Raw genomic sequence first — 72,089 nt, forward strand, 5'->3', positions numbered from 1 at the left:
TTCGCTAAATTTCGCGTAATTAGTGTAATTACGATTATGGCCGTAAGTACATAATCGTAATGAAGAAGGATTTCGCGAAATTCCGCGCAAGCGTAATTTTCACGTAATTTTTGCATTACAGTGGGTATCGCGAAATTACGTTTGCCTTGCATGCAACCGTTTGTAAGCGTAGTTACATAACGTAATTTCGCGATAGTTCATATTACTGTAAGCGTTTATTTTCGCGTCATTTTTCACGTTACGCATATAAAATTCGCCATGTAGTGATATTTCGCATCAAAATTCGCCATGCAGACGAAAACGCGAAAAAAAAGCTAAATTTCGCGAAAATTAAGCGAACCCGAAATTACGTTATGGTTTAACGCGAAATTATGTTATGAACGAAATGCAAAATTACGCGTTGAAAATTACGCTTACGGTATTTTCAATTACGATTTTAATGGCAATTACGCTACCATAGTTTCGCATCGTAATAGCAAATTTCGCATGCGTAATTATAGTAACTAGAAATTTCGAAAATTTCGGCTCAACACTAGTAGGATGATGTAGAGTCCATGCATGCATGATTTTTTTTCATTTTGCTTGTAAATTGGTTGTTCTTGGATAAACTCTTAATCCACTGTGATGGATGTATTAATGGCAACGACATTTATAAATAATATTAATTCTGTGTGAAAGAAGGGTTAGATTTAGCTATAGTAAAACAATGGTATTTATTAAAGAGAACCCGAGGTGGCCTTGTATTACGTAAGTGGGGCACAGAGGCTGGTTGGGCACACTAACACCAGCCTCTGTTGCCCCATCGTGTGTGTCAAAGACCCCCCTGCTCGCCGCTAAACTCCCCGCAGTGCTGGCGACACGCAGCGCGTCGCCAGCACAATGTTTACTCTATCGCTGTCTGTCAGTGCCGCTCCCACGCCTCCTCCGCATCGCCGCTACCCGCCCTCGTCCCTTCCCTCCAATCAGCGGGAGGGAAGGGACGAGGGCGGGTAGCGGCGATGCAGAGGAGGCGGCGGAGCGGCGCTGACAGACAGCGCTAGAGTAAACATTGTGCTGGGGACACGCTGCGTGTCGCCAGCTCTGCGGGGGTATAGCGGCGAGCAGGGGGGTCTTTGACACACACGATGGGGCAACAGAGGCTGGTGTTAGTGTGCCCAACCAGCCTCTGTGCCCCACTTACATAATACAAGCCACCTCGGGTTCTCTTTAATGATGTTTTAGGAACCTTATTTACTCTTTAATAGTAGAATATCAGTAAATTTACCGATATTCTACTATTGGCTTTCCTGGGTGCCCAAATTTCCAGGTGCCCTTTTATTACGTATGCAGGGGCGTAACAATAGACTTTGCAAAGTATGCAGCCGCAGGGGGGGGGGGAGGCAGAAGCAGGAGGGGAGAAGTTTATTTTTCCTGTCCTGAGAGACTGACAACTAAGGGCACGGAGAGAAAAAACTTCCTGCTCTCTGCACAATTGTTTTAATGACTGCATCTGCTCAGCCACTGATAAGGAATCATACAAAGTTTTGCAGACAAAGATTTGTAGACATTCCCTATTCAGTGTGCAGCAGGCTCTTGTGTAGAGTCCTGCTCTACCTCTCTACTCCTCCCCAAGTGCTGTGTCCTGTATTGACGCTGGAGAATTCTGCAGAGCTAGTTCTGCTCCATCAGAGATGGACAGAGTGAGTGTAATAAGCTGAGGCTGGGAGCACACTCATCTGTCGGTTTTCTGCACACCAGGGGCTTAATTCACTAAACCGTGATAAGACAAATATCACATGTTATCAAAGTTATCATACGTTATAAAAAGTTATCACACGTTATCAAAGTTAGCACGCCCTGGGCTTGATTCACTTAGGGCCCATTTCCACTATAGCGAATCTGCATGTGTTTTCTGCATACAAATTTGCATAGCCAGTGATAGTATATGGGCCTGTTTCCCATGGGTGGGTGAATTCTGATGGAGCTGCTGTGCTGTGCAGATTTTTCCTGCACAGCAAACTGCACAGATTTCCTGACAAGTGGAAACAGGCCCATTGACTGGCTATGCAAATCTGCATGCAGATTCGCTATAGTGGAAACTGGCCCTAATGGGAAATTCGCATGCATTTTTGCTATGCGAATATTCCATGCGCATTTACATACGTTTTCTCCTAAAATCAATGTAAAAGCACACAGGCACTGACATGGTTAAATTCGCATACTTACAAAAATACGCAAAAACGTATGCAAATTCGTGTTAAAATTTGCATACAAACTCGTACGAATTCGCATCCACATGCAAATTCGTTTTTGCGTTTTCTGCAACGAATTTGCACCACACAAGTGGAAATGGGCCCTAAACTGTGATAACTCATATCATGACCGTGCTAGCATTTTCGCACGCAATCTCAAAGTTTTGCACGAAAACTGGCCTCGTTAGTGTGCAAAAAACATTACGCGTGTTTTAACGCACGGAAAAAACTAGCGCGACCGTGATATCAGTAATCACAGTTTAGTGAATCAAGCCCAAGGCGTGATAACTTTGATAGCGTGTGATAACTTTGTGTTAACTTTGATAGCATGTGATAACTTTGTGTTAACTTTGATAGCATGTGAAAACTTTGTATTAACTTTGATAGCATGTGATAACTTTGTGATAACTTTGATAGCATGTGATAACTTTGTGTTAACTTTGATAGCGTGTGAAAACTTTGTCTAAACTTTGATAGCGTGTGATAACTTTGTGATAACTTTGATAGCATGTGATAACTTTGTGATAACTTTGATAGCATGTGATAACTTTGTGTTAACTTTGATAGCGTGTGATAACTTTGTGTTAACTTTGATAGCGTGTGATAACTTTGCGTTAACTTTGATAGCGCGTGATAACTTTGTGGTAACTTTGATAACTTTGTGATAACTTTGATAGCATTTGATAACTTTGTGATAACTTTGATAGCATGTGATAACTTTGTGATAACTTTGATAGCGTGTGATAACTTTGATAACGTTGTGATAACTTTGATAGCGTGTGATAACTTTGTGTTAACTTTGATAGTGTGTGATAACTTTGATAGCGTGTGATAACTTTGTGATAACTTTGATAGCATGTGATAACTTTGTGTTAACTTTGATAGCGTGTGAAAACTTTGTGTTAACTTTGATAGTGTGTGATAACTTTGTGATAACTTTGATAGCATGTGATAACTTTGTGATAACTTTGATAGGGTGTGATAACTTTGTGATAACTTTGATAACTTTGTGATAACTTTGATAGCGTGTGATAACTTTGTGTTAACTTTAATAGCATGTGATAACTTTGTGATAACTTTGATAGCATGTGATAACTTTATGTTAACTTTGATAGCGTGTGATAACTTTGCAATAACTTTGATAGCATGTGATAACTTTGTGTTAACTTTGATAGCGTGTGATAACTTTATGATAACTTTGATAGCGTGTGATAACTTTGTGATAACTTTGATAGCATGTGATAACTTTGTGTTAACTTTGATAGCGTGTGATAACTTTGTGATAACTTTGATAGCATGTGATAACTTTGTGTTAACTTTGATAGCGTGTGATAACTTTATGATAACTTTGATAGCGTGTGATAACTTTGTGATAACTTTGATAGCATGTGATAACTTTGTGTTAACTTTGATAGCGTGTGATAACTTTATGATAACTTTGATAGCGTGTGATAACTTTGTGATACCTTTGATAGCGTGTGATAACTTTATGATAACTTTGATAGCGTGTGATAACTTTGTGATAACTTTGATAGCGTGTGATAACTTTGTGGTAACTTTGATAGCGTGTGATAACTTTGATAGCAGAGAGATGAAGCCGGCACCATCAATAAAGTATTATGCTCTTTTATTCTTCATGGCAATCCATCACATAAATATGCGACGTTTCGGGGGGATCCTACTTTCTCAAGCAAGTGACAGGATGTGAAATAGCAAATATACAAGAAAAATTATATATAGCCACCAAACATTCCACCAATCATTGGTCCAAATTTTTTGACCAATCACACAGTCAAATGGACTGTGCGGACCTAATGGGAAACTTAAAAGTTAGGAAGGGAGCCAATAGGAAAATAGAGACACTCACCCACATGTCAAGACCTTCGAAGACCGAATCACGCCGCATCCATGTATGGAGGACGCCATCTGTGGCCGAGCACCGCCCCCAGGAGGCGGGTGGCGCTCCCACATTGGTGCGCGGCCGGGGGAGCACCACGTGACCAGCTCCTAAAGAGCTGGGCACAAGCGAGGCCTGAAGTGGAACGCGTGTGTGATTGGTCAAAAAATTTGGACCAATGATTGGTGGAATTTTTGGTGGCTATATATAAATTGTCTTGTATATTTGCTATTTCACATCCTGTCACTTGCTTGAGAAAGGGGGATCCCCCCGAAACGTCGCATATTTATGTGACGGATTGCCATGAAGAATAAAAGAGCATAATACTTTATTGATGGTGCCGGCTTCATCTCTCTGCTATTGTATATCTGTGTGGTTTACGGACAGCCTGGCACATCACACCTGGTTTTGGAAGGAGTGCCTCCTCCTTATATCCTTACATGTGATAACTTTGATAGCGTGTAATAACTTTGTGATAACTTTGATAACTTTGTGATAACTTTGAAAGCATGTGATTTTTTGTCTTATCACGGTTTATTGAATCAAACCCCACGTGTGTCTGTAGATGTGAAAACATGCACGTTTTATCACAAAAGCTAATGTAATTGATAGAGAAAATGTTTCCAGTGCTTGAATGCTGTCAGTCTCTATCTGCATGGGGAAAGCGCATTCAAGCGTGCACTAGCACATTGAATAACATTGGTTCTCAGTTTACCTGTGCAGAAAGAGAGGGGGGGGGGGCATCCAAAGTTCCACTGGGGTGGGGGGCAGTGATTTCTAGTTATGCCCCTGTACATACACCTTAATGTTTAATTTTTTTTTTATTCTGGTTGGACTTGATAAATTGATGCCTTTTTTTAAACCAAATTAACAATGCAACCATATACATATTTACACTTTGGTGGTGGGATTATTTATTCCAGGGTCAGTTATGCTGAGCCCAGAGTTTACAGAGTTTAAGTTATTTCAATCATGCTACTTCCCTTTGTGTCCTATTGCTGTGCAGGGTGTAGAATACTTTGCTTCCCTGTTTCCTGGCGGAGATTAGAATTTCACAAGACCCTGCAAGAAAAAGCCTGGGATTACTGCAACCTCCTCTAGAAGTGTTCCCCCCTCCCAAGGAAAGTCAAGTCAGGCTCGGAGCAAGGCACTGTTGTGTCTATTTTTATCTCAAGAGAACAACAAGAATCCGTTTGGAGCTTCTTAAGTAACTTCATGTGAGGACAACGCCTCCAGCCAGCCCCTCTTCTGTTGTTGTGGTGTATGGAAGCCGAAAACAGCTGTTTGCATCGAGAAGCCTCACAGACTGGGAGCCCAGCTACTGCTCAGGTGAGTGAGACCAGGCATTAGCACTATTGCTTTGCCTGCACAGTGCCGACATGCTGCAGGTGGGGGCATTCTTAAAGAGGAACTTTAACCAAGAATTGAACTTCATCCCAATCAGTAGCTGATGCCCCCTTTCCCATGAGAAATCTTTATATTTTCTTTATCTTTATCTTTGAATCTTGTGGCTGATATTGTGGTGAAAGCCCTCCCACAGTGTGATGTCATGACCATGGTCCTGACAGTTTGCTATCCGTGAACCTCGTTGCATTGTGGGAAATAACGGATGTTTTCAACTGCCAAGCAAGGAATATCTCCCTCCCCTGTGCATAGAACTCTCAGTAAACGAACATTCTGCAGAGATCACCTAACAGAACTAGTGATGGTCATGTCTAGGAGAACTCATAGAGAAGAATATGATCAGTTTGGTCAGGTGATAGATATGCAAGTCTCTGGTTTGCTAGTCATGGTCATGTGCTAAAGCAGGATGTGACCACAGCAAATCAGAGCTTTGCAAATCTATCAGCCCATCAAACAAATCACATGCTTCTTTAGATTTCAAGTACAGAAAGAGTAAAAAAAAAACTTCAGCTGTTATCTTTGCAAAAGAGCTTCTCTGAGCTATTCCACCCACTGGGTCAAATACAGTCCTGTTGTTTGAAGTGCATAAACAGCCAAGCAACACAGAGAGACAGCTTGAGATAAGGTTTTACTGCAGGAAAGTTTAAAGGATCATTATTCCTGCTTTGTTATATAGCTTAAAAGACAGAGCGTAGTTTAAAAACTGCAACTGACAGACAGTACAATGCAATGTTATATATATATATAAAAAAGCTATGTAATTAAAAATATGAGACTCTGTTCTATTCATTCTCATTACTACACATACAATTCATTATATCATAAGTTTTTATTTTGCTTCAGGTTTGCTTTAAGAGAGATGCGACAGGAAGCCTGGTTTGCGACACAAGGAAGAACAGCCACGATATCGAGTCTTCTTCAAAGCCACCAGGTATCATTTTTAAAATGTACAGTATAGTTCTGCCTGAAAGTGAAATTCCACCTTTGTTTAAAATATTCAAAATTGTCTTTCTTTTGTCGCTTGCAAAGCACAAACGGGGTGGCGATATGCCTGATAAATATCAAATATAAATATCAAATGTTAAAATGTAACTTTAAGTGTGTCTAAAATCTGAGAATTTAAAGAGAAACTCCGACCAAGAATTGAACTTTATCCTAATCAATAGCTGATACCCCTTTTACATGAGATATCTATTCCTTTTCTTAAACAGACCATCAGGGGGCGCTGTATGACTGATATTGTGGTGAAACCATTCCCACAAGAAGCTCTGAGTACCAAGGTACTTCTGGCAGTTTTCTGTCTGTGAACCCTGTTACATTGTAGGAAATAGCTGTTTACAGCTGTTTCCAACTGCCAAAACACCAAGCAGCAGCAGCAACATCACTTGCCAGCAGTAAAAAAGTCACCATGTAATAAATGTCAGAATATAAATCAGGGATTTAAAATATTTTACAATGGGCAAACACTGACTAAATCATTTATACATAATTATTGTAAAAATTAAGTTTTTATTACATTATTTTCACTGGAGTTCCTCTTTAAGGCATATATAAGGAGCTACTTAAACAGTGCAGGTGATCATCAAATAGTCATGTACATGTGGGCTGTGGCCGCGAGGATGCATGAGAAGGGCCAAAGTCCCCCTAGTCCTAGACACACCTGAAATTGCCCTAAATTATTAGTGACCAAAAACGCCACAAACAATTCCTACATGGTTCCCTCCAGAGGGGCTTTGTCAGGGGAGAACCCAGTGATGAACTCAGTGCAAAAATGCTTGTTGCAAAGTGCTGAAGTTACAAAGTATTAATACATAAAGTGTAGTACATGATAGCAAACGTGTATACAATGGAGAACGGACATAAGTTCTGGCAAGATCATAATAAAGTTTAAGCATGCTGTGCATGTCTTAAAAGGCAGCCTGTACCCTACCCCCTTCCCCACATATGTACATGCACTCTATGGACAGGGGAGTAAGAGTGGGAGTGGGGTAGCATCAGCCTAGGATTACACTACAAGGTACCTTGGAAAGCTATAAGGCATCAGAGGGGTACTTTAAAAGCTGGAATACACTGAAACAGAATTTTATTAGTACAAAGTGTGCAGTTTTTAACCCTGGACACCAGAGGGCACCCAAGGCTTTTGCCTGGACAGCCTATGCCCAGAAATAACTTGTTAAAGGACCTAGATACTCCACTAGCGGTGTTTATCCATGCAGGAAATACTGTACATACCTTTTAGTATTCTCTGTAAAATAGAGACTGTCCAATAACTCCCCATTAGCTCTCCTCTTAGTTGCACAGAGCAGAATGCTTTGAAACGCTTGAGGAGCACCGGCTTCACTAATCAGAGCAATGATACACCCAATACTCACAGTGCTGTCAGGATGGGCGAGTTATCCATATGGATGTTTTTTGCAAATACAAACAAGGTAACACATTTAATATGACATGAATCTTCACTGAGGGGACTCCTTTTTCATCAGCAAACATGGAATATTGCATTAAGTTTACACGCAAAAACCTTTTAGAAAAATGTGGGGTGTTTAGAGCAAATCTGAAGCGAAAATAAACATGATATAATGAATTGTATGTGTAGCCCAGCTAAGAAATAGAACATTAGCAGCAAAGAAAAGAGTCTCATATTGTTTTCCAGTACACGAAGAGTTAAACAGCTTTCAGTTGTTATCTATGCAAAGAGCTTCTCTGAATTCTTCAACCCACTGGGTTTTAAGCGCTTCGCCGGTGAGATGGGCGCTGGGAAAGCAGAATAACGGCTCTCCCTGCTGCCGCAAAACTTTCCAGAGTCGTTAAATACTATTCACCCTCTGAGTTGTTGCAACTTGGAGGGAGATGTAATTTGTGGTCCAGCAACAGCCGGAGCTCCGAATTACCATTACACGCCCCGCGCAGCTTTACATTGCTGCTATGGTGCGCCTGGTTTCGGCACCCGGCAGTGAGCTCCGTGCACCAAAACCACCTGTTTCATCTTTAACAGCACTTAAACAGCAAGGTAATAATGAGTGACAGCTTGAGATAAGGTTACTGCAGGAAAGTCCAAAGGGTCATTATTTCTGCTTTGTTTGAGGCTGGTTTCACATCAGAAACCAGCATCAGCGATGACCACATCGCACCGTCAAAAACAGGCCTTCAGTGAACAATACGCTCTTGTTAAATATTTTTAAAATACTAGCCAAAGATTTCAGAGGCAAAGGGGAGGAGGGAGGAGGAGAGGGGAGTGAAGTTTTCACAGGCTGAGGGCTGGAGATGCAGATCAGTTTGACTGTGTGTAATGTGACAAACAGAACATAGTCGCTCTCATTGTATCACAGAAATAAATAATCATAAACTGTTGAAGCTGTTTGCAGCTAGATTTGCTGTTTAAACTATCTAAACTTTAGATAAGATATATAGACAAGTTACTTGTTATAGTTAGTTTTTCATCTCGTATCCGTAGACTGGATAGAGGTACAAGTAGCCACAAAGCTTCTGTACAGCCTGCTGCATGTAAGCAGCGTGAGGTGCTGCAGTGCCATATCCAGTTTCCGAAGCAAAATGAATGATGCAGTATAACTTCATTACTGATAATGGAAGCTTTACAAAATGGTCTTTTGCCATCGCTTTTACGTTTTATAAGTAGTTTAATTGCTTTGCATGGCGTCTGAACCTTCCACTTTGCGGTTTTGTCAGTGAGTGGCGACAGTCGCCGTGCATGCACTGACAAGCGTGCGTGGGAGTCTGCCAACGTGTGTGCTTTCTAAGCAAACGACCTGTTACATCGTTTTCCGTTCCTGCTAAAACTAGAGTGTATTTTAGTACTGGTGTTTGCCGGCAGGTCTCGAATCACAGAATATGGGATAGGCAGCCGGGCTGCAAAAAAAGTCACAACTGGGAGCCAAATGTAACACTTCTGACTTCTACTCTCCAGGAAGACATGCTTCAGTCCTGATTCACCGGAGCAGACCCAGAGCAACAGGCCTGAGGACAAGTGAGGGGAACTTTTGTTCTAGCAGCCGCCCGAGGTGAGTGCACAGACCACAAACAAAGCAGATTGTCTTAGCTCAGCTGGTCGTTTGAACTCCACAGCCAGCTCACTCTTCAAGTCTCTCTTCCCCCCCTTTCTCTCCTTCTAAACCACTAGCAAGGGTGGAGCTTCTAAATATGACAATATCTTTTCTAGGGAAGGACATTCAGCACACAGACCAGACCAGTGTTTTGGGAATGCACAAAGCTGTCTCAGAGTTGTAAGTATATCATCATTTTATTTAGTGAAGTACAGAGCGGCCGCAGGAAACTGCCAATGTGCATCGTATCCATTTTCCACATGAATATTCCTTCTTTCGTTATTTTTGTCTAGTTTTTGGTATTCTGGTTCCTTCTTTTATTGTTTCCCAAGCAGAGTGTGTGCATCATTATTATTTACTGCTGAAAAGGGTGATGGACGGTATTCATTGTATGCGTCTGTGTGCAGACTGGATCTTGAATATATTTATTTGTGTCTGAGGCCTTTACTAAAAAAGCAACTCCATGCAGCAAGAAAAAGTAATGTGTGGCCAAGAGATCTCCCAGCATGCATTGCAGGGGCCAGAAACGTGTGCGACCGACACAGGTGCTTGAAACAGCTATGGAAGGAGTTGATGGCGAAGCGCGGTGGTGTAATCATGGGATAGCAGCCCCTGCCATCATGGGGAGGAGGGGCCCAGACTTCTTCCCACCACCTTCCACCAAGGCTCCCCTCCCGTGTTCTCCTAGCTGAGTCCCTTCAGACCTACAGATCAGTGTGGCAGCAGTGACAAGGCTTACCACTCCAACCTTCAGGTTTCTCCGGCAGTCCTGCTGCAGCCACTTAGCGTTTTTGGTCTCTACCTTCCTTGTGGTCTGAGATTCTCTGCTCATCATGTGACTTTATGTGACATTTGGAGCACCATGGGCAGAGGACACCTAGTGGCCGCAGTAAAAGCACCTATGAGACTCAATGGTGGAAGACTTTTGCCCTGTCACTACTGCCACACTGATCTGTGGGCCCTTTGTTCTTAACATAGGAATCATCCCCGCCTTTTCTTTAAAGCCCAAATTTTGACACAAAATAATAAGTTCCTGAGTATGTGTATAAGCACTCAGTGGCAGATCTTGATTTTAGCTCTGCCTAAGCTGCCTGAATAGTTGATGTCAAACAAAATCAAATTAGTGATCAGGAGCCCAGACACTGGCCACTTCCTGTACCACAGACTGTCCTTGCTTTAGGCTGCAATCTACTCAGAGACATCCAGTCTGTGCCTGCTTCCTTGTAACCTCCAGGCAGCAGCCACACCCACAGAGTGTGAAACTCAGTCCCTGTAGCCAGAGACTTCTGATCATATCATCAGTGTTTCAAAGCAGAGTGTGTGTGTGTGTGTGTGTGTGTGTGTGTGTGTGTGTGTGCGTGCGTGCGTGCGTGCGTGCGTGCGTGTGTGTGTCTTTTTTCACTGAACCTGTAATCCGGATTTGGATATCTGGTAAATCCGCAGATATCCGGATCATGGGTGAAACTATCCGCAGATAGCAATCCAGATTTTAAAAAAAATCCGGAATCCGAATCGGATAGCTGAAAAAAGTTCGGATATCCAGGTTACCCGGATATCCGGGAATCCGGACGAGCATCCCAGCTGACTACAGAATTTCCTGATGTACATGCTTTGTTGCAACCATTTCATGCAGATGTAGACTTTGTCCCATTGCAATTGCGTTTGCAGATTCTTCAGTTATTTCATAAATCTAAATTAGCAGGTCATCCAGGAGAGGCTAAAACTTTGGAACTGTTGGCTTGACATGTATGGTGGCCCACGCTCAAGAAAGATTGCATGGCTTTTGTAGCAGCCTGTGCCATCTGTGCCAAAAATAAGGCCTTGCGAGTCGCTCCGCGAGGTCATCTTATGCCCTTACCTATTCCCTCTAGGCCTTGTTCCCACTTAGCCATGGACTTTGTGGTAGATTTACCTCCTTCGGTAGGAAAAATAGTAATCTGAGTTGTGGATCGTTTTAGCAAAATGGCTCACTTTGTGCCTCTCGCTGGCTTGCCTTCAGCTGAACAATTGGCAAAATTATTTGTGGTTCACATATTCTGGTTACATGCAATCCCTGACAACATCGTATCTGATCGGGGAGTTCAATTTGTGTCACATTCTTGGCGTAAGCTCAGCAATAAATTAGGAATTACCCTGTCTTACTCGTCTGGAGACCATCCAGAGACTAATGGGAAAACAGACAGAACCAACCAATCTTTAGAACAGTTTTTACCTTGTTTTGTCTCCGGTTGTCAAGAATCATGGCTTGACTTTCTTTCATTTGCAGAATTTGTATTCAATAATCTCCCCTTCCCACAAAGATGTGGCGGTTTTGGATTGTTACGGGTCAGAATCCTAGATTCAATTGTTTTCCTTCCTCACCCTCTCTTTGTCCGGCTTTGGAGGAATGGAGTGCTCATGTACAACGTATCTAGCCTCAGGTTCAGCAGAATTTGCGAGACGCAGTATCTCGACAAAAATGCTATGCCGATGCCCGACGTTCACCTGAATGGGAGTTTTTTCCTGGAGACTTTGTTTGGGTTTCCACCCGTAACATTCCTTTGCGACAACCATCTGTGAAGTTAGGGCCGAGATTTATCGGTCCTTACCCCATACAAAAGAAAATTAATGATGTTGCATATCAGGTAACCTTACCTCAAACCATCAAAGGAGGTGACTCATTTCATGTCTCCCTCTTAAAGCTTGCTGCTAACACTGTGTCTTCTTCTGCTCCTCCACCTTCTGTTGAGGTTGATGGAGAACCTGAGTATGATGTAAACAGGATTCTCGACTCCAGAAAGGTCCGTAACTCTTTACAGTATTTGGTGGATTGGAAGGGATACGGTCCTGAGAAGAGATGCTAGGTACCAGCATGCAAGGTTCACGCTGACCAGTTGGTAAAAAACACGTAACGATCTTACCTCACCCGGGCCCGCGACGTCTCCCGCGGCGTCTCCGGCGGGACTCGCTCGCGTGGGGGATGTCCAACGCCGTCAGCTTCGGATGGCATCCCTGGCGTCTCTCCGGAGATGAGTCAGGGCGCGCGCATGTGCAGTTCTCTTAGTCGCACGCACGCGAGTCAGAGCGGCCTTTACAAGCTTAGGAGGCATGTCTGATGGTAGACTCGTCCTCCTGAGGGCTGGCCTGGCTCATCACTTCAGGTATTTTAGGCTCAGTGAGTCAGTTGCTCACTGGCCTTGATACTAATCAGTTCACTGGTTCTACAGTAGGTCTAGCTAGTAATTTTGAGCTACATTGATATATTGTGTAGACGCACAATATATATGTACTCCAGTTAGTCAGTCTTTGTTATTTTCGTATATATTATTGTAATATTATTTTGTAACATCTGATTGTATATTATCTGTGTGCCGACCTCTCGCCTGACTCCTGACCTTACTCCTGTCTTTTCCTTTTGTGCCGCTGCCATCTGATAACACGTGTTTTGACTCGGCCTGCCTTGACGACTCTATTGCCTGATCCTTCTAACTAGACTGACATCTAACCTTAATGCTGACCCTGCCTGTTATCGATTACGAGATTGCCTTACGGCACTGTACCTTGTTACCTCTGTCTGTTTACGACTACGGCCTGATCCTGACTACTCTTGCCCTCTAGCATTGTATTTGTTCACTACGTCTATGCCTCTCACGCATCAGCGTGATACCCAGCTAATAGACTACAGGGGGAAAAGGTAAGGTAAAAATCCTGACCCCCCCCCCTCCTTCCCCCTTTAACCCCATTGCCTGAACTCTCTCATTTCATCTTAGTCTTCCACCTGCGTCGCTCTCCTTATTCAGTGCAGGGGGTGGGGCTTTTCCCTGCAGCCGGGCTGGGTAGAGATGAGCCGAAATTTTCGAAATTTCGAACTGCTTTTATTACGAATGCGAAATTTAACATTACGACCCAAATTCGTAATTTCGTAATTAATTTTCAAATCGTAATTTACAATTTCGTAATCGAAATTTCACTCCCGTAATGACGAATTTCGTGTCTCCAACCGAAATTTTACTTTTTCAGGTTTCTAAGGGTTTCTATCCCTCTAGATGCCTAAAATGAATAGCACAGCCAGCCTCCTCCTCTCCCTCTCCCTCTCTAGAGATCTGTAGTATTTCAAAACCATACTCACATTCATGACATGTCCAGGGATCAAACCCAGGCCAACCACATGGAAGACAGCTATGCTCACCACCATACCACCAAACACACACTAAATAGACTGCTAACCTAAATCTTACTTGTAGACAGTCATATGAGACACATGCTGGGTGCAGGGCTTTGTGATTGGACCATGGACCATGCGATAGAGTGAGGTGCAAAAATGAAATCATGCCTAGCAGAGGATGGTTTCACAATGCTAAATGCTAGGCTGGCTGTGGTGCAATTGGTTAGTGCGTCTGGCTGGTAACAGCAAGGTTACAGGTTCGATTCCATCCAGGCATGTCTTTTCCTTTTGCGTTCAACAGTTGTCCAAACAGAGCCAACAGAGCCCCAGATAGCCATGTAGAGTTAGGTCACAGCTAGCCTGGCTGTGGTGCAATTGGTTAGTGTGTCTGGCTGGTAACAGCAAGGTTACAGGTTCGATTCCATCCAGGCATGTCTTTTCCTTTTGAGTTCAACAGTTGTCCAAACACCGAGCACAAAGTTTTGCATGCGTAAAGTTTTACGCACGCAAAATACCCCATGGGGTTCAATGGCGCAGCGCGCGCACGCAAAAGGAAAAGACATGCCTGGATGGAATCAAACCTGTAACCTTGCTGTTACCAGCCAGACACACTAACCAATTGCACCACAGCCAGGCTAGCTGTGACCTAACTCTACATGGCTATCTGGGGCTCTGTTGGCTCTGTTTGGACAACTGTTGAACGCAAAAGGAAAAGACATGCCTGGATGGAATCAAACCTGTAACCTTGCTGTTACCAGCCAGACACACTAACCAATTGCACCACAGCCAGGCTAGCTGTGACCTAACTCTACATGGCTATCTGGGGCTCTGTTGGCTCTGTTTGGACAACTGTTGAACGCAAAAGGAAAAGACATGCCTGGATGGAATCGAACCTGTAACCTTGCTGTTACCAGCCAGACACACTAACCAATTGCACCACAGCCAGCCTAGCATTTAGCACTGTGAAACCATCCTCTGCTAGGCATGATTTCATTTTTGCACCTCACTCTATCGCATGGTCCAATCACAAAGCCCTGCACCCAGCATGTGTCTCATATGACTGTCTACAAGTAAGATTTAGGTTAGCAGTCTATTTAGTGTGTGTTTGGTGGTATGGTGGTGAGCATAGCTGTCTTCCATGTGGTTGGCCTGGGTTTGATCCCTGGACATGTCATGAATGTGAGTATGGTTTTGAAATACTACAGAGAGAGAGAGAGAGAGAGAGAGAGAGAGAGAGAGAGAGAGAGAGAGAGAGAGGAGGAGGAGGAGGAGGAGGTTATTCATTTTAGGCATCTAGAGGGATAGAAACCTTTGCAAACTTTAAAATACTAAATTTCGTAATCGTAATTACGAAAATTTGCGTAATTTGCGAAAATTACGAAATTTCGATTACTGCTAAAATCGTAATTGTAGTAATTTCGCGAAATTTCGGAAATTCGTAATTAGGTCATTACGCTCATCCCTAGGGCTGGCCATTACCGCCTCCACCTCCTGGCCATTGCCCAAGTCTTTCTCTTCCTACAATGCAGTGGGTGAGGGTTCTCCCTGCAGCTGGACTAGCCGTTGTCTCCTCCCCCCTGTATTGCCACTTGTTCAATCACACATCAAGGAGGAAAGAGGGTGATTGATAATATAAGTTTAAAAAAAATTATACTTATCTAGCAATGGGCTTCTGAGTAGGAAGCCACTCGAATCTGTGATTAAAATGAGGCTTAATTGCCCCAGGTGTGCGTCTGGAAGAGAGGGGGTTACTTATCCATACGTCCGTTGTCTTCTATGGGTTCCAAACGTCGTGCATGCATACTGTTGGATGTGTTGCAAGACTCACTACCGTGCACTTCCTCCTTCAAGCCGGAAGGAGGAAGTGCACGGTAATGAGTCTTGCAGCGTGTCCAATAGGACGTGTGCAAGACATTTGGAACCCATAGAAGACAACGGACTTATGGGTAAGTAACCCCCTCTCTTCCAGCCACACACCTGAGGCAATTAATCCTTATTTTAATCATGAATTCGAGTGGCATCCTACTCGGAAGCCCATCGCTATACTTACCTAAATAGTGGGAAAACTCTGGGTCCTATAGAGCCTTCACATTCCACTCACGGTCCCCTTGTTCCAGTGCTGTCACCCCTGTTCCAATGCCCCGCCACTGGAGGCTTTGGAAGTCTTTGGGAGCCCCAGTGCTCCAGAAGATGGGTGGCTCCGTACTGCGCAGCATGAGAGAGAGGGCACTCGCGCAGTTGCAGTATGGAGCTGTCCATCATTGGGAGCACTCGGGCTCTCGAAGACTTCCAAAGCCTCCCACAATGGCAGAGAGCAGTATTCGACCAGTCAGTCAACTACTGCTAATGGTGGTTACAGCGCTGGAACGAGGAGACCATGAGAGGAACGTAAAGGCTCTATAGGACCCAGAGCCTTCCCTCTCCTTAAGTAAGTATCTGTTTCTTTTTAATTCTGCTTTACATTCACTTTAAAAAGGGCCCTGCTTAGAGTTAAACATCACTTAAATTTGAAACTAAACAATTGAAATCAAATGCAGTAGCTACTTTTTATGTACTCCTTTCTCAGGCTGTGTCCCCCCCCCCCCCCCCCCCATCATTCACCACTGTTCCTACGCTATGTTGTCCGTTTGCAGGCTTTAACTAATATTTGTCATGACCTTTGATCCATAACTAATTTCCCCCGTAGATGCATAGTAGCTTTCTTTCAGACACACAGACGACGGCGTCTGAAAGCACCCTACTGCACATTCACTGGGGGCGGCATTAATTCCAGATCAACGGTCATGACTAATATCAGCCGAGGCCTACAAATGGACAACATAGTAGGTGGAATGACGGCGAATGAATGGAGGGCACACCCTGAGAAAATTAGGACATTACTAGCAAATGTAACGTAGATACTGCATTTGACTTTTTTAGACTCAGATGTTCTTTAAATGTAAACTGAGTGATCGGACCCTAGTTAAGCTGATGTTATTCCTGCATAACAATAATAGCTTGTCCATTTGTGTTTAGATCTGGGCCTTTGAATAAAGAGTTCAAACAAAGAAATCCCTTCAAGGTCTGTTTTGTAGACTAAAGCATGTGTAAAATGGCATCATCCTTTTCAGGAGTAATAATAGCAAAATAAACACAAACAAACTCAGAGACCTACACCATACTGGGAAAAGAAAAGCAGTCAAAACAATTAAAACTGTTATTATAAAAAAAAACCTCATAAATACATGATTTTTAGATCTCACAGCAGCCTCATCTTCTGTCCCAAACCCTGGACCACCATCAGGTAAAGTGGACTCATGGGCAAAGATGAACGTGGAGCACCTTACATGTTAGTAACATATGGACCAAGGCCGTTTTTAGGCATAGACAAACCAAGCAGATCCCAGGTTGACAGCTGCTCGGGCCGGGGCACCAAGGAGCTATTATTAGCAGACTGAGTTTTATGGATTTTTTATAAACAAACAACTAATAGTTCCATTTAGACAGGGATGAATGGTTATTTTAACACCTCCATGGACACTAGTGATCAACAAAACAAAGGTGGCCTGAACAGCATAACCATAGCCGGCCTTTGACCTGTGCGACCAGAGCGGTCTCTCAGGGTGCCGGCTTCCAAGGGGACGCCTAATAGCTGGTTACCTATACTGAGGGCACCTACACCTGATTTCCTATACTGGGGGCACCTATAGCTGGCTACCTTTACTGAGTGCTCCAACACATGGCTACCTATACTGGAGGCTCCTACGCCTGGCTACCTATGGGGGCAATGGAGACCTTCAACTGACTTCCTATACTGGGGGCACCTATGCTTGGCAACCTATATTGAGGGCACCTACACGTGAGATTGGGGGGCATTTTTTTGGGGGGGCGCACTGCAGCTATAACGCATGGTGCAAATTGTCGGTGCTGTGCTATCATTCTAAATGGGAAGGGGGGGGGGGGCGGCTAACTGTCCCGCTGACAGTTTTTATTAATATACCTGAAAGGTTCTAGCCTTCATTTTTAAGTATATTCAGGATAATGCACTCTTTCCATCCATTTGTGGTTATAGAGTTGGGCCGAACGGTTCGCCGGCGAACGTGGTTCGCGCGAACTTAGGTGGTTCGCATGCGGGTACCGCACGCGAACGTTTTGCGGAAGAAGTTCGGTTCGCCCCATAATGCACCTGAGGGTCAACTTTGACCCTCTACATCACAGTCAGCAGGCCCAGTGTAGCCAATTAGGCTACACTAGCCCCTGGAGCCCCACCCCTCTTATATAAGGCAGGCAGCGGCGGCCATTACGGCCACTCGTGTGCCTGCATTAGTGAGAGTAGGGCGAGCTGCTGCAGTCTCTCATATAGGGAAAGATTAGTTAGGCTTAACTTCTTCCTGGCTGCATACCTGTTCTGTTCAGTGAGCCCTCAGCCCACTGCATACCTGTACTGTGATCCTGCCACTGCATACCTGTTCAGTGATCCTGCCACTGCATACCTGTTCTGTGAACCCACCCACCACCACTGCATACCTGTTCAGTGATCCTGCTGCCACTGCATACCTGTTCTGTGAACCCACCCACCACTGCATACCTGTTCAGTGATCCTGCCACTGCATACTTGTTCTGTGAACCCACCCACCACCACTGCATACCTGTTCAGTGATCCCGCCACTGCATACCTGTTCTGTGAACCCACCACTGCATACCTGTTCTGTGAACCCACCCACCACTGCATACCTGTTCAGTGATCCTGCTGCCACTGCATACCTGTTCTGTGAACCCACCACTGCATACCTGTTCTGTGAACCCACCACTGCATACCTGTTCAGTGAACCCGCCACTGCATACCTGTTCTGTTCAGTGGACCCGCCACTGTATACCTGTTTAGTGAACCCGCCACTGCATACCTGTTCTGTTCAGTGGAGTTTGGTGTGTCAGTGTGAAGCAGTACCTTAATTACACTACCTGATTGATGTATACACATGCAAGATGTTTTAAAGCACTTTAGGCCTGTCATTTAGCATTCAATGTGATTTCTGCCCTTAAAACGCTGCTTTTCGTCAAATCCAGATTTTTCCCGGGGACTTTTGGCGTGTATCCCACTCCGCCATGCCCCCCTCCAGGTGTTAGACCCCTTGAAACATCTTTTCCATCACTTTTGTGGCCAGCATAATTATTATTTTTTTTTCAAAGTTCGCATCCCCATTGAAGTCTATTGCGGTTCGCGAACTTTAACGCGAACTGAACCTTCCGCGGAAGTTCGCGAACCCGGTTCGAGAACCTAAAATCGGAGGTTCGGCCCAACTCTAGTTATTAATACTATTTTTCCTATTATACATATGTGACATGTCACAGAGATCTGAGCATTTGGCGTGATGTGTCATGACGTCCAAAAAGTTGGGAACCACTGTCCTAGGAGATATCTCAGGAGAAAAGATGAATTGCATATGGGCCTGTGTGTGTGTGTGAGTGCGTGTGTGTGCGCACATGCGTGAAGAGGATGAAGGGGGGCACAAAAATCAGGTTTTGCTCAGGGCGCTGTGAAACCTAAGGCCGGCCCTGAGCATAACAATAAATCTCAGGTACTGTTCATGAGCTGATTAAGCTGTAATTGTTTGATTTGGTCTGTATTACAGTAGAATCTCGTTATAGTAAACTCTGATACAGTAAACCTCTAGATATAGTAAACTCTGCCCTCAGGTCCCAGCCAATGCATACAATGTATGATCATTTCTGATAAAGTAAACTACTTTTCCTGGTCTATTGGAGTTTAAAGGGATTCTACTGTAATTGCAACTCTTTTGGATTTCCAGGACAATAGTCCAACCTGTAAAGACCCGGGCTGCACACCATCGTATAATCTTTTTTTTTTTTTTTTTTTTTTTATAAAGTGGCTACACACCTCTCTTTAAAGAGACACTGAAGCAGAAAAAAATTATGATATAATGAATTGTATGTGTAGTATGGATAATTACTAGAACATTAGTAGCAAATAAAATATTGTCATATTTTTATTTTCAGTTATATAGTGTTTTTTTTTTATAACATTGCATTATTCTCTAATATTTGCAGTTTACACACTACTCAGCATTCTAAATGATTTTACAGAGCAGGCTAGTGAACTATTGACCTGTCCTCTGCAGAGAAAAAGAGGATACAATGACTGACAGTTGAGATAACAAGCTTCAGAAGACAGAGTTCTCTGCAACTTTAAAAGCTCAATGGCTCTTCTGCATAGATAACAACTGGAGTCTCTTAACTCTTCCTGTAGTGGAAACAATATAAGACTTATGTCTCTGCTCCTAATGTTTTATTTCTTAGCTGTACTACACATAAAAATCATTATATCATAAAAAATTTTTCCGCTTCATTTTCTCTTTAACAGTAATAGGAAGGATTTGTTAAAGTGGACCTGAACTTAGAACTTCCTCTCCACTCTAAAAGATAAGCAACAGTATAATAACCTTTAAAGAAAAACATTTTTTTGTTACAGTTGATACAAATCATGCAATAAATTTGCAGTTTCTCTACGTCCTGCTTTCGTGGAAGCAGGCATTAGCTGCTCTGCCGAGGACTGTTGAGATTCCCGAGCTCAGCTGAAACAGCTGAGAGATCAAATTACCGTTTCACTTGTGATTAGTCACAGATGAGGGGTAATTAGGCTAAACTCTGTAAATACATACAGCATGCATTTCTCTATGTTTTCCGTCTGTCCCGTGCAAGAGTTCAGGTCCACTTTAAGTAGATTGAGCGAGTTTGAGCCACAAAGGTGTATCTGGCCGAGTAGTAATGCATATATCCTTTGTAGAGAAACAATATCTATGTATCTAACCTATCAATTTGTCATTGCTGTCTGCAAAGCCAATTAATGTAGGCTACAGACTTCCTATTTATAAGTTTAAAGGGTTGGGGAGGCAACAGCCTCCTTGCCTTGGGTGCCAAAATGTCCAAAACACAGCCTTGATAGCACAGTGGTGACCTCTGTTGTCCCTTGAGTTGACCTCCTTAGCATGACCCTATGGACTGGAGCACAGACCCTAGGCAGTGTCCAGATTCCTGGCAGTCCAGGACACATCCCCCTCATACAGTAATGCAGGAGGAATGCCACTAAGCAATACAATACAATACAATAACATTTGTAAAGCGCTTTTCTCCCATAGGACTCAAAGCGCATAGCTGTGTCTCAGATTAATACAGGGTTTCAGGCTGGGTTGTGTTACAGAGGAGATAGTCAGATGTCCATGAATGCCAGACTGAAAAGGTAGGTTTTCAGTTTAGACTTAAATGTTTCCAGGGATGGGGCTGTCCTGATTGGGTGTGGCAGGGAGTTTCAAAGTGTAGGGGCAGCATGACAAAAGGCTCTGTCTCCAAAGGTTTTGAGGTGGACTCTGGGGGTGACCAAGGTGTTACGTCCTTTTGATCTAAGATTGTGGGGGGTGTGATGTAGTTGCAACAAGTCCTTCAGGTATCCAGGGCCCAGATTGTGCAAGGATTTGAATGTCAGTAAGCCAATCTTAAACAGAATTCTCCATTTTATCGGTAGCCAGTGGAGTAAGCTCAGGGTTGGTGTTATGTGGCAATGGCGGGGTTGGCTCGTTAACAGCCTTGCGGCGGCATTCTGTACTAATTGCAGGCGGCGTAAGTCTTTCTTATGCAGGCCTGTGTAGAGGACGTTGCAGTAGTCTAACCTTGATGTGACGAAGGCATGAACTAGGGTTGGAAGATCTTCTGAAGGAATTAGGTGTTTAATCCTTGCAATATTCCTAGGTGAAAGAAGGAATGTTTCACAACAGCTGAGATTTGATTCCTGAAGCTTAATTTCCCATCAATCAGTACTCCCAGGCTGCGCACACAGTCTGAGTTGTTCAGGTCTGAGCTCCCTATCCTTAGCGGTGTTGGTTGAGACTGGGGCTGCTTTGCTGTTGAGCTCTGGCCCTCGATAACAAGAACCTCAGTTTTGTCAGCATTAAGTTTTAGCCAATTATTATTCATCCACTCCTGAAGCTCAGCTAAGCATGCGTTTATTTGTGGAGTAGGTTTCACAATCACTAAACCATACCATCAAAAAATAGAGCAATTGATAAATTTCCATGTCCATGGAAAATATAGCACAACATTAAACAAGAAAAGTATCCATGGTCAACAAAACCAAGCAACCACTGACTTCATGTGGAAAAAGGTATATAAATTTTATTAAATGACGTATCCAAACAAATAAAAACAAAAACAAATCTCCAGTGTGGCTGGGAGGGAATGTATGAATGATCAAATGATGGGTAAGTAATAATCAGGCAATGGGGGTGAAGAAATCTAAGACAAGTCGCATATGTGACCATAATAGGAGGTGTATCGCACCATAATAGGAGGTGTATCGCACCTGTATATGTGACCATAATAGGAGGTGTATCGCACCTCCTACGGTGCTTCTCCGAAGAAGCACCGTAGGAGGTGCGATACATGTGAGGTCTCTTGTCTCCGGCGGGGCTGTGAGGGTCAGTGCAATTGGAACGGTGAGGCATTTATCTTTATTATACTGACAGCGATTACATGCATGTGTTCAGTAATATTGTATTCAGGAGTAGGTGCTGTTCAGGCTATTATGGTCACATATGCGACTTGTCTTAGATTTCTTCACCCCCATTGCCTGATTATTACTTACCCATTATTTGATCATTCATACATTCCCTCCCAGCCACACTGGAGATTCGTTTTTGTTTTTATTTGTTTGGATACGTCATTTAATAAAATTTATATACCTTTTTCCACATGAAGTCAGTGGTTGCTTGGTTTTGTTGACCATGGATACTTTTCATGTTTAATATTTGTGGAGTAGGGTCTGTGACGTCAGGTTTGAATGACAAATATAGCTGGGTGTCATCAGCATAGCAATGATATGTCAGGCCATGTTTTTGTATTTTGTAAGCACAGGCGGCCCATTTCTCCAGCAGTGACAGGGAAGGGGGCCGATGAGGAGACAATAGCAGACATACAGTATGACCACAGAGTTACAGCTGAAAATATTTATTATTATTAATATAGCGCTGACATCTTCCGCAGCGCTGCACAGAGTATATGGTCTTGTCACTAACTGTCCCTCAGAGTACCGTAGCTCTCAATCTAATCGCTACCATGATCATATGTCTGTGTATGTATCGTAGTCTAGGGCCAATTTAGGGGGAAGCCAATTAACTTATCTGTATGACTTTTTGGCATGTGTAAGGAAACAGAGTGCCTGGAGGAAACCCACACAGACACGGGGAGAACATACAAACTCCTTGCAGATGTTGCCGTGGCTGGGATTCAAACCAGTAATCCAGAGTTGCAAGGCGAGAGTACTAACCACTACGCCTAGGGTTGAGCCGAAATTTTCGAAATTTCGCGTTACTATAATTACGCATGCGAAATTTGCTATTACGGCGCGAAATTATGGTAGCGTAATTGCACTTTAAATTGTAATTGATAATACCGGAAGCGTAATTTTCAACGCGCAATTTCACGTACAACTATACCGTAATTTCACGTTAAACCATAACGTAATTTCGCATTTCTTCGTAATTTCGCGAATTTCGTAATTACTTGTTAGCTATATAAAGAAATACATTTTAATTTTGAAAATGAAAGTAATTTCGTTTATAATAGTAATTACTAGACACAGGAAAGTGTCTGGGTATTGGAGATTGTCCAATCATATTACAGGCTTCTTTTGAGATACGTCCTAAACAACCAATTGTCGTTTGACCCACCCTCCTAGTATATAATCTGGCAGCCATGTTAGTTTCACTTTGTGGGTTGTTGTTTCTGTAGGAGAAGGAGTGAGAGAGAGAGCACATTGCAGAACTCATATACATCATTTCTTTGCCTTTTCTAGCATTTTGCTTTATTTCAGTCATTGCTATAGACCAGTGTTTCCCAACCTTTTCCGGCCCGGGGAACACTGTCTGACCAAATTTTTCCCCGGGGAACGGCGCGCGCGCGCGGTGGGGGCGATGCGGCCCCCGGTTGTTTGCGCGACCTAGTGGACAGTGCCGCTATGGGGGGGGGGGGGGGGGCTGGGGTGCGGCTGCATAGCTGGCATAGTTGCCCCAGTGTAGGGAGTTTAGTTGCCTCAGTATAGTGCCCCAGTATAGCCAGTATAGTGCCCCAGTATAGCCAGTATAGTACCCCAGTATAGCCCCCCAGTATAGCCAGTATTGTGCCCCAGTATAGCTAGTATAGTGCCCCAGAATAGTGCCCCAGTATAGCCAGTTTAGTGCCCCAGTATAGTGCCCCAGTATAGCCAGTATAGTGCCCCAGTATAGCCCCCCAGTATAGCTAGTATAGTGCCCCAGTATAGCCAGTATAGTGCCCCAGTATAGCCAGTATAGTACCCCAGTATAGCCCCCCAGTATAGCCAGTATTGTGCCCCAGTATAGCTAGTATAGTGCCCCAGTATAGCTAGTATAGTGCCCCAGAATAGTGCCCCAGTATAGCCAGTTTAGTGCCCCAGTATAGCCAGTATAGTGCCCCAGTATAGCCCCCCAGTATAGCCAGTATAGTACCCCAGTATAGCCAGTATTGTGCCCCAGTATAGCTAGTATAGTGCCCCAGAATAGTGCCCCAGTATAGCCAGTTTAGTGCCCCAGTATAGTGCCCCAGTATAGCCAGTATAGTGCCCCAGTATAGCCAGTATAGTACCCCAGTATAGCCCCCCCAGTATAGCCAGTATTGTGCCCCAGTATAGCTAGTATAGTGCCCCAGAATAGTGCCCCAGTATAGCCAGTTTAGTGCCCCAGTATAGTGCCCCAGTATAGCCAGAATAGTGCCCCAGTATAGCTAGAATAGTGCCCCAGTATAGCCAGTTTAGTGCCCCAGGATAGCCAGTATAGTACCCCAGAATAGTGCCCCAGTATAGCCAGTTGAGTGCCCTCCCGCCCGTCCCCGCGGCCGCCGCTGTTATTACCTTGTTAACAGCGGCCGCTCTCCCCTCTCCGGCGCGTGTATATTCAAGCAGCGTATCTCCGGCTGCTCTGTGTGATGCACTGATGCGGAAGAAAGGAGGGCAGCGGCTTCCTGTAACGGCGATATGTATCGCCGTTACTATGGTAACCGAGCCCTGCCTCCTTCCGCATCAGTGCATCACACAGAGCAGCCGGAGATACGCTGCTAGCATATACATGGTCTGGAGAGGGGAGAGCGGCCGCTGCTAAGGTAATAACAGCGGCGGCCGCAGGGACGGGCGGGAGGGGGGATAAGAGCACGGCACACCAGGCGCTGCCTGGCACTGATTGGCCAGGCAGGGCAGGGGTCTGGGGAGGGGGGGGGGGCACGCGCCGCACCGGATAGCGGCAATCGGGCGCGCGGCGGCTGCGATCGGGGTGCTGGCACAGCTAGCAAAGTGCTAGCTGCGTCCAGCAAAAAAAAAATTAGGAAAATCGGCCCAGTAGGGCCTGAGCGGCACCCTCCGGCGGCTTACCCCGTGTCACACACGGGGTTACCGCTAAGGAGGTTAAGCAAAAAAAAACACTTTATGCAAGAACAAGTCTGCCTGTCCAGAAAACTAAAAAAAAAAAAAACATCCTCAAAACAGCGTGCAATGTTCTAAAGCTATTCTACATAAGACACCTCAAGCTGTAATTATAGCAGCATGAATAACAGTTTCATAACTGTACAAGGAAAAATAAGTTCCATACTTCCAATAAGACAGTGTACTGTAATGGTTTTCACTTACTGGCAGCAGTTCCACTGTTTTTTAAAGACAAATTTGGCTCAAACAACAGTCAGGTCCATGAACCTGAATTCTCTGTAAGGCCTGGAACACACCAGAGGAGTTTTTCTGAGCGTTTTGAGTTTTTATTTCTGCTGCTAATGTTATCCTATGTGTCTGTGCACACTGGAGCAATGAGGTTTTGTAAAAAAAAACCATAGCATTACATTGGGAAGAGCTTTTGAAACCTCTAAAAGCTCTTCCCAATGTAATGCTATGGGGTTTTTTACACAACCTCATTGCTCCAGTGTGCACAGACACATAGGATAACATTAGCAGCAAATTTAAAAACTCAAAACGCTCAGAAAAACTCCTCTGGTGTGTTCCAGGCCTAACATAACGTTTAGGGTAGGAACACACTCAGCAGAATCGCATATGCGTTTTCCACTATGTGCTATGGAAAATGCATATGCAATTCTGCCTAGTGTATTTCTACCCTTAAAGCTAATGGGAACCGGTTTAAAAAAAAAAAGTCAGATACTCACCTAAGGAGAGGGAGGCTCTGGGTCCCATAGAGCAGTGTTTCTCAACATTTTATTGGTGTGTACCCCCTTTTTTTTTTTGTAACACTGTTTTTATTGAAAATATATTGTACCATACAAACGTTTGAAATTGTCAGCAAATGTCCATATCAACAAAAAGGCACATATCATGTTTATAATACAATAAAATTGAAGATATGAAAAATGGATTATCTTGTGAATTTGTATTGTCCAACATTTCCAATTATCCATAGAACCAGAGCAAAATACAAGAAAGAGACAACATACTAATAAGATACAGGCTAAGTTAACACCTGAGTATTTGTTCCCGTGGTCTGTCCATCAATGTGGAAAGGAGAGCGTAACAATTATAGCGTGAGTTGTGCCCCACTAAGGAGGAGAAGCAAGAAAAATCAAGAAAAATCATGGATCATTGTGATATATATTAGTTAGGTTATTCATAATAATCTGTAGAATCCCAGATAAGAATTGTTTCCCGTCTAATGTCCCATAGGTCATTTCAATGAAGGTTAGGAGGTACGAACACATATCAGGGAGGGATGTAGTTGAGGAAGTACGTTTCCCATGGGTCCCATATTTGTTTAAATCTCTCTTCTGTATCTCTCAGGAGAGAAGTGAGATATTCCATAACCTTAGTCCAACTGATTTTTGTAGTAACTGCAGAGATTGTAGGAGAGAGGGCTTTACGCCAATGAGATGCTATAGATAATCTAGTAGCTGTTAGTATATGTGTAATCAGTCTCATCGTATATTTCTTTATTCCTGGTATCGGTTTACCTAGGAGCATATAGAGGGGGTCTAAAGGAGTATTAGTATTTGTTACCCTTGCTATTAAGGATTGAATCTCTACCCATAGTGGTTGAACTATTGGACAATACCAGAATATATGCTGATTACATCCCCTCCAACATTGATTGGATACATCAGAATATATTTTTGATAATACTTCCGGTGTTCTATACCATCGAAAAATCAACTTATAAATGTTTTCTTTTACTTGTGTGCATATTGATGTTTTTTTCGCATTCTCCCATATTGAGACCCAGTCTTCCAATTCTAGGGATTGTCCAATAGCTTGTTCCCACTTATTCATATATGAGTGTTTGAGTTTGAGGGTACCAGAATTGTCTAGAAGTAGCACATAAATAGCCGAGATAAGCCCTTTTTGGTGACCGTTATTGTGACATAATCTTTCAAAAGGAGTAAACATGGGAAGGAGATCTGTTCCCCTAGTGAGAGTTCTAAGGAAATGACTAATTTGATTATACTCCATAGACAATTGTGGCGTAAAGGTTATTTTTTCCTCTAGTGCAGTTTTGGTGAGGAGTTTTCTGGTGAGAACATTCGTCCAGTTATGAAGATTGGTATATTTAAGACTAAACCATCTACCCATGAAACTTTCTATCATACCCGGAGTAAAAGCAGGGTTACCTAGTATAGGATATAGTGGAGATATTGAGGATCTGAGATTAGCTTTCAGAACTGTTGAGTACCATACTTGGAAAGTAAATTTAATCGTAGGAAGGATTTTAATATGAGGTAGTTTGGGAGGAGATGGAGACCAAATCAAAGAAGCTAAAGAGATTGGGTAAATACTGAATGCCTCAATGAGGCCCCATTTAGTATATGTCTTTAGATCCGACCATTCAGGGAGTTGGCGTAAGTGGGTGGCCTGATAGTACAGTTTCAAATTAGGTAGACCTAAACCCCCCTGTTCTCTAGAAGCTAATAGAACAGAGGAGTGGATCCGTGGTTTAGAATTGTTCCAAACAAATTTTAAGAAGGCTCGTTGTAGGATTTTAAACTGTAGAGAGGGAACTTGGACAGGTAGCGTCTCGAATAAATATAGTAAACGTGGAAGTATGTTCATTTTTAAAGAGTAGATCCTACCTATCCATGAGATTTTGTAGGCTGTCCATTTATGTAAATCTTGTAAGATAGATTGTATTAATGAAGGGAAGTTAGCTTTGTACAGGGTAGCGTAGGTAGTTGTTAATTGAATCCCTAGATATTTAATAGAATGAGTCTTCCATTTATAGGGAAAGGATTGTTTTAAGTTATGGAGCATTGTCAGTGGCATTTTAATGGGAAGTGCTTCAGACTTGTCTTGGTTAAGTTTGAAGCCTGATATGGTTTCAAATTCTCTTAAAATTGAATGTAGCACTGGGAGAGAGGTGAGAGGGTTAGTTAACGTTAACAATATATCGTCTGCGAAAAGCGATATTTTATGTTCCTGAGTATTTTGTTTGACTCCAGTTATATCTTGATTTTGTCTGATGGCACACGCCAGGGGTTCAATACTTATAGCAAACAAAAGTGGGGATAGGGGACACCCCTGGCATGTGCCATTCGTTATGGGGAAGGGAGATACTGAAGCATAGGGAAGTTTAACAGTTGTAGATGGAGAAGAATATAAGTAGCGAATTAAGGTCAAAAAGGATCCACAAAAGCCCTGACATTCCATGACCCTAAGCAAAAAAGGCCACGACAACCTGTCAAAAGCCTTCTCTGCATCCAAACTTAGAAGAAGAGAAGGTTTCCCAGATCTATTCATCAATTCTATCAGATTGATAGCTTTCCTAGTGTTGTCTCCCGCCTGACGGCCTAAAATGAATCCTACTTGATCATTATTAATCATAGAGAAAAGGATTGGGTTTAAACGGTTTGCCATCACTTTTGTGATAATTTTTAGATCCGAATTAAGTAAAGATATAGGCCGGAAGTTCTGTGGAAGTTGTGGACCCTTACCTTCTTTAGGGATCATAGTAATTAGGGAATTCAAAAATGAGTTAGGTGCTACATTCCCCTTCATAAGTGCGTTTGCTAGTTTAGTCAAATAAGGGACCAGAGTGGATTGAAGTTTTTTGTAGTAAGAATATGGTAGGCCATCTGGACCAGGAGCTTTTGTGGAAGGAAGATGTTTTATGACCTCTGTAATTTCTTCATCTGTTATAGGGGCATTAAGTGATTTAATGTTTACTTCAGTGAGAGAGGGCATATTTAATTGATCTAGAAACGCATCTATTTTGGATAGATGTGTAGAAAGATTGGGATATTTTGGTAGGTTATAGAGAGTCTTATAATAGTCTGTAAAAATGTGTGCCACCTTTCGTGGGTGATAATGAACAGTTCCGTGGGAATCTTTCATAGAGTATATGGAATGGTTGGAAGATTTTGGGTTTAATTTGCGGGCAAGAATAGTATGTGGCTTATTGCCTCTTTCATAGAAAAGTTGTCTAGTCCATCTCAGGCTTTTCTCCAATTGTGTACATTGAAGGGTTTGTATTTCTTGTTTGAGGGTTTGTATTGTAGAGTAAAGTATCTGGGTTGGGTTAGATTTATATAATTTTTGGGCCGAATCTAGATCTGAGTAGAGCTTAGAAAGTCTTGAAGAAGACATTCTTTTACGCTTAGTGGCCTCTGATATAAACAGACCCCTGATGAAGGCCTTATGTGCCTCCCATACCATCCCATAAGAGGGACCTGATTCAATGTTAACTGTGAAATAAGATTGCAGTTCATCCGCAAGCCTAGATAGGATCTTTTTGTCTTGTAATAGAGTTTCATTCAATCTCCAGAAAATCGGTTTGTGAGTGTGGGATAGTAAGTCAATTTCTGTGATGACTGCTTGGTGATCTGACTATGCAATTGGAAGTATTTCAGCTCCCTTCAATGATGACAGGAGACTGGATGTTGAGAAGAAATAGTCAAGGCGGGAGTGAGATGCGTGTGGGGGAGAAAAGAAGGTATACTCAATAGAGGTAGGGTTAGAGATCCTCCATAAATCAAGCAGTTTATATTGTCTCATAAGAATTCTAAACTTGCGGGAATTGCGATCGTGAGTAGCCGTTGTAACGGTACTGGGGGGGACATATCGATCTTTAAGGTTAGAGAACGCCAAGTTAAAATCCCCTCCCAACAATAAACTACCCTTTGTATATTTGAATAGTTTCTTAAGAAATGGTGTGTACCCCTTTTAAAACCCTGTACTCATCAAGTTCCCCCTAGCATAGTAAACATTATCACAAGTACCCCTTGACAAATCTAAAAAAATCTATATTTAAATCATAGCACATAATTGGTTCTAAACAATTTCCAGGCATTTACTATTGCTTCTAATTAGCTAAAATACTAATTTGGTGTTATTGAAATAAGATTTATCATTATCTAAAACTCTAAATTTGTTATATTTGGTTAAGTAAATCAAGTCAGAGTACCCCCTGGAACCATCAGAAGTACCCCCTGGGGTACGCGTACCACATGTTGAGAACCTAGGCCATAGAGCAGCACTCCCTCTCCTCTCCCGGTGCCCGCTGCTGTTCTGGCTCCCCCGTAGCGGTATTCGACCGTTTCGGTAAATACCGCTGTCTCCAGGCCGAAGGGAGGCTTCGGAGATGCTTCGGGAGCCCGAGTGCTCCCAAAGACGGGCCGCTCTACACTGCGCACGCGCGCCCTCTATGACGCACTCGCGTGTGCGCCGCCTGTCTTCGGGAGGACTCGGCTCCTGAAGACTTCCGAAGTCCCCTCGGCGGGGGATACGAATGGAGGAGCCAGCGCAGCACCGGGAGAGGAGAGGGATTGCTCATTAGGACCGAGCTTTCCCTCTCCTTAGGTGAGTATCTGCCTTTTTTTTTTAACGGGGTCACGTTAGCTTTAAGCTTTTTACAATTGAAACAGTATGCAAAAGTATGCGAGTCTGTCTGGAGGCTTTAGGAGGCAGCCCCACCACCAGGTGAAAAAGTACTGTCAACATTATTTTCAGTATTTTCTTGCTTCCTGGGGGTTTAAAAGGCATTTGATAATAAGATGGGAAAATATCACCTAGGAGAAAATTCAGGAGAAAAATGGGCCAGAGACCATTGTTTAATTCACTTTTTTCTCCTATGAGATATATATATATAAATATATATATATATATAGTATATGTATATATATATATTATCAGTCTGTTTAAAATAACTTTCAGCATTTTGCAATTAATGCTGAAAACGTACGAGTGAACAGGCATGCTGGAAAATCTCAGATGCAAAGGCTTAGGTGCGCTGTGGTACCGGCGTTGACTTTGCCAACAACTGCCGGACCTGAGGTCGGTCCCCCCCCCAAGTGTACATGTCCTTCCCATGGTCAGTGTTGCATATTTACCTGTCCTGCCGGTGCGAATACTTGCCTCCAGTGTGCGGCATCATCTTAAACAATTAAAACATTTTGATAATTCATAAAGACACTGGGGAGGGGATTGGCAAACAGGCAGGTGGTGGAGCTTAAGGCCGGTTTTACACTTACCTTTTGCGTTGCAGCGGGGATGCAATCAGGGGCGTAACTAGAAATCCCCAGGCCACCGTGCAAAAAAAAATCCCGGGTGCCCCCCCCCCCCCCCCGGGCCTTTTTGCGGGGGCAGGAGGGGTCGCAACATAAGAGGAGAGTGTGGCAGATCAGCGGGGAGGGGGGACATTCCCCCCTCCCTCACCTCAGGCTCTCCTCTTAGCGCTCCCCCTCCTGCAATCATTAGTGGCAGCGGGCGGTGGCGGCAGGCCACAGGAAGTAACATAAAGCTCTTACTGATCGGAGACCTCCTGCGCGATGGAGGTATGTATCCAGCCTGACGCCGCCCACCCACTGCCGCTAAGGATGTCCCCCCTCCCTGCTGATCTGCCACACTCTCCTCTTATGTTGCGACCCCTCCTGTCCCCCCCCAAAAGCCCTGAGCAGGCCCTAGGGGGGCCCCAGGCCCCCCCTGCGGGGGCAGGGGTCGCATCCCCTATTGTTATGCCCATGGATGCGGTGCTCTTGCCACATCCTACCCCAACTAAAAAAATGACAAACATTATGGCCTTGTGGTAAAGTGCGCCGACAGGGTCAAATGCATAGCGCTGCCCCCCAACCCTCACTGCTCAGTGACATACGGCACTGGGATTCCCATCAACACACCGTGCTCCCGTCAATGAAATTCCTCCGCCATTCATTGACTCCAGTGACTTCCGCCGCTGCACCGTTGCTGGGGAAGTTGTACGGTAACGTCCTGCAGACTCTGTGATTCTGAAACTTCTGGTGCAATGCGACATGGTAAGTATGCTAGGCCCCATTTACTTGCATTGCCGTGGTGTAACCCTGCAGCTACAGGGTAACACAACGCACACTTGCATTGCAAATATAAAAGGGGCCTCAAGATCAATTGAATACGGGGACTTTCATTTTTTCTCTTTTGTTTTTTTCCCTTTTGTTAAAAATACTTTCTCAGCACTCTGTAATCCAAAAAGTATCAAAAAAGAAGTATTGTCAAAATTACGCCGAGCATTTTCTTGCTTGCTGGTGGCTTAAAAGGCTATTTGTTGATTAGGTGTGAAAAAATCACCTAGGAGAAAACAGGAGAAAAAGTGAATAGAATGCTGGCCTTTGTTGTTAATGCATCAGATGAGACCGCTTCCCTCCGCAGCATTGAGTGTCTTGATGCTGGCAGGATTACAGACAGTGCGAAATCTTGGCTCCTACGGATGTGTCCTCGGGGCATGTGTAGCACAGATCATGCCAGCAATAATATCGATGGAGTGAAGAATCCCTAAATAGTCTCATACACAAAATACTCTGTCTATTGTATTCTGCCAGGTTCAGGAGAAACGTTTACCTCTCGCTTCAATAAGCTCGTCATCTGCACACTATTGTTCTGGGAAATTGTTATTTGAGGCTTCTAGACATAAATATTATTTTTTTTTATTTTTGAAGTGAGGCTTTCACTTGCATTGCGTAAACTAAAAGCATTGGTATATTACAGAACTCAATGCAGAGTTCTCCATTGTATGTCAGCCTTTTAAACTGAACAACAAAAGGCCTGTGCCAGTGTGTGCTATTTTAGTGGTGTTTATTATTTTATGATATTATAGAGCGCCTCATTGATATTCTGTGTTATACGTAAACAACTTTTATAATGTTTTTCTTGTGAGTTATACTATACTGTAGTTTTTTTATGTTTAACCTCTTGAGGACCACAAGCTTACACCTCCCTAGTGACGAGGCCATTTTTTACAATTCAGCACTCTGCAGCTGTAACAGGTTAGTACTCGGCTGTTCAATTTAGCAGCCAAATGAATCTTTCCTCCTTGTCTGCCCACCAACAGAGATTTCTGTTGGTGGGATCTGATTGCTGCTGCAATTTTTTAAAATGAATTTTATTGTTGTTGGTTTTTTTAATTTAAAAAGTCTATTTTATTAATAAATTGCTGTTTTTTTTTTCTACACTGATCACGGAGTCCTGCAATGTTTGTTTACGGAAGCGCGTGCTTCCTGCTAATCTCACGCATTGCGAGATCACGCACCCGTGCATGGTGAAGGAACAAGAAAGCCACTCTGCGGCCGCCATCCTGTGTTAGGCAGTCGCAGAGTGGTTAAAAGGATCCAGTTTTATTATTTTCTATTGTATATATCTACACATTGAGCCTGTCTCTCTCTTGTATCACACAGGGACGGATCTGGGGGGGGGGGGGGGGGGGCAGACGGGTCTCTTGCCCCAGGCGCAGTTTGTTGAATTCTTAAAAAGGAGGCAAAATTTGGATGGGGAATGGCAGTTTAGGCACCAAAACCTGATCTTTAGGCACCAAAACCTGACCATTAGGCACCAAAACTGGATGGGGAATGGCAGTTTAGGCGCCAAAACCTGACCTTTAGGCGCCAAAACCTGACCTTGCCCCAGGCGCAACTTGGTCTAGATCCGTCCCTGGTATCACACAAGGGTCAAGCATATTGTAGCACTATCGCAAATATTGAGTAACATGGTCATGGTCACCTTTTTGGGCCATGGTCATCTTCCCAGACAATATTCCCCTTCCCTGGGCCATGGCCGCCTTCCAGGGCTATGGTAACCTTCCCAGGCCATGGTCACCTTCCTGGGTCATGGTCACCTTCTCACCCATGATTACCTTTCTGAGCCATGGTCACCTTCCTGGTCATGGTTGACTCATTTGCCTTATATTGACTCATGAAAGGGAGCCTATGCAATCTTTAAAGGGGTTCTGTAGTGGTTATAAAAACAAAAAGTGTCACTTACCTTGGGCTTCTACCAGCCCCCTGCAGACATCTTGTCCCGCCAGCCTGAACTATCCTCTGGTCCCAGTGCCGAGGCTCACATCCCTATTATTCGTCTGACTAGACGAATTCCACTGTATCTGTGCGACCATGGCAGGTGCAGTACAAAGTTTTCTTGTATTGCGCCTGCGCAGGAATTTCTCTGAGATGCAAGCAGGAGCAAGGACGCGCAGACGCAGTGGCATTCGTCTAGTTAGACAAATAATTGGGAAGTGAGCCGCGGCGGGGGACCGGAGGATCCTCGAGTGATGGCGCGAGAGAAGATGTCTGCAGGGGGCTGGTAGAATCCCCAGGTAAGTGACACGTTTTGTTTTTAAAAACCACAACAGAACCAACTTGAAGAGACTCTGTAATATAGAAAACGTCCCCTGGGGGGTACTTACCTCGGGAGGGGGAAGCCTCAGGGTCCCAATGAGGCTTCCCCCTCCACTGTAGCTGCAGGCAATCCAGCGCTGGCTCCCCCAAAGTGTCCTGCAATCCTGGCTCAACAAGCCTGACAAGGCTTGATATATTTACCTTCCCTGGCTCCAGCGGGGGCGCTGCTGTGGCTCTCCGCACGGAGATAGGTGGAAATAGCCGATCTCCGTTGGGTCCTCTCTATTACGCAGGCGCAGGAGACTTGCGCCTGCCCTGTAGAGTGGCCTGACAGCAATCGGCTATTTCCGTCCCTATCTCCGAGCGGAGAGCCGATACTGCACCTGCGCTCGAGCCGGGAAGGTAAATATTTACATCCCCGCTGTTCAGAGGGGCACAGGTTTTCTTTAAACTTCAGTAAACTTTAGTAGCTATTGAATATGGATAGTTAAACCATTTTCTAGAAAAACTTTCTAAAGCCCCTCACCAGGCAATAATGTTTTCCTAGTAGAGATTAGGGATGATTAATGAGATGCAAATTCTTCCAAGATTATGCAATTTTTTTTGCAAATGTATGCAGTTTGAAGTAGGACCAATCAATTTAAACCCAGGTTTAAATTGATTGGTCCATTTTCAAGCTGCATATATTTGCATAAAAATGTGCATAAATGTGTATCAACTTGGAAGAATTTGCAAATTGTTGATCATCCCTAGTAGAGATGTCTGTGCATATTCCTAATCATTAACTGATGACAAATTAATTACGGTACTTTGAAAGGCTAGAAGTCCAGACAAGCTACACACTTGTTTCAGGTGCAGTTTCTACTGCAGCCAAAGAGATCAGCAGGACTGCCACGCAGTTGGCATTTTTTAAAAGGAAACACATATGGCAGCCATCATATCCCTCTCACTTCATGTGTCCTTTAAGCCCTGCCCACATGCACGTATTAGTACGCTGTATGTGAGCTGGGTGCAGGGCGAACCGAGTGACAGCTCTCCCTGCTGCCGCTAACCTCCCCGGCGGCGTTAATTACTAATTCTCCTCCGAGTCATCGCAACGCGGAGGAAAGTGTAATTCAGGGTCCAGCGATCATTGGAGCCCCAAATTACCCTTACGCTGTCTGTCTAACCTCCTGCTTCGCTGTCCACACATAAGAGGCAAGTCGCCTGGCAGGGATCGGACTTGATCACTCGACTGACGGTGCAGGGCCGACACTGTTCAGACACATTGCTAGCCTTCACGCGACTGGCGGGTTCTATTGCTATGTGTGTGGGGGGGGGGGGGAAGAGTGGATGGAGCAGCATATGGGGAACATAACATGGCCGGTGTGGTGAGTGAGAAAAACAGTGCTCTTTGGCAGGGCGTGGCTGAGTTGATGATCTGGGCTGATCACTGGCCAAAGAGTTGTGGACCACTGTACTCGTAATTAATTCTTTAATCTAGAGAGTGCACAAGGTCCTTCATCTCCATATTCTGGCAGGTTTCCTCTTACATATACATATTTTTCCAGTTTATAAGCGCTCTAGTTTCCAGCTGAGGATATCAGAAGTAATTCCAGCAAGCAGCATTCCATTCCTTGGTGTTATCTAACTTGATTTGTCTAGCAATTCTCAAGGTCACAGAAACAGGAAACTCTGGGAAGTATCAGCAGGATTCTTCTAAAACATTCACCTCTGTGTTGAGTAGAAAATAGAATAAATATACTTAGCATCCTTGGAGAGAAGTGCAAAAAAACAACAACAACAAAAAAAAAAAAACAGATTTTAAGGAGGTATTTATTAATCTGAGGCTCGTGGGCCACAGGCAAGGACTGGGTGGTCCGTATCCATCAGCTGCGATAAGCATTATGTAGCGCTATGACTTTATTTTTCGCTCATCCAGGGTAAACAGGATGTTGCATGGCATGAGAGGGACACCACTGGAGAGTAACGACCTTGGGGTTCATTCAGAATATTTTGAAGGCTTGCTGACTTGACTTTATCTCACAATTCAAAATTATTTAACAAGTAGGAACAAAAGTTATTTTAAAGCCTAATTACGGTATATATACCATGATCTCATCCTTTGAGTTATTTCAGCTTCACTCTCCTTCTGTAGATGCTGAAGGAGTGGGAGACTCTGCAAGCATGGGGGTCCCCCATAACTCTTATATCATCTTGCTTTAGCAGATCCTTATTAGGACTAGGAGGGTACACAGGTACTCTTCCAGGTTCTCACTACTTGTCAGATGAGAGGCGCATGCATCACATAGATTATGTTTTGGGGTTTTTGTTATCATATATGTACAATGACCAGTGTGGGATCAGATGTCACTCTGGGTTTAGGTTAAGCTCTAAAGTAAAATGACATATGAACTTTGTAAACTATAAAGTTGGCTGGGGGTTGTGGTTAAGTGTTAGGCACCCCCAGGAGGGAGGGGGTTTGTGTTAGGTGACACCTGGGGAATTTAGCAGTTAGTTTCAGGTAGTGGGAGATTTAAAGGTTAGGTATTGGTAGCGGAAAGGTTCTGAGTGAGAGTAGGGTTAGGTTAAGTCATAGTAACATATCATTAAGGTAGAAGAATATCGAAATAATCTTAATTAAGTAGTAGAATATCAATAATTTTACCAATATTCTACTAGTGGCAACCCCGTGTGCTTTTTTTCCAGGTGACCTAATTACATGAATGTCAGTATAGGTACCAGATGTGCCTCTCTCCTCCCCATGCAGAGCTTGGAGAGGCTGGAGCACGGCACAGTTACTCACCTCTCAGCATTCCAGTGCCAAAGTTCTTTCTCAGCTTTGCATACAGCATCCCCTCTATGGCTCAATGGGAAAGCAGGAAAAAAGGGCGCTGGCTGAGGGTGGACGAAAAGGGCGCCTCCATAGACTCCAATGCAATTTTCGTTAATAAGCCGAAAAAAGGGTGCCCGGTAAATATCGTTAACAACATTAGGACATTAAAGTTTTTAAAGTATATTATCGTTTTAGAAGCTTGCAAAGTTATAGTTTTTGTCATGTTGTTTGTATGTACAGATTTCACATTATCAAAGATATTATCGTTTCTACGTTTAAAAGGGTGATTCTGCAGTGGGTGTGGGGCACCACCAGGATGGGGGGGGGGGTTGGTGGTTAGGTGTATGCACCGCCCAGGTAGTGGTTAGAGTTAGGCAACACAGGGGTTAGTTAGGGTTAGGCACCACCGGGGTGTTGGTTAGTGTTAGGCACCAGTGTCGGTTGGCGTACATCAAAAAAGGGCGTCGGGAAAAAAGGGCGCGTGGTGTAAACGATAAACAGTATTATCGTTTATAGAAATATTGTGTAGAATTTCGTTTACAAATAGTGTTTTAAGAATTTATAAATCACTAAATAATGTGTATGAGATCGGCAATTCTTAAAACGTTAATCTTCCCTGTTTGTAAACTGAAACTTATATTTACGTTTGTTAAAAACCCTCCCTGTACCTATCCCTAACCCATAGACCCCCTGTTGGTGCCTAAACCTAAGACCCCCCCAGTTGGTGCCTAAACCTAAGACCCCCCCAGTTGGTACCTAAACCTAAGACCCCCCTATTGGTGCCTAAACCTAAGACCCCTCTGTTGGTGCCTAAACCTAAGACCCCCCAGTTGGTGCCTAAACCTAAGACCCCCCTATTGGTGCCTAAACCTAAGACCCCCCTGTTGGTGCCTAAACCTAAGACCCCCCCTATTGGTGCCTAAACCTAAGACCCCCCTATTGGTGCCTAAACCTAAGACCCCCCTGTTGGTGCCTAAACCTAAGACCCGACTATTGGTGCCTAAACCTAATACTCCCCAGTTGGTGCCTAAACCTAAGACCCCCCAGTTGGTGCCTAAACCTAAGACCCCCCAGTTGGTGCCTAAACCTAACACCCCCCTGTTGGTGCCTAAACCTAAGACCCCCCTGTTGGTGCCTAAACCTAAGACCCCCCTGTTGGTGCCTAAACCTAAGACCCCCCTGGTGGTGCCTAAACCTAAGACCCCCTATGGATAATAATGTTTTACAGACATTAATAAATAAAAAATGTAAATAAAAAAATGTAAATAATTTTTTTGGGTGGATAATAATGTTTTAGAAATGTTTTAGAAATAGTGATTTAGTATCTTTATAAACGTTATTTGTCACGGGCTCATTTTGTAAAGTTAAATCATCACAAACATAGTTATAAATCCTTAAAAATCTCCGGGCGCCGTTTGTTAAAGCGGTTATAATCTCCAGCGCCTTTTTTTTACCTGTTCGGCACCCATTAAACAATATTTATAATGGGAGTGAATGGGGCGCCCTTTTTGTCCACTTGTCTCATGCGCAGGGGCGCCTCTAGCCTTCTTGTCACTCCAGGCAAGAAATCCTGTGGCGCCCCCCCCCATAAAAAATAAAACAAAAATCATATACATTATAGAACACTTCACACATGATATAAGCCATCAGAGAAGGATAACTATGAAACGGGGCCCTGGGCAAGATAACACTTTGCCCTCCACTGATGGTCACCTGGCTCATTTAGTTAGATTTGGTGGGGGCTAGCAACCACCAGGCCCCTAAACTCTCTCTAGACTCTAGGCAACTGCCTAAGTTTGCCTTGTGGATGATCAGCATTGTATGCCATACAGCACATGCTGCCAGTATGCACCTCAAATAAATACAACACCCACACTACAAGTTCCAATGGCAGTCACATTGCAAGATTGGATTATCAAGCAAGACATTCTTACTTTCAGAATAATTTTTCACAAACATTATGAGATATGCAGATATGTTACCACCTGTTGGGGTAGGACTGGAGTGGGTATATCATGACATTGAAGGGCTGATATAGTAAGGTGGTTTAAGGCACAGTGTACACCGAGCGGTTTTAGCAGCGATCCGCCAACCACATCTGTCTGTGAAAACGCTTGGCTAATGTATTTCCATGGGATGATGCACACCAGCGGTTTGAGGTTTTTAGCAAACCGCAAACGTGCCTCCTGCTGCACATTTGCGGTTTGCAGAAGCGATTCTGCCTCAATGTAAAGTATAGGAAAAATGCAAACCGCTCTGAAAAACACTAGATCAGAGCGGTTTTCCAGGCGTATTTGTTACAGAAGCTGTTCAGTAACAGCTTTTACTGTAACAATATTTGTAATCTGCTTCACAAAAACACTCGGCATGTTTAGAAAATGTCTCTAAACATGCCTAGAATCGCTCTGAAATCTGCTTCAAAAACCGCTAGCGTTTTGAGGATCTGCTAGCGGTTTTGGTGTGCACTGGGCCTAACAGTTTGATTCATAATCCATTCTGGAGATAAGCACAGTGTGTTTGTAGTGTAAGTGATACAAGAGAAGAGAAGTAGAATGGAGGGAGGAAGGGTAGTAAAGGGTCAGAATTGATGACATGGATGAGCAGATATCTATGAGTAGAATAGAGGCTCAGTGGGGAGCACTACTGCATTTTAGTGCTGAGTCCAAGGCTTGAACATTGGCCAGGGCAAAATCTGCATGGAGTTTCTGTCTTCAGACACTTCAGACATTTCCTGCATCCTAAAAAACATACTAATAAGTCAACTGGTTTACCCCAAAACAATCCTATATTGAAAATATTAGACTATAACTGTGGTAGGGATTAGACTGTGAGCTCCTCTGAGGACAGTCAGTGACATGACTATGTACTCTGTAAAGTGCTTCAGGAGATGTCAGTGCTATATAAATAAATAATAATAATATGGTAGGACATTAGACTATGACTATGGTAGGGTTAGATTGTGAGCTTCTCTGAGGACAGTCAGTGACATCACTATGTACTCTCTACAGTGCTGCAGAAGATGTCAGTGCTATATAAATACATAATAATAATATGGTAGGACATTAGACTATGACTATGGTAGGATTAGATTGTGAGCTCCTCTGGGGACAGTCCGTGACATGACTATGTACTCTGTAAAGTGCTGCAGAAGATGTCAGTGCTATATAAATACATAATAATAATATGGTAGGACATTAGACTATGACTATAGTAGGATTAGATTGTGAGCTCCTCTGAGGACAGTCAGTGACATGACTATGTACTCTGTAAAGTACTGCAGAAGATGTCAGTGCTATATAAAGTACTGCAGAAGATGTCAGTGCTATATAAATACATGATAATAATATGGTCGGACATTACAGTTTGACTATGGTAGGGATGAAATTGTAAGCTCCAGTGAGCAGTCAGTGACATGACTATGTACTCTGTAAAGTGCTGAAGATGTCAGTGCTACATAAATACACAATAATAGTTCCAAATGCTACTGGCTCCCCTGTAGTGTGCTCAGACTAGTGTACATAGTTGTGTACATTGTTCCCCAAGTAGCAGTTGTTTGGTCAGGGAGACAGTGGGAGAGGGAGCATGAGCAGAGGGTGAGGGCAAGCAAAGTTAAGCTCCACACTCACCACAGTGACTGCAACAACACAGGAAGATGGATCCAGCGAGGTGTCCCTCATGACAAGCGTCCAGCGATTCATCTTCCTGCCAGCGGGTATGCGAGATGTCACGTGACATTACAGGACGGGCGCGAACGAGAAGTCAAGCGACCTCAGTACTTTACTTGATCCTCAGTGACGGTCACTTTTCACCACACAACGCTAAGGGATGTCACGACATCGTGTAAATGACTACTTGTCGCTCAAAAAAAAAATTGATGGACATCGGGAAAATCGTTGGAAAAATCGTGAGGTGGTACATAGCATTAGAGAGAGGGCAAACAGACAGCATTAATGGAAATACATTATTATGCCATCTTCAATAATAAGTAGTGATGGATGTAATTACACACATTGCTTACATGTCCATTATCATTGTTTGAGCTTTAGATGCTGCCCTCCTATTCACTCTCTCACAATGAAAGACAAAACCTGCAACCCCCACTGTGTCCATTACACACTTCAAACACTGTCCTGTTGAATTAAGGGAGAAGTGTGGGCTGTGTAGGCAGTGGCGTAGCTAAGGAGCTCTGGGCCCCGATGCAGGTTTTACAATGGGCCCCCCAAGCACTCTATACATAGCAATTAATGCGGTGCATCAAAACCTGCCAATGGCAACTACAGTGTCAGAGGTGCAAGAGGAGGATGGGGAACAGTTTGTTAATGATTACCACTACTCAAAGTATCTATAGAAGTGATTATTATGAGCACAGGACCAATAGAAAGCTAATACCGTAGTTGAGGGAGGGCCCTTCGGGGCCCCTCTGGCCCAAGGGCCCCGATGCGGTCGCTACCTCTGCACCCCCTATTGCTACGCCCCTGTGTGTAGGGGAGAGGATCAGATGATCCTACCTCTCCATAGCTAGTCATGGCGATCCTTCTGACATCTAGACATGCAGACATTCTAGCAGAGCACACAGCTGTCTGCAGAGTTTACTGTTTGTTTGTTTGTCTCACTCGCTCTGCAGACTCAGTAACATTTGGGGGTAGGGCGCTGTCACCTCTGTGGAGGGGCAGAGAACAGCTATAAACCAGACACCTTCTTCTTAGGGAGTATCTATAATTCTGAACTCTGAATGATTCTTTATCCATGACTTAGCAGAAGGCTATTTGTGAAAAGAGCAGAGTAACCAAGCAGCTCAGGGTGACCCAAGCTACTAGGAATGTATAGGGGGATAAAAGGAACCAAATGCCCTCCTACTAAAAAAGCAAAGCTTGGTGTAATTTTCCTTCTTAAAACAGAAGGAAATCTTTTTCTCTCCAGTCCCTTACAACGGTCTTTCAGGACAGGAATTTTTATTTCCCCTTGGACTGACAGTAATTTATTGCGCCTTCCCCATCAAAGCCGCTCCAAGCCGCTGCCTGGGTGGTCAGTAGGTAAAGGCGCCCCTGCTCATGCGCCCAAATCTGCTGCTTCCGTCGGGCGTACTGGGAGCTGGAAAAGTTGAGTAGATTCACTTGCTGGCCAAGCAGCAGTAATCCTGTGTAGCTGCTCACAGTGAAGACTTGCTGCAGGTTTCTATTGGGAGAGATAACACAGGGTTTCTGCTGCTTGGCCAGCAGGTGGATTTCCTCAGTTTTTCCACCTCCCAGTCTGACACTGTCCGGCACCACCAGGGGATGGTTGGGGTTAGGCTCCACCAGGGGAGGGGTTAGGTTTAGGGATCACCAGGGGAGGGTTCTGTGTGAGAGTAGAGTTGGGTTATACTGTATTGTTGAATTACGTTTACTATTTTTAACGTTAATATATTTTCGTTATCAACTCCCATCTGTTTTAAAACCATATTTCTTGTTAACCAATTTTGTTAATGATGTTTATCGTTATTGAAATTTCATTATCTACCGGCGCCATTTCATTATCTAGCCGGGCCCTTTTTTCCTAGCGTCCCTTTTTTCATGCACCCCTCAATGGTGTCTCCCAAAAGTGACACTACTGTAGCCATGGAGACGGGACGCTGTCCGAGAACTTCTGGCGTTGATATGCTGAGAGGTGAGTAACCGTGCTGTGCTCCAGTCCCTCCAAGCTCTGCAACACCACCGGCACCTGTGGGCAGCAGGGGGGCTGGCGAAGCTTCATAGGGTTTGGGGGCAGAATTTCACTGCATTTTGGGGGTGGGGCTTCATGCTGTTTAGTGGTGAACAGGGACTTAAGCCCACACCAGAGCACCCCTTATTTTGTGGCATTCTGTGCAAGCACTCCGGTCCCTCAGGGCAAAAGCCAGCCCTGCTGTGAAATGCATACGTTTGTATGTGTGGATTTATGCCAAGAGATTTTTTTTAAGAACTCTTTTTCCATGAATTTGTTATCTGCAGTTTTGTTATGATTAATAAAATATTGTAACTTTTTAAAAAGTGGTGCTAATTTAAGTCCAGATTGTGTTTGCAAGTTTGTTTGGTCCTCTGGGCACATTAGGTGACATGACTGTGTACTCCGTAAAGTGTTAGAATATCTCAGTGCTATATAAATATATAATAATTGTATGATAGGACATTAGACTATGACTATGTTAGGGAGTAGATTGTAAACTCCTCTGACAGCAGTCAGTGACATAAGTATGTACCCTTCAAAGTGCTGCATAAGTTGTCAATGCTATATACATACATGTTAATAATACTGTAGGATATTCGACTAATATTAGGAATTGCAGTGTGAGCTCCTCTGAGGACAGTCAGTGACATGACTATGTACTCTGTAAAGTGCTGCAGAATATGTTAGTGCTATATAAATAGGGATGGTCAATGAAAATCAATTAATTTCGAGTTGATGCAGCATTATGCAAATTATGTATACAAATGATCAATCAAATCCTGCTGAGGTAGAATTCCATTGGTCCCTTTACAACCTGCATACAAAATTTGCATAATCCTACATCAGTTCAAAATGATTTGCATCTCACTGACAATTCCTATATATGATCAAATAATAATATGGTAGGACATCACACAATGACTATGGTAGGGATTAGATTGTGAGCTCCTCTGAGGGCAGCCAGTGACATGACTATATACTGTAGCACTATATAAATGCATGATGGTAATAAATCACCTCTAGGATTTCCCGGACAGCTGGTGCTTGTCTAAATTAAATGACTATGCCGGGGGTGTAGCTAGAGGCTAATGGGCAATATTTTCATAGGGCCTTTTGATCTAGGCAATTTTGAACAATGCCACCTGCCCCTAACCTATGGATATAAGTTGACTTGGGCAATTTATATTCCCATGCAATGTACACTGTGTATAGTCCATGGGCACTGAGGCAAAGTCGGAGGGTAGAGAGAAAAAGGAAAGTTAAAGCGGTATAAAACTCTGACACGATATTCAATAAAAAGATGTTTTTCTACTTTTTATATGCCATACGGTTATCATATTTGCTTTTGTGCAAAGGTATTATTATTCATTTAGAAATTACAAGTTCGCAAAGTACAATTTTTTTGCTCTGAGAGCTGACTTTGCACTTTATTCATAACTGGTTTATTCATCTTGTAATGTATGCAGAAATGCTTTCTGAGTGACTGTCTGTGTTCAGGAGAGTCTGCACAGTCAGAGAATGTGTCACATTCCTCACTTGATACAATTAAGTTAACACAAGATAATGTTATCTACAGTTCGGATGCGCTTTCCCTACAGGGAAAGTCCTGTGTTTAACTAGTTAATTGCGCTTCTAGTAAAAAAAAATGGTGGTAGTATATAATATGCTGTAAATAATTTTTTAGAGCAAAGAAGAAATGCAGGGTTTCATTCAGCTTTAATAGTGAACACATCAAGTACCACCTGGACGCCTTAATCTCCAGGGCCCATAGCAGTTGCTATGGCTGCTATGGCTATTGCCTGGACCATAACGTTTATAACGTTACACAATATTTGTTTTGTTCTCTGTAGTTGTGAAAGAGTTCTTTTTTCACGTTCATCAAACTTTATCCTCTGCACTTTCTCCTGCTTCGTACTTTACTTGTACTTTACTTGTACTTTTATCAAACATCCAAAAATTACCGGCAGCAAAAACGCAGAAAGCAGCATGCCTTCTGAAGTCACTTGTCAAAGCCCATCATCCCTCACATCTTCTGCACACGTTGTAAGGAAAGCACTGGAAGTGAGCTACAACCTGTTCTGTTTAATCCTCGTCTATCCAGCTCGTGTGCCACATGCAGAGAGGGGACCGCAGAGCGTTTTCTTTCCAAACTTCTCTTCCATAACTTTTCTTGTGAAGTGGACTTTTGAACAGGAGGTGCACACCTGTCTCAGAGGCCTGCGGTTTATTCTTCCCAGGTCGGGAACATCGCCGCTGCCTTAGGAGCGTGCAATGTTGCGGATGCCTGTGAGCGTCATTCGCCAGGAATGAAGGATGCTGTTTTGGAAGACCTGATTGAAAGCAGATGAGATGTGAAAGAGCACTGTCCTCCGGCTATAGCGCTTGGACGGTGTTTCAAGTCTGCTCCTGCAAACCAGCTCCGCGACTGCTTTGGGCAAATACTGATTTATGTATAAAGGAAAGGTTTTTTGTTTTTTTTGTCCGTGGACTATTTAAACCATAGCAGGCAGTCTCTTAAATATTTATTCAACCGACAAAACTGCAATTAGTGAGGAACACGGTTTTGTCTCAGGTCAGTGAGACTGCTGTGTTCTCTTGGCATTTGTGTCAGTGATAGCAGCAGAAGATCGTTCTATAATTATTAACACACTGTTCTACATAATAGGAATATCTTTATAGCTGTGCCAGCTATAAAGCCGTGCCATGGTTGTAAATATCACATTTACAACCATGATTGTCATCTTATCAACTCCAGGCAGGGGCGTAACTACAGGGGAGCAGACCCTACAACTGCAGGGGGGCCAGAGTTGTGTGTGTGTGTGTGTGGGGGGGGGGGGGGCAACTACTAAACCTTTCCTCCCTCCAATACTCCAGATCAGTTGTTGTGGCTACACATGTTATGGGTGTAATGGTCCTGATAGTCCTGATGCTTGCAAGATTGGCCCCCAGGGGGCATAATTTGTAGTTACGCCCCTCCGGGGGCACGTGTATCTTCTAGTTCATATTGTTTCTTTCAGAATTGTAAACTGGGATGGCCTTAGGTTTCACAACCCTCAAGCAAAACTAGACTGTCGTGCCCCCTGCGATTTCCACCACCCCTGCAGACAAAGATCAAAATTGTAAACAGGGCAGGCTTCTCTGAACAAAACTAGACTTTGGTGCCCCCCTCCAGATATTGTCCACCCCGCTGACGAAGATGCAACGCTGCTACCGAGAGGAATGTGTTCTCAGCAGGGGCAGGTGGTAGGTAGACAGGTATACCTCTAGATATTAGTATTAAAGAAATCCTGTAATTAAAAAAGTCCCCTGGTGGTACTTCTCTAGTTTGTATATAGATAGCGCTCCGCTTCCGATCATATATCACTCTCCTCAGTTAGTGGAAAAAATCCCCTTAGGGACTGCACTCACCCCTCAGGTGTGACCACTGCTAGATTGGTCAATAGTCGCTTGTTGTTCTCCTTGGCCGACTGCCCGATCCTGGGATGTGATGTCTTCACTGTACAGGCTCCACTGGTGAATAGTATCGATGTTCCTCAGATGAAATAAAACCTCACATAGTGTGACTCCGTAAGTTAAAATCACTAGTTTATTATAAATGGGTACTCACAAACGTGTGTGCATTACAGGGCATAGAGTATTGACGGGCTCTCCCCCGTGCCTCCCTGGATAGGCTCGCCAGTAAGCTCCGTCAGCACCGCTGTAGTTCTTCCTGACCGTCCTGTTAGCTCCTCCCTACGCGTTTCGTCACGTACGCGTGACTCATCAGGGGCGTGTCTAGCTTCCAGGACGTCAGGTGTATTTGTATGGTTCCAGGGGTATCCCCCCTCCTCCGTGCGCAGTTGGTGCACCATTTCCCGGCGACATCTATTTCCTGGTGTGTAGAGAGCGTCATGCGCTCCATTCAGCGGAAGTGGTCATCCCTCAGTGCGTTCTAGTCGTCGCCTAGGTGACCGTGTGCGTACCAGTGCAGTTTGCGCCGTTGTCTACCACTAATGACGTTTGCGCTCCACCCGTATGAGCTTCATACTAAAAATTCCACAAGTTTAAAGCCGAATTAGAACACACTTTCAGATAAGGGGAAAGCCCGTTTCACATAGTATCTTAGTGGCATTACCTTATGCATAATCAAATGTTTCCCTATCCCCCATACATCTTTTGATTGCCATCTTGTTGCTATGTTGGATGTTGCTAACATCCATGAGTTAGAATGTAATGTAGAGATAGATCTCAATTGTTATATTGCCAATAGTTGAATACCATGAGTAGGGCTCTGTGCAATAGAGGTGTACTGTAGAAGGGTGTAATATATTTTATATACATGTGATGTATTCCGTATATTTTACTTTATCTATTTTATGTTATTATTTTTATTATTATGTTTAATTCCATTTAGTGCATTTGTTCAATATGTGATATAAACCCTAGTGACTTGATATGCCTTGCACATCGAGCAAATTTAGTTTTTGTAACAAATGCCATACGAAATATAGCAACAAGATGGCAATCAAAAGATGTATGGGGGATAGGGAAACATTTGATTATGCATAAGGTAATGCCACTAAGATACTATGTGAAACGGGCTTTCCCCTTATCTGAAAGTGTGTTCTAATGCGGCTTTAAACTTGTGGAATTTTTAGTATGAAGCTCATACGGGTGGAGCGCAAACGTCATTAGTGGTAGACAACGGCGCAAACTGCACTGGTACGCACACGGTCACCTAGGCGACGACTAGAACGCACTGAGGGATGACCACTTCCGCTGAATGGAGCGCATGACGCTCTCTACACACCAGGAAATAGATGTCGCCGGGAAATGGCGCACCAACTGCGCACGGAGGAGGGGGGATACCCCTGGAACCATACAAATACACCTGACGTCCTGGAAGCTAGACACGCCCCTGATGAGTCACGCGTACGTGATGAAACGCGTAGGGTGGAGATAACAGGACGGTCAGGAAGAACTACAGCGGCGCTGACGGAGCTTACCGGCGAGCCTATCCGGAGAGGGACGGGGGAGAGCCCGTCAATACTCTATGCCCTGTAATGCACACACGTTTGTGAGTACCCATTTATAATAAACTAGTGATTTTAACTTACGGTGTCACACTATGTGAGGTTTTATTTCATCTGAGGAACATCGATACTATTCACCAGTGGAGCCTGTACAGTGAAGACATCACATCCCAGGATCGGGCAGTCAGCCAAGGAGAACAACAAGCGACTATTGACCAATCTAGCAGTGGTCACACCTGAGGGGGGAGTGCAGTCCCTAAGGGGATTTTTTCCACTAAGTGAGGAGAGTGATATATGATCGGAAGTGGAGCGCTATCTATATACAAACTAGAGATTGAACTTGGGTGCTTGCTGGACCCAGCATAGAGCGCACACGCAAAAAAGGATCTTGTTGGTTTAAGTACCTAGATCCACATGGAACTGTGAACTTTACAACCAATATTCTTTTATTTATTTATCCATGTAATAGCCCTGGTGGTACTTACCTCAGGAGAGGGAAGCTTCTGGATCCTAACGATCTCCCGTTCTTCTCTGTCCATCCATTGTCCAAGCAACAGCCCCCCGAAGTGCGGCGATGTAAATATTTACCTTCCAGGATCCAGTGCAGGCGCAGTAGCGGATCTCCGTTCGGGTTAAGGTGGAAATAGCCAAACCCGATCGATCCGCTGTACTGCGCAGGCGCGAGTCCTTTTGTGTCTGCGCAGTAGAGCGGATATGATCGGGCTTGGCTATGTCCACCTAGCCCGAACAAAGAGCCGCTACTGTGTCTGGATCCCGAAGAGGTAAATATATCAAACTTTGTCAGGCTTGTCGGGGGAAGATTCCGGGAGGCTTCAGGGGAGCCAGCGCTGCATTGCCTGCAGCAACAGGGATGGGGAAGCCTCAATGGGACCCTGAGGCTTCCTCCTCCCGAGGTAAGTACCCCACAGGGGACTTTTTTTTAATACAGTCTTTTTAAATAGATTAGATAGCCTGATGTGCCCTCAGTATTATGCGGTCCCTCCCAGTATTAATTGCCAGATGTGCCCCCAGTAATTCAGGAGGGTCACATGAGCAGTGACACCAGTAGCTATGGAAACAGGACACTGGAGGAGCAGCTGGTAGAGAGCTTCTGACTCTAGACACTGAGAGGTGAGTAACAACTCACTGAGAACAGGAAGGAGACGTCCTGCCAGCCCCTGACTATGTGACTATGTGGCACCCTGAGCAAGGATCAAAGGCTAGCCCTGACTGTAAATATGGAAGAGACGTCAACTATGGAGCAGAGGTTGGGGAGGGCACAATATTATACAATATCTGCAGGGTTGGGTAGTAGAAAAAATAAAATAAAGCAAAATGTAATTGTCAGCAGCTGTCTTACCAAAGTGAAATATAGTTCAGCATCTGCAAATGAGGTCATAGCTCTGTAGGGAAATATGTGAAGTTCCTGTACTCTGGTGTTGTTTGTCCACTTATTGAAAACAAAGAAAGTAAGAAATGTGAGAGGAGTCACCACAACCTATAATATCACTCAGACCATTACTGAGACATAGGGTCTGATCAACGAGCTACAGTTTGCAAACTTTCAGCTTAATGTGTCAGCTGTGGCTGCTGTGATCACTGGGTGAATGCTGTCTTCTCCTGCAGAGGAAGGGAAATGGCAGCAGTGTGAAGGAACCACAGGCTCCTGCAGCTCTGTGCACATCAGAAGTCATGACCTTTCCATTATCAGTCGCCTGTAGGCATGTGCCTACTGTGCCTCGTGGAAAATCCAGCCCTGCCAGTACACTATCCAGCCACTGCAGCCTAGGTGAACATATCACCTAGGAGGAAACTTGGGATAAAAGTGAATTGAATAAGTAGCAATATGTTTAAAGTCCAAAGATAAATACTTTTGCATTCAATGTACAGTTGATCTTCTGACATGTGGCTGTCACTTATAAGTGTTGGTCAGATCCTTCCCTTTGAGGAACTTTTTTTCCCCGTTGATTCTTGCTGAGTTGGTAGTCAGTAATTTTTAGCTCTGTTTCAGACATCATTAAACAAGCCACGTGTAGCAATGGAGCAAAGACATCACACAGTAGACTGCTGGTTGCCTCATCTATAGCTGGCTTTGGCATCCAAGCCATTGTGTTGGCTGCGTCTTCTCCTTGGAAAGTCATGGCAGGAACGGAGGAGCAGATGACCACACAGGAATATCTGAATCATCTATTGGAGAACATGATGGTTGTAAACCTGCACTTCTGATCTGTGGATTTTCATTTCTCGAAAATCCAGGAGACCGGTGGTTTGAAAGGGAACTCGTGTTTAGTCAGGGATTACAATCTCAGCAAATGTCTGATGGCAGGCCAACTTCCTGAATAGAGTCATCTTGCCTATTAGAATATGTTGCTTGTTAATGAAGTTCTTAAAGTGAACCTGAAGTGAAAATAAACTAGTGAGATAAAACACTGCTTCTATAGAAGTAATGCCAAACATGACTTTGTCCCATGTTCTTATTTTTTTGTTTGTTTAAAGGGACCCTGAGCAGTGCATGAAAATCAAAATCGGGACTTTCCTGGGGCTTCCTCCAGCTCTCCGAAGCCCTTGAAGTCTCCTGGCATCTTCCTGGCCTCTTCAGTGGTCCTGCTGTCTGGTCCGGCAATCTGGCGACTTTCAAGCAAGTTGCCCGTGCGCGCTCCATAAGCGTGCCAGCTGCGTTATCACGCCGGGTGCTGTCAGCCTCCTGCACATGGGCGGTACAGTGTTTATGCATGCGCAGGAGGCTGATGGCACCCAGCATGATGGCACACATTTCGGGAGCATGTAGAACAACTTGGTTTGAAGTCACTGGATTACCGGACCAGACAGCGGGACCATGGAAGAGGCCAGTAGGATGCCGGTGGACCTCGCGGGCTATGGGGGCTGGAGTAAGCCCCAGATAAGTCCCAATTTTGAGTTTCGTGCACTGCTCAAGGTCCCTTTAACATCTAGGTGTAATTGTTTAACTGTCTCACTTGCATTCATTGTTGCTTTTCAGGTTTAGTCAACCCCCACACAGAATCATTTGTTTAATAAAGCAACAACATATTACACAGTGCTGTACACAAGATAGCAGAGACATTACAACATTAAACACTATTAAACAGGGACGTTACAGCATTAAACAATGGTACACAAAATAGTGATGTAACCACAATAAACAATGGTGTACAACTACTGTGTACAGATTGCAATGTAAGAATAAATATAGCAGACGAAGCAGGGAGAAGGGCCCTACCAAACACGTTTACAATATAAGGGGAGCCACAGATGGACATATAGGGGTGGGGTGTATGTTCAAGGGAGGGAGTTGAAACTATGAAAATGTCAGGTAAGCAATGGTAAACAGATGAGTCTGAATTGAAGGTGAGGATAAGCATGATGGCTGGAGGAAGTTCCATAGAGTAGGGCTGCCCTGGAAAAGTCCTGAAGCCTTGTGAGTGAGAAAGAGATGTGAGGGGTGGGCATTCATTAAGTATTGGAGGAGTGGAGAGAGAGTGGGTTAGAGTATCTCTGGATAAGATCCAAGATGTACAAAGGGGAGGTATGGTGGATGGATTTGTATGCCAGGCATAGTAGTTTCAATTTAAAAGACCACCACTATTGCAAAATTTCTAAAAATAAAAGTAAAAAAGATTTATACTGGAAAGAATGCTAGTAGAAGGGATAGTGAAGGGTTAAGAATTAGTTAAAAAATAAATCGCCCTTCTGTTTACACATTCAGGACAGTGTGAATGTGACAGCTCTTTACTGACGGACAGCTTAATTCTGCCTGGCTAAGATTATTAGACTGTACTGCGGGCTGCTAATGGCATTTCAGCTAGCAGTAAAACTGTCTCCTCCTGATCTTAGCCAGGCAGATACCAGCTGTCCTCTGTCGGTAAAGAGCTCTCACATTCATGCGGAAGTTAATGTGTAAACAGCAGTGGGATTTATTTTTTTAACTAATTCTTAACCCTTCACTATCCCTTCCACTAGCATTCTTTCCAGTATAAATCTTTTTTAGTTTTATTTTTTAGAAATTATAGTGATCCTTTAAATCTGGAGGGGGACAGGGAGGCAGTAAAAGGACTAGCTCAGAGGGGGAGCTGAAGAGAATCCGCAGAAGGTGTGAATCACACACACAAGTTTTATGACCTCTAATTAGTTATAAGGGACTGAATATGACACTACAGACATCATGGTTTTCTGAAAAACGGATTTATAGATCAGGGTCACTATTAATCCTTACTTAGAAAAAAGAGAACACAAGCAAGATGTAACTGTATATACTTATGTTTATCGCATTATCTTACAGCCTCCATCTAGTACATTTGAAGTAATACAAAAGAATGTCACAAACTTTTTGTGTAGATCCAAGCTGTGTCACTTCAGTTTGGTCTAGAAAATTAATAATTTCCAGTAGTTTTAGTTAATTTGCTTTCTAGATGTTTGATTTGTACTTTTCTTTTTTACAGAAAATTCAAGGGAACCTGTAATGCATTTTCAAGCGCTCATCACCTTTATGTCCATCATGTGTGTTGAGGCGGCGGCACCAAGAACTTTTCTATGGCAGGAAGTTGGGAACCCCTCTTGCGTCCGCTGCTGTGGAGCGTCAGAGGCACCAGCAGAGACTCCAAAAAAGAGCAAAATAAAGGAGTATGCGATGTACCCATTGCCGAGGGTCCAGCCACGAATAGATATTACCATTCTCAAAGGTAAGTTACCAGTAGTCTCCCTTCAGAGGATCTGTAATCTCCCTAATAAAGCTTAAAGAGACTCTGTAACAATTTTTTCAGCCTTAGTTCTTCTATCCTATGAGTTCCTATGCCTGTTCTAATGTGCTGGGGTTTACTGCAGCCTTTCCTAATTACACTGTCTCTGTAATAAATCAATGTATCTTTCCTCTGTCGTGTCTGTCGGGCTAAGGCTTTGAATGTGTGGAATGTGCAGGGCTGCTTGTCATTGGATAGAAGCGATACACACCCTCTGCAGGCCCCCTGCACACTCTGAATGATTCACACACTCTGTATATGTGATCCTATTACAAGCTGGTTAGTTTGTTTGTAAACACTGCCTAAAACTGTTAATTACAAGCCAGGATTGCAGCAGAGAGTGGCAGAAACAGCACAGAGGGGCACAGGAGAAAATAAGGAATAGAATGGTATGCTTTTTAGTGTAAGAATATTAGAGTACAGATTCTCTTTAAAGTGACTCTGTAACAAAAATTACAACGTTTTTTCTACCATGCTACAAGTTCCTAAACCTATTCTAATCTGTTCTGGCTCACTGCAGCACTTTGTACTATCAAGGTCTATGTAATAAATCAATGTATCTTTCCCCTGTCAGACTTGTCGGCCTGTGTCTGGAAGGCTGCCAACTCTTCCGTGCTGGTCTGTTCCTCTATGCACACTCCAGTGTGTGTTTTATTTACATAAGCCAGCAGCTTCTCTGCTATCTTATCAGTGATAGAAGAGAGCTGGATAAAAATCCTCCTCTGTTAGGCTGTGAAAGTAGCTGGCTGACACATACTAAGGAATTACAAACACAGGCACAGGCAGAGCTGTCTGCAGGAAGCCTGTAATGTTCAGTGCATGAGAGAAGAAGGGCACAGAAGGTAAACACACAAATGATCTTTTGAGATTCAAAAGGAAAGCTGTATACAGCCTGCTTGTGTATGGATGTATTTTCTATGTGTGGACATACTGTACATCAATCTACTTCCTGTTTTGGTGACCATTTTGTTTGTTTATAAACAAACTTTTTAAAACTGTTTTTGACTACTTTTAATGCGGCGGTGAGCGGCGAAATTGTGACAGAGGGTAATAGGAGATGTCCCCTAACGCACTGGTATGTTTACTTTTGTGCGATTTTAACAATACAGATTCTCTTTAATACACAGGACTTAAAGTGTACCCATACCCAAGGCAGATTAGTGGGGACAAATAGGACACAGAGGCATGTTTCCATCTAAAGGGCATGCCTCTGTGTCACCTCCGCACCATTCCCTGTGCCTCATTCTAAACCAGGAAGAGGTGCTGCGCGGCACCGATGTGATTAGCAACATTGCATTGTCCCTGATCTTCCGGATGGCCGCGCTCAGCAACGGGGGACCAAGGAGTAGCAACGGAAGCCTCAATAGGATCCTGAGGCTTCCCTCTCTTAAGGTAAGCATCTGATTTTGTACCTGAGCTTCGGCTCGGGATCATTTTAAAGGACGACTATTGCGAAAATGTTAAAATTTTACAAATCATACAGTACATATAAAATGTACATTTATCCTAGAGTGAAATGCACTATAAATGTCTTTCCGCTATGTTGTTGTCACTTACAGTAGGTAGTAAAAAGTTGCCAGATCTGACAGATTTTGAACTAGTCCAGCTACTCATGGGAGATTCTCAGTAATAAATAACTTTATTCTTTACCAAAGCACTCCCTGGAAATAATCTATACAAAAATGTCAGCTTCCCTCAGATCTGACAGATTTTCTCTACATACTGTAAGTGACAACGACAGAAGAAAAAGAAAATTATTGTAAGGATCCCTCCCGTAGCGTATTCTGTCCGTTGCAATAGAGCTGCAAACAGACAGTTCTGGCTTATCTGCTTGCATTCGGTTATGCATTTGTAATGGGTCTCATTGTCATTTGCAATCGCTCTGCAGTTCTGGGCAGCTCAGGATGCTGTCATCATTTCACCAATTGCTTGTTGCAGCTGAGCTGCGGCCAGATAGCCCTGGATTTCCTGCATGCATGGTGTTACATAATACTGCATGGATTTCTTATGGAAGTCTTTTGCATTCACAGCCAGCTAGCAAATGGTAATCAAGCCAGCTCAGGATTGAGTGATTACCATTCAGCTGTGTAGAGATTTGCATACCTGCATCCATTGGCTGATGCCAGCATAAAAGTCTGCCTCCCATTTTATACCCCGCCCGTCATAGTGGTCAGTACGCTGATCTACTGGGCACCTTGTTACTTTGTATAGTTCTGTTATTGTAGTTCTATGCGACCTTATTGTGCTTTAGCTAGTTCTTGATAAATATATATGCAGACTTGCTAATATATATTTATCCGTTAGTTGAACCATTTGTTATTTTTCTTATTATTGTGTATTGCCCAGTTCCATGCTTGATGGATGTTCGCTGCATCCGCGGCGTGTCAGTGAAGTCCATTATCCAGATAGTTTGGATTCTGCCATCACCACGTTGGTGACTGTAGTATTCCTGCTACTCTCGTTTCTGGGAACGTAACTGTAGGCTGCAGTTGCTATTAGTTACGTTCTATCCTGTAGTCTTGCCTGGGTGGATGCTTGCTGGTGACTGTTGTTAGCCTGCTTGCTCTGCTTTTGTGGACGTGACTGTGAGCTGCGGTTGCTACTAGTTACGCTCCAATCCATAGTCCTGTCTTGTACCTGACTGAATGCTTGCTATCGCTAAGGCAGCACAGTGCAAGCTACAGTATGTATGTGTTTTACATTTTACAATTTTTAGTGATACAGTCATTGTCCTTAAATGCCAACATGTGAACTGTGTGCATTATAATGTATAAGCTCACAGCTTTTTAGTAGCAAAGGAAAGTCACATGACCTGACCTCCTCCTCTCTCTGCTTCAGCATTAATGGGTGCTGTCTGAGGGTGGGTCATGATGATTATGGCCAGGGATTTGATAAAGGTTCTGAATTTAATCAATGAGGGGGTTTGCTGGAATAGCATTTATTTTACTGTAATGCCAGAGGCTAATGGTATAGGTTGAGGAATTAAGGGCTTTTTCACACAGGCCTTGGTGGTGCAGAATAATGTACTCAGGGCCGGATTTGTACTCTTTACCACCCTAGGCCACTGTCATCAGCCACCCCCCTTCAGTATAGGTATGGAAAATATGACCACTCCCCCCTTCCCACCAGTATAGGTAGCCTGATAACACCCCCCCCCCCCAGTATAGGTAGCCAGATGACCCCTCCCCCCTTTCCGTCCAGTATAGGTAGCCAGTTGACTCCCTTAATCCCTCCCCCCCATCAGTATAGGTAGCCAGCTCACCTTCACACCGCAGCAGCCATCAGTGTCACTCATTTCTCCACTCGTCTCCAGTTCAGAAGCTTCCTCTTCCTTTCCGTCTCCAATGCTGCCCAAGTCCATAGCCTCCAACCACAATGCAAACATGCACAGAGAGGTGGCTGCTGCACAGGCGGCTAGCAGCAGAGTACCACGGTCAGGCATTCGCCTGATCTCCCTGCATTGCAGCATTTGCAAGCTTGCAAATTCTGCACCAGTTTAGTATGCTGCTTTGGTGCCCTTGCTCCTGTGGTGCGCTAGGCCATGGCCTAGGTGGCCTTGGCCTAAATCCGGCCCTGAATGTACTAGCTGTGACTGTGGTGGTGGAGAACATGGGCTTGATTCACAAAGCGGTGCTAACTGTTAGTTGTGAAAAAGTCCCTCTTCACGCCTAAAGTCAGTTTGGTCGCGCTAACTAGCCCTCACGCACGCACAGCATGGTGCGCACGAAATGTTGCATCACGGTGCGACAAAAATGGAGCACCCAATGCACCTATAAGGTCGCATTAGGTGCGACCTTAACGTCGCATAGTGCAATGTTAAGGTCGCACCCAATGCGACCTTATAGATGCATTGGGTGCGCCATTTTTGTCACACCGCGATGCGACGTTTCGCGCGCACTGCGCTGCGTGCACGCAACGTTTTGCGCGCAGGACTTTGTGCACGATCTAAATTTCACTGGTGCGTGCTAAGTACTTAGCACCCTAGTTAGCACACCCAAAGCCTTTGGGCATGCTAAATAGGTTAGCACAGCATAGTGAATCAAGCCCCATATCTGTGCATCCCCTTATTCTACAAGTGAATGGCGACGCCCATCTCTACTACTTGAGTGAGATTGGGCCAGTAATAATTTGGTGGTTCTGGATCCAGTGATAACAATTATGAGTTGGTGGGCTGAAAATGATGATGTATTAATAAGGTTTGCCTAAACTAAAGCATAAACTAAAGCATAAACTCTGTTTGTGATTCTGAAGAGAGGTTATGGTTTGATTGGCCAATAGATGCTGCCAGTCAGTTTCTTTGTTTATGCCGTTAGTGGACAACTAGAGGCAGGGGCGTAACTATTAATCATGGGCCTCCCCAGTAAAACTTTGGCAGGGCCACCCAATGTTCACACCCTTTCCCTTGCAAACCATTTATGAACCTCACAGCCTGGGGGCCCATCTCACAAGGCTCATAAAACAAGTGTGGACAGGACAACATAATCTTCACACCTATAACACGTGTAGCTCGAAAACACCAGATATGAAGGATAGACCAATTTATCAGAGGAAGTGAAGTAGTAGTTGCATGCCCAAAAGACTAAACGTTGTAGCCGAATGTCTAAAACTATTAAATATTATGTAGTAGCCGACCAGAAAGTGCCTAAATGACCGCCTGGGTGCCTGATTACTGAAAATTAGCGAAGGCGTCTATTAGACCTGGTCCGTTTATACCCGATTGAAAGAAACTGCGACACCAGAGGGGAAAATAGATATTATTCTGAATGCAGTGAACAGGCTCATCACAGCTTCTGCCCTAATGTATATTTCATTTATGCTAAAGGCATCTGAAAATGCTTTTTCTGCAACTGGAGTGCATAAAATACAAACAGTTCTATAACAGTTTGTCCTTTAATTCCCTCTGCTGCTAGGAGGGTTGAATACAAGCTGCCATTATCAGGCTGGAGAGAAACTGAATAACATAAAGAATGTGTACACTGTGTTCTCGTTCTTGGTGTGCCTAGAGCAGCGCTCCAGTACAGCAAGAGACCAAATCCAACAGAAGCAAAATGGGTCGACACCACCAAGGGTATATAAAGCTCAATTACATTTATTGTTGCAAAAACAGGTACATAACAATTACAGGGCAAAAACATGTACATGACAATTGCAGCGCAAAAAACGGTACATGAAAATTGCAGCTGCAATTGTCATGTACCTTTTTTTCACCAATACATTTTACTGAGCTTTAAATACCCTTGGTGGTGCTGACCCGTTTTGCTTCTGTCAACTAATATGATTATTAATTTTAACCTCATTGTGTTCCAACATTTTTTTACAGGTGACAAAGGTGATCCTGGAGATAAAGGTCCTCCTGGAATTTCAGGAAAGGAAGGTGAGAGAGGACTACTAGGACCTCAGGGCTTGAAAGGTCAGAAAGGTCAAGTAGGTCCACCAGGGAATTCTTGCAAAGTTCAGTATTCTGCTTTCTCAGTCGCACGCCGCAAATCACTCCACAGCACTGACTATTTCCAAACAGTTATCTTCGACACCGAATTTGTGAACCTTTACAGCCACTTCAACATGTTCTCGGGAACCTTTGTCTGCTACGTTCCTGGGGTCTATTTCTTCAACCTAAACGTCCACACTTGGAACCTGAAGGAGACCTATCTTCACATCATGAAGAATGAACAGGAGATAGCTATTCTGTACGCACAGCCAAGTGACCGTAGCATCATGCAGAGCCAAAGTTTAATGCTTACTTTGAAGGAAAAGGACGAGGTGTGGGTGAGGATGTTCAAACGAGAGCGGGAGAATGCGTTATACAACGATGAGTCTGATGTTTACATTATTTTCAATGGGTACATTATTAGTCCGACAGAGGAGGAACGCACGATGTTATAACTGTCACATTTGACTCAAAAGCGCACAAAATGCTGAGATGGATAGACTGCTGCAGAAATATTATCTCCTGACTAACCTCAAGGCTAATATAGTCCTATTTGAAATGGGATGTGTTCACATATAAATAAATATTCTCTTCTGCATTCTCAATCTGCAAATGTGGCACATGTACTTAACCATATTGTATATCAGTGAATACTGATTATGTAAAAGAGTGGCAATCAGTGATTCAGGACTTCTGGTTGAACTCGGTGGACGTACAGTATGTCTTTTTTCAACCCAAATAACTGTGTAACAGCAGGGGCAGAACTACAAATCATGGGGCCTCCCAGTCAAAACTTTAATGTTCATAACCCTTCCTTTGTCTTGGTGACCCTCATAGCCCGCGGCCCTGGGGGCCCATCTTCCATAGGCCATCAAACAAGTGTGGCCACCAGGATCTTCACATCCATAATCAGTGTAGCCACCAAAACATGGGTTGCAGGAAAAAAGGACGCCGGCAGAGGGTGGACAAAAAGGGCGCTGCCATAGACTCTAATGCAATTATTGTTAATACGGGGAAAAAAAGCAGAAAAAAGGGCACCGTGATAAATATCGTTAACAACATTAGCGCATTAAAGTTTTTGAAGTATGTTATCGTTTTAGAAGCTTGCAACATTCGTTTTTATCATATTATTTTGTTTGTATGTACAGATTTTACGTTATCAAAGATATAATCGTTTCTATGTGTAAAAGGGTGTTTCTGCAGAGGGAGTGGTTAGGGTTAGGCACCACCAGGGAGAGTGTTTAAGGTTAGGCACCACCTGGGCAGCGGTTAGTTTTAGGCAACACCAGGGGGGTGGTTAGGTTTAGACACCACCCAGGCGGCAGTTAGTTTTAGGCAACACTAGGGGGGGGGGGGGTGGTTAGGGTTAGGCACCAATAAGGGGGGTGGTTAGGAATAAGCACCACTGGAGGAGGGTTCTGTATGAGAGTAGGGTTGGGTTAAGCTGTATTGTTGAATTATGTAACGATTTTTAACGTTTATATCTTTTTATTATTATTTCCTGTTTTAACAACAGTATTTATCATTGACCAAATTTAACAACGATGTTTATTGTTATCAGATTTCGTTATCCACCTGCGCCATTTCGTTATCCAGCCGGGCCCTTTTCTCTTTTTTACGGCGCCCTTTTGTCATGCCGCAAAACAAGTGATCTGGAATATTGGATAGAGATGGTCAGCAATGCCAATTTTTGATTTAGTGGAAATTCCCATTTCCGGCCATTACAATTTCAGTTTTTCCGATTTCCCAGAAGTCTTTTTTTTTTTTGTCATTTTTTGCATTTTCTGATTGGCTTAATACTTGACTAGGAAGTACTGAATCAATCAGAGAATGCAGAATTTATCTGCGGTAATCAGAATATCACGGAAATTTTTAAGCCAATCACAAAATTCAGGAAGACTTGGTAGTATGTGAGTCTTGTGATTAGTCTAAAATTACCACAGCAATCCGACTATCGCGGAAATAGTCTGCATTCTCTGACTTGGTCCAATCTGATTGGTCCAAGTTCTGTGATTTGGCCAAAATTACTCAGCTGCGGTAAATCCGATTTCGGCAGAAATCTGATTTCCAAGTTCCGACTGGAATTGCCGATTCCTGATGAGAGAGGCGGAAATTTCAATTCTGTGGAATCTGATCTCCCCCCCCCCCCCCCACCCCTTCCATGCCTCAGGTCCCTGCTGCAGTCAAATGGGCTGCTCTCCTATACTTGCGCCACTGCTTCATAGCAGTGTTGGGCGAACACCTAGATGTTCGGGTTCGCGAACGTTCGCCGAACATCGCCGCGATGTTCGGGTGTTCGCGCCGAACTCCGAACATAATGGAAGTCAATGGGGACCCGAACTTTCGTGCTTTGTAAAGCTTCCTTACATGCTACATGCCCCAAATTTGCAGGGTATGTGCACCTTGGGAGTGGGTACAAGAGGAAAAAAAATATTTGAAAAAGAGCTTATAGTTTTTGAGAAAATTGATTGTAAAGTTTCAAAGGAAAAACTGTCTTTTAAATGTGGAAAATGTCATGTTTCTTTGCACAGGTAACATGCTGGAGCAGACACAGAGTGGCAGTAAACAGAATGCTATATAGTGTGGCTGAGCGAGGTACACAGAGTGGCAGTAAACACAATGCTATATAGTGTGGCTGAGCCAGCAGTGTACTACTATTCCCAGCAGACACAAAGTGGCAGTAAACACAATGCTATATAGTGTGGCTGAGCGAGGTACACAGAGTGGCAGTAAACACAATGCTATATAGTGTGGCTGAGCGAGCGGCGTACTACTATTCCCAGCAGACACAGAGTGGCAGTAAACACAATGCTATATAGTGTGGCTGAGCCAGGTACACAGAGTGGCAGTAAACACAATGCTATATAGTGTGGCTGAGCGAGCGGTGTACTACTATTCCCAGCAGACACAGAGTGGCAGTAAACAGAATGCTATATAGTGTGGCTGAACGAGGTACACAGAGTGGCAGTAAACACAATGCTATATAGTGTGGCTGAGCGAGCGGTGTACTACTATTCCCAGCAGCGACACAATGACTGGGGGGACCCTGGCTAGCGTGGCTGGGGCGCGAACTACCCTGCCTGCCTACCCAAAGCTAAACCCACAGACAAATGGCGGAGATATGACGTGGTTCGGGTATTTATTTACCCGAACCACGTGACAGTTCGGCCAATCAGAGCGCGTTCGGGTCCGAACCACGTGACCCGTTCGGCCAATCACAGCGCTAGCCGAACGTTCCCTGCCAAACCGAACGGCCATGTGGCCGACCGGTTTGGCCGAACACCATCAGGTGTTTGGCCGAACTCGAACATCACCCGAACAGGGTGATGTTCTGCAGAACCCGAACAGTGGCGAACACTGTTCGCCCAACACTACTTCATAGGTCCCATCTTCCTTGATTATGATGTACTGTAAGGTCCTGGGAACTTGGTTATTTTACAATACAACTCAATGGGTAGCAAGCATTTTCAAACTCTGTTTATACTTGACCCTGCAGTGTTCACATTCTCCCACTTAACTACACTATCCCCACCCTTCCCTTAGTCCCAACCTACCAATGCTAACTGTGATCAACCTCCTTTTAACATATTCCAAAACACTTCTGAATATAATTGAAACCGGTTTTTTTATTGATACTAATTTTATTAATACCACTCAAGCGTGCATAAAAAAGGGTGCCTTGGAAAAAGGGCCCGGCTGGATAACGAAATGGCGCCTGTGGATAACGAAATCTAATAACGACAAACATCGTTGTCAAACTTGGTTAATAATAATGTAAAGATATTAATGTTAAAAATCGTTACGTAATACAACAATACAGCTTAACCCAGCCCTACTCTCACACAGTACCCTCCCCTGGTGTTGCCTAAAACTGCAGCCCGGGTGGTGCCTAACCCTAACCACTCCCCCTGGTGGTGCCTAACCCTAACCACTCCCCCTGGTGGTGCCTAACCCTAACCACTCCCCTGGTGGTGCCTAACCCTAACCACTCCCGCTGCAGAAAAACTCCCTTTTCCACATAGAAACGATAAAATCTTTGATAACGTAAAATCTGCACATACAAACAAAATAATATGATAAAAACTTGTTCTAATGTTGTTAATGATATTTATTGCGGTGCCCTTTTTTCTGCTTTTTTTAGCCATATTAACGATAATTGCATTAAAGTCTATGGCGGCGCCCTTTTCATCCACCCTCAGCCGGCGCCCCTTTTTTCTGCTACCCCGGTCACAGTATAAAATGACAATGTAAAATTCAACAATAAATGATAATAAACATCACATAACATTAACATCAAAACAATACCGTAATATATAACACTAGGAGACCTAAGCCCGTTTAAAAACGGGCTCTAGGCCAGTCCTCGCCGCAGCATCGCATGCCTGCCCATCGCGCATGCACGTGCCTGCCCGTCATGCACGCGTCTGCCCTGCTCCTTGGCCCTGTGCCTGCGTCTTGTCCCAACGGCTGTCAGTGCTTGACATGCGCAGTAGCGCAAAGCACTGACACAGGGACAGACGCTGGGACACTTGTTCTTTATTAGGTAGTATACTCATATATATATATATATATATATATATATATATATATATATATATATATATATATTATATATATATATATATATATATATATATATATATATATATATATACTAGCTGGTCGCCCGGCGTTGCCCGGGTATGTTATTGGCTAGTGTTAGCTCTGCCCACTTTTTCTAATCCTAACACATAATTACTCAATGATGAACTAGTTTTTGAGCTTTGTGGTCTTTGGCATCAATAATTGGCATTGAAATGAAATAAATCTAATTGGCTGTGGCTCCACTCCTTTGAAAATCAATAGGTGTATTTTGATTGGCTTTTGTAGGCTCCACCCACTTTTCTAAATATTAATCCCAGTCACCCAGTGACCAACTGTGCAAAGTTTAAGAACCCTGCCATTGACAGACAGTGTAAGAATGGCTGCAGTTTACATTCTGGCAGTGAAATTTGTGTTTTTCTCCACCCACTGATGTCCTATTGTTTCCAGGGTATGTATTTGGCTGCTGTTGGCTTTGGCCACTTTTTCTAACCCTAACACTCAATTGTCAATAATCAATTGACCAAGTTTGTGAGATTTGTGGTCTTTGGCATGAATAATTTTCATTGAAATGAAACACATCTGATTCGCTGTTTGTGGCCCCACCCCTTTTCTAAATATTTAACCCCAGTCACCCAATGATCAACTGTACCAGGTTTGAAGCTTGTGCCATTAACAGTGCAAAAATGGTAGCAATTAAATATTTGCCTTGAAAATCAATAGGTGAATTGTGATTGTTTTTTGTAGGTTCCACCCACTTTTCTGAATAATAATCCTAGTCACCCAGTGACCAACTGTGCAAAGTTTTAGAACCCTACAATTAATAGTGTAAGAATGGCTGCAGTTTACATTTTCCCAGTGAAATTTGTGTTTGTCTTCGCCCACTGAAGACTCGGCATTGCCCAGGTATGTATTTGCCAAATACTATTTGGCTGGTGTTGGCTCCGCCCACTTTTTCTAACACAAAATTACTTAATGACCAAGTTTGTGAGCTTTCCGGTCTTTGGCATCAATAATTTGCTTTGAAATAAAATAAATCTGATTGGCTGTGGCTCCACCCTTTTTCTGAATTTGAACCCCAATCACCCAATGGCCAACTGTACTAGGTACAGGTGATTAACAGTGCAAGAATGGCATCAATTAAATATTCTCCTTAAAGATTAATAGGTGGATTTTGATTGGCTTTTGTAGGCTCCACCCACTTTTCTGAATATTAATCTCAGTCACCCAGTGATCAACTGTGCAAAGTTTGAGAACCCTACAATTAATAGTGTAAGAATTGCTGCAGTTTACATTTTCTCAGTGAAATTTGTATTTGTCTCCGCCTACTGATGACCCAGCATTGCCCGATTATGTATTTGGCTGGTGTTGGCTGCGCCCACTTTTCCTAACCCTAACCCTAACACCCATTTACTCAATTACTCAATGACCAAGTTTGTGAGCTTTGCGGTCTTTGGCATCAATAACCTGCATTAATATTCAACGAATAGGCTGCGCTGTCACAAATTCAATGTCCACCACAAAAAAAAGTCCTTACAACACACCACTGGGATTGCTGTCACACTTTTCCAGTAAAAGTTATATGAATGCTGCTGGACTGCGCTCTCCACTTCCTAGAAAATGACAAAATAGCTTCACATAGCGTAACTCTGCATGGCCCAACTTATACACACTCCACCCGTGTTCCAGTGAAATAGTGCTCCACGCGTGATCACACACTCTTTCCAAGATTGCGCTCACCAACTCGTAGCCACCTCAGACAACAGGTGGGTCTAGCGCTTAAAGTATTATCCACAGGCACTTGATACTGTTTCTTCACCTTTTTCTTTAATGTTAAAATTTGCCTCCACATAAAAACATAAAAACACAATAGTGTAATATTGCTAAACAATTGTAAGCCTCCCGCGCACTCAATGCGCACTCACGTGATTTCCGCTTGTATATTGGCACATCACAGTTACAACAGCGAGGTCTGCTCAGCGATTGGTGGTTGAGCGGCGTCCCGTCTCCCCGACCCTTTCTGCGGCGTTCCTCCTGCTATACCGTGCGTTTCCTAATCTGCTCAGCTGTTCCGGTAGCTACCTCAAGTGACTCTCAGCAGACGCGCTGGACGTGGCTCCGCCATAACCTGCATTGAAATGAAACAAATCAGATTGGCTGTTTGGGGCTCCACCCCCTTATATAAATTTAAACCCCAGTCACGCAATGATCATCTGTACCAGGTTTGAGGCTTGTGCCATTAACAGTGCAAGAATGGCAGCAATGAAATATTCCTCTGAAAAATCAATAGGTAATTTTTGATTGTTTTTTGTAGGCTCCACCCACTTTTCTGAATATTAACCCCAGTCACCCAGTAACCAACTGTGCAAAGTTTGAGAACCCTACCATTAACAGTGTAAGAATGGCTGCTGTTTACATTTTCCCAGTAAAATTTGTATTTGTCTCCACCCACCTATGACCCTGCGTTGCCCGCTTATGTATTTGGCTGGTGTTGGCTGTGCCCACTTTCCTAACCCTAACACACAATTAATCAATTACTCAATGACCAAGTTTGTGAGCTTTGCGGTGTTTGGCAACAATAATTTGCATTGGAATGAAACAAATCTGATTGGCTATTTGTGGCTCCACATCCTTTCTGAAATTGAACCCCAGTCACCCAATGATCAACTGTACCAGGTTTGAGGCTTGTGCCATTAACAGTGCAAGAATGGCAGAAATGTAAATATTCCCCTTGAAAATCAATAGGTGAATTTTGATTGGCTTTTATAGGCTCCAACCACTTTTCTGAATAATAATCCTAGTCACCCAACGACCAACTGTGCAAAGTTTGAGAACCCTACCATTAACAGTGTAAGAAAAACAAAAGTTTGCTTTCTTAAAACATAAAGAATTTGCGATAATTCAGGTTGGAGTGAGCTTGAGATGTCTCCCAGTGCATCACTGCTGAATATATGCAAATTAACCATTCTACCCTTAGAAGCTAAACACACCTCCAGTGTAACAGTGTAAGAATGGCTGCAGTTTACATTTTCCAGTATTTGTCTCTTTTTGGTTATGGGAATAAAAAGTATACTATACTTTATTCCAGGTAGTGTACTATGTGTGTGCAAAATTTCATTCAAATCCGTTCAGCTGTTTTTGCGTGATCGAGTAACAAACATCCAAACATCCGAACTTTCCCATTTATTATATTAGTAGTATATATATATATATATATATATATATATATATATATATATATATATATATATATATACAGTATATATATTTATGTACCGTATATACTCGCATACAAGCTGAATTTTAGACTCCTAATGGTAACTGAAAGTTACCAGTTCCCACCTACCTACTTCCTGTCCCCGCCTGCTGAAATCTACCAACCCCAGTCCTCTTCTAGCTCTTCCTGTCTTGCACTAAAACCTCTCCCCAGCTAACATATCCCCTATATCTAGTTCCCAACGGAACTCACATGGGTCATGTGGCTGCAGCACATTTAAAATGTATATGGCATTGCAGCATTTCTCATTGTTGACATGCACAAGGCTGCAGAGGAGACACATTTCTACTCAGCTAAGAATTTTTCTATTCAGCTACTGCTATCCTGCCTCACTCTTCCCATAGAAATACTCTAAAAATTCTCATGAAATGCTTTGATGACTCACTGTTTAGATGAGAAATGCGCCTATTCTGTGGTCTCCTGGTAGTCTGTTATTCCTCTCCTATATCTTCCCAGCCAGCAGGTTCTGACTGGCCTGCCAGTAAAACAGATATTTATGCTAGAAGGGTGGGGTGGAGGCCTCCAAAATATATGGGTGCATAACATGTAAACAAGAGGTAATCGTTTACCTCTCCAGAAGATACAGACACAACTTCAGCTAGAAAAATATTTATTAAAAAAATCGACAACACGTTTCACGGGTCATAGTCCGCTTCCTCAGGTCTATACAAAAAATGCCTTAGCAGCATAAGGAGGAGTGTAGGCATTTCTATTAAACCTCCACCCCATCCTTCTATCAGTCAGACCTCCTTTGGAGGTAATACCTTTACAGTTTTCTGGAAAGCATATTGAATTACAGGAGAGCAATCGTCCAGTATATTGCAGGATCTGGAGCACTGAGTGGGGATGGTGAATTCCCTGCCGGCCTATACAGTGGTTGAATAACAAACTTGGAGACCACACTCAGAAGGCTTGTTCAAAACTGTATTAACAGTAATCAGAGCAAACAGAGGCACACTACATGTTTCAGGCGTAGCCCTCACACCTGAGGAAGGGCTACGCCTGAAACATGTAGTGTGCCTCTGTTTGCTCTGATTACTGTTAATACAGTTTTGAACAAGCCTTCTGAGTGCGGTCTCCAAGTTTGTTATTCAGTTCATTAAAGTGCAGGAGTGGTGTACCTGCAGGGGATCTGCACTGGCACTCAGGGCAAGGGACTCTGACCTGATAACAGGTAGTGTTAGTGTGTGTATTGAACAGCTATACAGTGGTTGCAGGAACTGCAACCCACCTTGGTGAGTACATAATCATATATATATGTTCATCCACTTATATCTAATAATGCTGCAACATTGGGCTCCTGGTCTCTCTCTACTTCTCGTTTAGGTGCTCTTTGTCCCTACAAGAACCACTGAACCCCTTCTACAGATATTTAAAGTGTACTTGAAGAGAGAAAAAATGGAGGTATTTACTTCAGTAGAGAAGAGCCTCTGGATAATGCACCGCCTCTCTCGTCTCCACCAATCCTGCCCTGGATCCTCTTCCACCAGGGATTGTTGCTAATCGGGCTCTGTTTTCTCTGCTGTGCCCGAACGGGCTCCGTGCTACAGTGCAGATGTGAGGCGTCCTGTACCTGCACAGTGCGGCTTGTTCATGGATGGGAGCGTGGCTGCAAACTTCCAGAGGGTCCCAGCGTTCAGCAGTGGTCTGGAGGAGGATGTGGGAAGCCTTTGTAGGGTCCAGAGTCTCCCCTTTACAGAGGAAAGTATCTGAATTTTTCTCCCATTAATATTTAAAGTTTTATTTTAAAGGACAACTGTAGGGAGAAGAATATGGAGGCTGCCATATTTATTTCCCGTTAAATAATACCAGTTGCCTGGCCGCCCTGCTGATTTATTTGGCTGCAGTAGTCTCTGAATAACACCAGGAACAAGCATGCAGCTAATCTTTTCAGATCTGACAATAATGTTGGAAACACCTGACCTGTTGCATGCTTGTTCAGAGTCTATGGCTAATAGTATTAGAGGCAGAGGATCAGCAGGGCAGCCAGGAAACTGGTATTGCTTAAAAGGATATAAATATGGCAGCCTCCATATTCCTATTGCTTCAGTTGTCCTTTAAATTAAATATAAATTAAATATAATAATATACAGTATATAGTAATAAGTACAAAGTAGGGTTCAGCTCAAACTAACATGGTGTGTGTTGGGGGTAAAAATAACTAACAACTGAAGCGACAGGGATATGGAGGCTGACATATTTATTTGCCTTTAAGCAATACCAGTTGCCTGGGCTGTCCTGCTGATCCTCTGCCTCTAAGGGCTGGTGCACACCAGAGCGGTTCTGGAGCGTTTTTTTAAAACGCTTGCAGGGGGAAAACCGCTTGGCTAATGAAAGTGAATGGGATGGTGCACACCAGAGCGGGTCGTTTTTTCCACAAACGCAAACTCGGGGGCTGCAGCATTTTTTAGATTTCTGAGGTGTTACTGCCTCAATGTTAAAGTATAGGAAAGTGGAAAACAGCTCTGAAAAATGCTAGATCAGAGCGGTTTTGCAGGCGTTTTTGTTATAGAAGCTGTTCAGTAACAGCTTTACTGTAACAATATTTCAAATCTGCTACACAAAAACACTCCAAAAATCGCTAGGCATGTTTAAAAAACCTCTCTAAACATGCCTAGAATCGCTCTGAAATCTGCTTCAAAAACCTCTAGCGTTTTGTAGATCTGCTAGAGGTTTTTTGTGTGCACTGGGCCTAATACTTTTAGCCACAGACCCGGAACAATCATCCAGCAGATCAGGTGTTTCTGACATTATTGTCAGATCTGAAAAGATTACCTGCATGCTTGTTTCTGGTGTTATTCAAACACTACTGAAGCTAGAATAGTGCAGCAGGGTTGCCAGGCAACTGGTATTGCTTAAAAAGGAAATAAATATGGCAGTCTCCATATTCTTCTCACTACAGTTGTCCTTTATGCCAGTCTTTTTAGAGGGAGACCACCAGTGGCGTAGCAATAGGGGTTGCAGAGGTAGCGACCGCATCGGGGCCTTTGGGCCAGAGGGGCCCCATGGGGCTCTTCCTTAACCAATGTATTAGCTATTTATTGGTCCTGTGGTGGTGATAATCACTTCTATAGATGCTTTGAATAGTAGTAATCATTAACAAACTGTTCCCCATCCCCTTCTTGCACCTCTGATACTGTGGATGACCTTGGCAGGTTTTGTTGTGCCGTATCAAGTGTTACTTGGGGGGGCCCCATGTAAAACTTGCACCGGGGCCCATAGCTCCATAGCTATGCCACTGGAGACCACTGCATAGAAATAGGGGCAAAATAAATAATGGTCTTACTATTCTGTAGACTTTTTGACTGAAGAACTATAATTGTGACACTAGAGTCAGAACATTATCATGGGAGCATTATTTGGATATTATCATGGGGATATTATAATGGGGGCACTGTAATGTGTGTGATATAATGAAATAATTATGGGGGGGATTACATTAGATGTAGTGTAATGGGATTGCTTTGCTATAATAAGGGAATACTATTCCGGGGATATCATAATGGGGCGCAGAACTGTGAATAATTTAATAGAAGCATTACAATGGCTGCATGTTAATTTGGTGCTACATAACAGGAGCATTACAATGCAAACCCTATAACTGGGCACTATGTCATAGGAGCATTACAATGGCAGCTCAGTTGTGGAGAAAGAACTGTAACAGCAGTCTAGCAATGCTAGAACAACGGTTTTCTCATTTAGAGTCAGTACTCTAGAACAGGACTTCCCAACCCTGGCAAATGAAAAAACAAAAATCCACTTACCTGCGCAGTACAGTCCTGATGACGTCAGTGCGACCACGTGAGCCGCACAGGGGAGCGCAGAAGAAGCCGACCCGGAATCCGACCTGGCGAGGTCGACATCTGCAGCGGTGGAGATCGGGAGCCACCGGAGCTGCGGCGAGGGCACAGGACGGCTGCCAGGGACTGGAGGAAGCCCCAGGTAAGTGGATTTTCATTTTTAATTTGCCTGGACGTATCCTTTAAGTACTTCCAAAAGTTAGGGCTCGTTCACACTAGAGGTGTTTTCGGCCTTTTTTCAAGCGCAGGCGATTTTTAAAATCGCCCCCAAAACGCTCGTGCAATGAATGTTTATGAGAAGGTTCATATTAGCGCGGTTTGTGTGATGTGCGTTCAGCAAAGCGGTGCCTGGACCATTTTGGGGGCGATTTTAAAAATCGAAGGTATAGGAAAAACGCAAAAGGCTCACAAAATCGCTTTGTGCAGCAATTGCGCCCGCGTTTTTAAGAATAAATACATTGTATTTATTCTTTTCCGGGTTAAAGAGCTCACTTACTGACGCTTAGAAAAGCACTTTTCACAAAAACGCAATGCCCACCCAAGCGCCAGGAATCGGAAAAAAAATGGTGTAAAAAAAAGCCCAACGCGAACGCTAACGCGAGCAGAACCCAATGTGAATGAGCCCTTAGTGCATATTTTGCAGAAGACCACAAACATTCACAGGTGAGGTAATTAGTGTCTCGACAGAGCTTAATCACTACCTCTGTGGATTTCTACAAAGCATGCGCTGCTGGAGTTACATAAAGTGACACTTAAGCCGACAAAAAAAAAATAGTTTTACTCACCTGAGGCTTCCCTCAGCCCCCTGCAGCTGATCGGTGCCTCGCCGTGTCCCTCCGATCCTCCTGTCCCCGGCGGCGACTACTTCCCTGTTTCGCCGTCACCGTCCGTCAGGCTGGGAACGCGAGTGATTCTACGCGTTCTCAGCCACAATATCTCCCCCTATGCTGCTATTGCGGCCTTCCTTGCCGCAATAGCAGCATAGGGGGCGATATTGTGGCTGGGAATGCGAAGAATCGCTCGCGTTCCCAGCCTGACGGACGGTGACGGCGAAACAGGAAGTAGTCGCCGCCGGGGACAGGAGGATCGGAGGGACACGGCGAGGGCACCGATCAGCTGCAGGGGGCTGAGGGAAGCCTCAGGTGAGTAAAACTCATTTTTTTTTGTCGGCTTAAGGTTCACTTTAAGAACAGGGTAGGGAAGACCTGCACTAGAACATCCCAAGGTGTGTCCTTCATCACTCTCCCATAATTCCCAGACAGATACACTTACAACCCAGTAGAGAAGGCTCAAACAGTTTGATGGTGGACAATTTCCAGCGAACGTGGGCTGTTGGCCGTTTACATTTAACCCAAATTTTTTTGAAAAAAATTGTGTTCGCATTTTACATTAAAGTTAATGGCTGCCGACTTAAGCGGATAATAGCAAAGCCGATGTACATGCTAGAACAGGCATGGGCAAACTTGGCCCTCCAGCTGTTAAAGTGAAAGGGAACCACATTTAAAAAAAATAGACAGATACTTACCCATGGAGAGGGAAGGCTCTGGGTCGTATAGAGCCTTCCCACTCCTCTCCCGGTGCCCTCGTTCCGGTGCTGGTTTGCCCGGTAGCAGTATTTGACTAAATTAGTCAAATACTGATTTACCCGGCCGAAGGAGGCTTCAGAAGTCTTCAGGGAGCCTGAGCGCTCCTGAAGAAGGGCGGCCCTGTACTGCGCCTGCGCAAGCACGCTCTCTTGCACGCTCCCGCCTGTGCAGTATGGAGCAGCACGTCTTCGGAAGGACACGGCTCCTGAAGATTTCCAAATACCCTTTCGGCGGGGGATTGAAACGGGGGGGGGCAGCACAGGATAGAGAGCACCGAGAGAGGAGACGGAAGAATCTATACGACCCAGAGCCTTCACTCTTAGGTACTTGCTTTATTTTTTAAAAAAATACGGTTCCCATTCACTTTAAGGAACTACAAGTCCCACAATGCATTTGCCTTTATGAGTCATGACTGTGGCTTTTAGACTTATGCAATGCATTGTGGGATTTGAAGTTCCTTAACAGCTGGAGGGCCAAGTTTGCCCATGCCTGTGCTAGAAACACCAAATTTGCAGGGTATGTTAAAAAGGACAGTGGGGACAAGAGGAAACCATTTTAAAAAAAAGCCTTTCTAGTTTTGCGGAAAAGCGATTTTTAAAGTTACAATAGTAAAAAGCATGAATGAAATGTGGTAAATGACAGATAACGTATCAAGCTAATGGTAGTGTAAATTTACATATATCAAAAGATAGAACAGTGAATTTTATGACAAGGTTTCCAGGAGGTCCGTATGCAATGCGTAGGGACCCCCTGGAAACTTCAGGGTAATGTCAATGCTTAAAGCGGAATATAACCCTGCAT

At 43.8% G+C, this 72,089-nt stretch overlaps 1 protein-coding gene across 5 annotated transcripts; it reads left to right on the top strand.

The window, feature by feature from the left end:
• The first annotated feature begins 5,201 nt into the window (after positions 1 to 5,201).
• Positions 5,202 to 58,637, top strand: C1QTNF8 (C1q and TNF related 8). 5 transcript variants are annotated; one of them, XM_068246693.1, is made up of 6 exons: positions 5,202 to 5,457; positions 6,376 to 6,463; positions 9,458 to 9,551; positions 9,710 to 9,773; positions 52,320 to 52,559; positions 57,937 to 58,637. In XM_068246693.1, the coding sequence occupies exons 5-6, from the start codon at positions 52,340 to 52,342 to the stop codon at positions 58,497 to 58,499; spliced, it is 783 nt and encodes a 260-aa protein (XP_068102794.1). In that variant the 5' UTR covers positions 5,202 to 5,457; positions 6,376 to 6,463; positions 9,458 to 9,551; positions 9,710 to 9,773; positions 52,320 to 52,339; the 3' UTR covers positions 58,500 to 58,637. The 5 variants fall into 5 exon arrangements, with proteins under 5 accessions (XP_068102794.1, XP_068102795.1, XP_068102798.1 ...); XM_068246694.1 differs by lacking the exon at positions 6,376 to 6,463; XM_068246697.1 differs by lacking the exons at positions 5,202 to 5,457; positions 6,376 to 6,463; positions 9,458 to 9,551; positions 9,710 to 9,773 and adding an exon at positions 32,965 to 33,006.
• The last annotated feature ends 13,452 nt before the right edge of the window (positions 58,638 to 72,089 follow it).

The sequence above is a fragment of the Hyperolius riggenbachi genome, chromosome 7 (genome assembly GCF_040937935.1).
Source record: "Hyperolius riggenbachi isolate aHypRig1 chromosome 7, aHypRig1.pri, whole genome shotgun sequence".
Lineage (NCBI taxonomy): Eukaryota > Metazoa > Chordata > Amphibia > Anura > Hyperoliidae > Hyperolius > Hyperolius riggenbachi.

Coding starts and splice junctions, on each gene's coding strand:
- C1QTNF8 (XM_068246693.1), top strand. CDS start 52,340: ATGCATTTTCAAGCGCTCATCACCTTTATGTCCATCATGTGTGTTGAG. Junction 52,560..57,936: donor AGATATTACCATTCTCAAAG/GTAAGTTACCAG, acceptor ATTTTTTTACAG/GTGACAAAGGTGATCCTGGA.